The 72,089-nt window shown below is 40.5% G+C and overlaps 2 protein-coding genes across 2 annotated transcripts in view; both read left to right on the top strand.

The window, feature by feature from the left end:
* Nucleotides 1–13,913: 13,913 nt before the first annotated feature.
* Nucleotides 13,914–61,410, top strand: BLMH (bleomycin hydrolase). Its single transcript, XM_038548410.1, has 12 exons — nucleotides 13,914–14,120; nucleotides 14,455–14,652; nucleotides 17,402–17,511; nucleotides 18,205–18,346; nucleotides 18,923–19,011; nucleotides 20,451–20,543; nucleotides 37,856–38,011; nucleotides 38,910–39,068; nucleotides 39,185–39,252; nucleotides 41,078–41,195; nucleotides 44,179–44,248; nucleotides 61,171–61,410. Exons 1-12 carry the CDS (start codon nucleotides 14,108–14,110, stop codon nucleotides 61,320–61,322), a joined length of 1,368 nt encoding a protein of 455 aa, XP_038404338.1. The 5' UTR covers nucleotides 13,914–14,107; the 3' UTR covers nucleotides 61,323–61,410.
* Nucleotides 61,411–71,275: 9,865 nt separating this feature from the next.
* Nucleotides 71,276–72,089, top strand: part of LOC119876590 (translation initiation factor IF-2-like) — a 3,353-nt gene continuing 2,539 nt past the window's right edge. The window contains exon 1 of the mRNA XM_038546045.1: nucleotides 71,276–71,922. Within this exon, the coding sequence (XP_038401973.1) occupies nucleotides 71,276–71,922 (647 nt within the window). The remainder of the gene's footprint in view (nucleotides 71,923–72,089) is intronic.

The raw sequence follows: 72,089 nt of genomic DNA, 5'->3' as shown, positions 1-72,089 counted from the left end.
TAGACCTGGGTAGTATGGTTTCTGAGTTTTTAACCACTAGGAAAAATTACCTTTACATTAAGAACTGACTGGCAAAAAAAAAAAAAACTGACTGGCACAGTACTTCCTATATGGCAGGAACAAACATACATAGACTGATTTAAACCCTATTACACTTAACATTTGAATTCAGGTTAAAAGTAGATGTAGAGTGTCAGAGTGAGGGGGGAATGGACAAAAAGGGCAGAGGTGAGGAAGGGTGGGGGGGAAGGAAAAGAAGGTGGGAGAAAGTAGAAGAGGAGGAAAGAAAACAATGTAGAAGTGCCTGTGAGAGGCTGGCCTTTCAATGCAAAGAACCTGCGCCCTGACGTGAGCAGAGGATGAGGAGGAGAATCAGCTCTCCCAGCCAGTTCTAGTTTCTTCACGGTTCCTAAAGTGTGAGCATCTCATGAGCTGAGGATGAGTCTAGTGTTCAAGGATGTGCATTTATCTTACAACATGGCTCCTAAAGCAAGCCAACTACTTAATTTGGTTCTCAACCAAAGAAACAGCAATCTCTTCCCATCCTGGAATGAAAACCCACTCTGCTATGCTGATGAAGAGGAGCTGTTTGGGTCTTGGAAGTGATGCTTCCCTAACGAATTTCCAAGGATATTGGTTATAATCCATTTTTTGCCTGACTTTGGAACTTAATTGAGTAACACCAAAACCCATTTGTATCATCCATCCTGACTGGTGCTGAAGGAGGTCACTGAATTCTGTAGTTTGTGATGCAACTCTGCTGTGTATATTCAACATTGCTCATAGAAGAGTTTTAGCTATCAGATGTACATGAAACTACCAGATGTATGAACAGTTGCTTTGGGGAAAAAAAAGGCCTCCTTTCTTGGCTCGGCCACTAATGAGCTGCTCAGTTCAAGGGTGTCCCATAATCTTCCAGAGATTCTAAACTGAGGTTCTAGACCAAAAGATAATCTCTAAGATCCTGTGAGTCCTCATATTAAATGATTTGATAATGAAACACTTCTTCGGAGGCCCTATACTTCCTTGTATGGCATTTTGCAAACTGTATGCTTCTTTTGCAACAGATTCTCAGCCCCAAACAGGTCATTTTTCATTCTGTCATTTGTAGGCTTTATAGGCAGCTCAAGGGCATAATTTAAAACATTCCACCCAAGAGGGTATAAACTTTGCTTCTGCTAAAGAAGTATAGCCTTGACTTCCTGAATTTTATAGTTATGGTACTCATAAAAGTGTTTAATAACAAACTTGGCTCACTTGGAAATTACTAAGCTACAGGACTTTGCCCCCATTTGAGACATGTATTATATTTCTTTTTAAGAAAATATTTACTGATTTATTAACAAGTTCATATTTCTTTTTTTTTTATTTATGATAGTCACAGAGAGAGAGAGAGAGGGAGAGAGAGAGAGGCAGAGACATAGGCAGAAGGAGAAGCAGGCTCCATGCACCGGGAGCCCGACGTGGGATTCGATCCCGGGTCTCCAGGATCACGCCCTGGGCCAAAGGCAGGCGCCAAACCGCTGCACCACCCAGGGATCCCCCAAGTTCATATTTCTGCTAGAGATTTCTGTACAATCTCCTTTGATTACTCTAAATGCGGGCATAACTTATTTTATGATTCTGTAATGCTATTAATCATCTAAGGTTTCTGCCATTGATCCTTCTTTGTCTTGTTGCGTGGTCTTCATGATTTTCTACTTTGTCAGACAAATTAAAATGGGCCAGTGTAAAAGCATAACATGTAAGTGTTATATGTAAATGCCTAAGACAAACTTCCTGATTTTATCTCATTTGTCAAAACCTAAAATAAAAGCACCCATAAACCTAAACCATCCACAAATTGAATATCCACAATGGTTGCTTTGTTGCAAATTGAAAAATGACATACGACACACAATAATTTATAAATCTGCAGGTTTATTGTTTAGGCTGACATGTCTAAAGCACTTGAGTTTCTTTTTTTCTTTTTTTTTTTTTTAAGATTTTATTTATTCATGAGAGAAACACAGAGAGAGGCAGAGACATAGATAGGCAGAGGGAGAAGAAGGTTCGCTGTGGGGAACCTGATGTGGGACTTGATCCCAGGACTCTGGGATCATGTCCTGAGCCAAAGGCAGATGCTCAACCACTGAGCCACCCAGGTGCACCTAAAGTACTTGAATTTCAAAATGCTTTCATTTACACTTTATCTTTCAAGCTTATATTCTTAGTCTCTGGAATCAGGCTACCTGGGTATAAATCCTAACTCTACCACTTCACTAGCTATGTGATGCTGTATAAATTACCTATCCTTTCAGATCATCTAATCTTTACCATGACCCTGAGTTAGGATGTAGCTTCTATAACTATCCGCATTTTGTAAATGAGGAAATAAAGGAACAAAGATTTGTACATGTAAGACTGGCATAATAAGCACTCACTCAATTTTGGCTATTATAACTAGTATCTTACTTTTCAGAAAAGGAAATAGACACTCAGTTTAAATGATTCTTTATGCCTATAAATAGTAGTTGAGACTAAAATCAGATTTAATGGGCTTCAAACCTTTACTCCATGCTGCGTTTCTTATTTAACATTAAAAATTGGCTTTTCAGGGCATCTGAGTGGCTCAGTCAGCTAAGCTTCTGCTTTCAGCTCAGGTTGTGATTCCCAGGTCCTGGGATTGATCTCCACATTGGGCTCCCTGCTTACAGGGAGCCTGCTTCTCTCTTTCCTCCCTGTTCATGTTTATGATCACTCTTTCTCTCTTTCAAATAAATAGATTCTTTAAAAAAATCAGAGCTGCCTGTTTGGCTCAGTGGTTGGAAAATATATGTGTATATATATATATATATATATATATATATATATATATTCTACAACTTCTTTAACCATTTATCAGTTGATGGACATTTATGCTCTTTCCATAATTTGGCTATTGTTGATGATGCTGCTGATAAACATCAGGGTGCATGTGTCCCTTCAAATCAGTATCTTTGTATTCTTTGGGTAAATACCTAGTGCAATTGCTGGGTCATAGTGTAGTTCTATCTTTAACTTTTTGAGGAACCTCCACACCGTTTTCCAGAGTGGCTGCATCACTTTGCATTCATACCAACAGTGTAAAAGGGTACCCTTTTCAGTTTGCATCCTCATCAACACCTGTTTTTTCCCCCTGTATTGTTAATTTTAGCCAGGGACGAGGAGGTAATCTCATTGTAGTTTTGATTTGGATTTCCCTGATGATGAGTGATGTTGAGTATCTTTTCATGTGTCAGTTAGCCAGCTGTATGTCTTCTTCCAGTGATATTTAATTATGTTCTCTCAGATCTAATTTCTTCTTTTTCATCTCTATCATGTTCTCTTCCATTATGCCTATTTTTTCCTTTCATCTTCATTTTAATCTTTTAGTAATTCGACAAAATTTAGGTTTTGGTGATCATTTTATAAAGATAATTGGCATGAGGAGAAGCATTTTTCAGAGCAGCTTAATCAGGACCTCCTGTGGCTAGATTATCTGAGAGCATTGTATCAGTGCTCTGCTTTGTTGTTTACAGGCATCTTCCTTTCTTCCCAGCAAAGGGAAAGAAAATGGAGGCAGTGTTCCTGCATTTTCAGAATAAGGTCTCAACCTCTCAGTGGGCACAGTTGACCCTCCATGTTTGACTCCTGCCTTTACTCTTAGCTTGAGCTATGTTCAGTGTTCTCAGTTCCCAAACAGCAACTTTTAGCCTTAAGATCTTTGAATAAATCTTACTTCCACCTAGAATGCCTTTCCTCAATCATCACTTAAGGAACTCCTAATTGTCCCAAACTCAGATGATCTGTCATCTCTTCCACGAAGCTCCTAGTCTAACTTAGATATTCCTTTTCTATGCTCTACATTACATGGTGCAAACCTCTACCAGAGCATAATGGTTAGGATCAGGCTTAGAGTTGGTTTGGGCTAGGGTGATTTGCCTCCAAAATATATCCCATATATATCTACTTCTTTTTCTTCTCCATGGCTGCCTTCTAGATCTATGTCACCATTCACCTTTTGCCTGAACAAATTCTTGTCATCTAACAGGTTTCCTGCTTACATTCCTGTCTCTCTTCAATCTATCACTTACACTACAGATAATCTTTTTTTAAAGATTTTATTTATTTATTTATTTGAGAGATCGAGCATGAGGAAGAGGCAGAAGGAGAGGAACAAGCAGACTCCCTGCTGAGAGGGAAGCCTGATGCAGGGCTCAATCCCAAGACCCGAGCCAAAGTCAGATGCTTAACCAACAAGCTACCCAGGTGCCCCTAGAGTAATCTTTTTAAGAAGAAACCTTTCATATATACAAAATATAGATAATGTATAAAATTAGGTATAATGAATAAAGTGAACAGCTACCAATTTAAGAAATAAAATATTGCCTATACCTTTGAAGCAGACTGTGTCTCTTTCCCAAAGGTAAACACTATCTTGAATATGGTGCTTAATTTTCTCTTGTTCTTTAATTGTTCTTAAGATTTTATTTTAAGTAATCTCTACACCCAACAAACTCACAACCTTCAGATCAAGAATCCCATGCTCTGCGGACTGAGCCAGCTGGATGCCCCTTCCTTTGTTTTTGTTTTTATTTTTGTTTTTATTTTTTTTTAAAGATTTTATTTATTTATTCATGAGAGATACAGAGAGAGAGAGAGAGAGAGGCAGAGACACATACAGGCAGAGGGAGAAGCAGGCTCCATGCAGGGAGCCTGATGTGGGACTCGATCCCTGGACTCCAGGATCACGCCCCAAGCTGAAAGCAGAAGCACCTAACTGCTGAGCCACCCAGATGACCCTGTTTTTATTTTTTATTATTATTTTTTAAAAGATCTTATTTATTTATTCATGAGAGACAGAGAGAGAGAGGAGGAGAGAGAAGCAGGCCCCCTGCAAGGAGCCTGATGGGGAATTCGATCCCGGATCCTGGGATCATGCCCTGAGCCGAAAGCAGACACTCAACTGCTGAGCCACCCAGGTATCCCTTGTTTTTATTTTTTAATTCCTTTGCCATGTAGGCATCTCTAAACAATACATTATTTAAATTTGCTTGTTTTTGAATCTTGAGATTTGCATGCCATTTGCTTTGCAATTTGCTTTTTGCACTCAACATTGTTTCTGAAATTCATCCATGTTGATTTTCACTCTGTGCAGTGTTCAATTGTATGAATGTCACAATTCATGCAAATTACTGTTGATGAACTATTGGAATTCTTCCAGGTGCTATGCAATCACCAACAATGCTCAGATAAATGGTTTTGACTGTGACTTCCGGTGCACGTATACAAGAATTTCTCCAGGGCAGGGTTGTCCAATACAACTTACTGTGATGATGAAAATGTTCCATATCTATACCATATAATATGATTGTATGTGTAGTTACTGAGCACTGGAAGGTGACTACTATGACTGAGAAAGTAGAGTTTTTAGTTTCATTTAATTGAAATTAATTTAAAACATTTTAAACAGCCACAGGTGGCTGGTGGCTACCATAGTGGATGGAGTATCTTTAGAATATTACACCCAAGAATAAAATTGCTGAGTTATAGAGTGTGTGCGACTCCAATTTTATAAATATTGACAGATGTTTTCCAAAGTGGTAATATTTATGCTTTCACAAGCTGTATGTAAGAATTATCAACAGTATTTTATAACACCCCACCTTTAAAATTTTTACCTGTCCACATATTAAGTGGCATCTTATCATAATTTTATTTTGAATTACTATCATGACTGTTTATTTGCTAGTTATAATTTTTTTTTTTTTTGGTGAAATGCCTGTTTTGTCTTTTTCTCTTTCTTTCTTTTTTTTTTAGAGGGAAAGAGAGACGGTGGGAGGAGGGGCAGAGGGAGAGGGAGAGAGAATCTTAAGCAGACTCCATGCCTAGCACAGAGCCTGACGCAGGGCTCAATCTCATGACCCTGAGATCATGACCTGGGCCAAAATCAATGACTGAGTCTATTTTCCTATTAAGTTGTTTGTCTTTTTCCTATTTATAGTTGGGAATTCTTCATGTATATTTTAATGTTTTTTTAATTAAATGTGTTACATATACATTCAGTGTATCCTTAAAAACATAAACCAGGACATGTGCTTCGCTCCTTTCCATTGCACTTAGAATAAAATCTAAACATCTTACTGATGTAGTAAGCATTGAGGTTGATGCCCCACAGCCATCCCACCCATCCTGCACTCCAAAGAAGCCACGTAGTTTAGGGAATTGACTATTGCACTAGGGATAGGCCAGATGGATGTAGGGGTAATCCCATTCCCTTAATCAATGGTCAGTTCAGGAAAAGGCACATGACCTCATTGTAGACAGTACAATCCAGGGTGAAATTTCTTGGAAGCTCCTGAGAAAGATGGTCTGAACTCTTAGAAGGAAGTAAGAAAAAGCCAGGTTTTTATCCATTAGACTTGAAGAAGTAAGCACAAGGGGAACAAGGCCAGGAACAGTGCCAATACTGAGGATGGCAGATCCCAGTGCCAGAAAGAAGTTGGGTTCATTTTTTCATTTTTTCTTTCTTTCTTTCTTTCTTTCTTTCTTTCTTTCTTTCTTTCTTTCTTTCTTTCTTCCTCCCTCCCTCCCTCCCTCCCACCCTCCCCTCTTTCTTTCTTTCTTTCTTTCTTTCTTTCTTTCTTTCTTTCTTTCTTTCTTTCTTTCTTTAAATTTTTATTTATTTATTCATGAGAGACAGAGAGAGAGAGGCAGAGGCATAGGTAGAAGGAGAAGCAGGCTTCATGCAGGGAGCCTGATGTGGGACTCACTCCTAGGACCCTGGGATCATGAGAGGAGCTGAAGGTAGATGCTCAAACACTGAGCCACCCAGGTGCCCCAGCACCTGGGTTCTTTCTGACTTTGTTGGCCACTGCTTATTTCTCTAATGAGGCCCTTGCCTTCATTTTCCTCGTTTCTTGCTACTTTTTCCCAGAGATCCTCACATGGTCAGATCTTTATTGCCATTCAGTCTCAGCCCAAATGGTCACTTCCTCAGAGGGGCTTTTTATGCTACCACTACCTCTAACCAGTCACTATCACATCATGCTGTTTTACTCTCTTTATATCAGTATTGAAATTATCTGCATCTGTATATGACGTTTCCCCCACTGGAATGTAAGCACCATGAGGGCAGGAACCTTGTCTGTCTGGTTTTCCTGCATATTTCTCTATCTAACTACAGTGCCTGACACATAGTCAGTACTCACTGAATATTTTTTTTATTAATCAAAAAATAATGATCAATTTTGTTTTTTAATTTTCTCTACTAGATTGAAGCTTTTTAAAATTTTTTTTTATTTATTTATGATAGTCACACAGAGAGAGAGAGAGAGAGGCAGAGGGAGAAGCAGGCTCCATGCACCGGGAGCCCGACGTGGGATTCGATCCCAGGTCTCCAGGATCGCGCCCTGGGCCAAAGGCAGGCGCTAAACCACTGCACCACCCAGGGATCCCTAGATTGAAGCTTCTTGAGGTCAGGGACCAATATCTTATTTATTTTTGTGTTTCAAGTGCCTAGTTCAGTAGCTGCCAAATAGTAGATAGTTCAATAAGCTGTTGAATAAATGAGAGAAAGGAAGAACAAGAGGGAAAGAGAGAAAGAGAGGAAGAGACAAAGAGAAAGAAAGAAAGAAAGAAAGAAAGAAAGAAAGAAAGAAAGAAAGAAAGAAAGAAAGAAAAGAAAAGAAAAGAAAAGAAAGGGAAGGAAGGAAGGAAGGAAGGAAGGAAGGAAGGAAGGAAGGAAGGAAGGAAGGAAGGAAATAAGGAGAAATATAATACTAACCTATTGCTTTTATGGGCAATATTACTTGAAGATAATTTTCTCCCAGTCTTCTTGCTACCTTTGGGGGAATTTTGTAGATACAGTAATATTCTCGCGAATAAAAGATGCATGACCTTCATAGTGCTTCACAATCTGACTATAAATGATCTTTTCAACCTTATTTCTTACTACCTATATGTCTTCTTTTCCTCGTCATTTACTCTTGCCACACCAAATTCTAGTGCAGTTGAATTTTATTTTTTAAGATTTAAAAAAAAATTATTTATTCATGACAGACACAGAGACAGAGAGAGGCAGAGACACAGGCAGAGGGAGAAGCAGGCTCCATGCCGGGAGCCTGATGTGGGACTCGATCCCGGTTCTCCAGGATCACGCCCTGGGCTGAAGGCAGTGCTAAACCGCTGGACCACCAAGGCTGCCCCGCAGTTGAGTTTTTTTTGTTTTGTTTTGTTTTGTTTTGTTTGCAGTTGAATTTTATACAAGGGATACATTCCTGAAACTTTACACAAAGTTAAAAACATCCATAATTCAAGACTATTTAGCAGTAGTATTCAGCAAGACTGTTTCATGATAAATGTAAATTTATTGAAGGGAAGATACTATTTTACTAGCTAAAATGGCTCCTCCATGTGGCAACAGAATAAGTAGTTTCTTTTTTTTCTTCCTTCCTTCATTTCTTTCTTTTCTTCCTTTCTTTTTCTTTCTTTCTTTTTTCTTTCCTTCCACAGAAGTACTTTCTGATTTACTGAGCTACCACTAGCTTTGAAAGTATGCCATTTCTGACAAATGTTAAACATCGTGAAGGCTTCATGTTGCTGCAAATTTTGTGCATGCAGCAAGGTATTACTGATAGTTTATAATGAACTATTTCAGATGTGTATAAATAACATACTCACAAAACTTGACCAGACTTTCTTACTTCTCCTGAATCACATTCAAGCCCATTTGTGCCTCTTTGCCTTTGCATATGCTGTTTCCTCTGCCTGGAATGCTCTGTGAATGGGTAGCATCCAGAACAGGGAGTGCGTGGCAGAAATGTCATATCCAGAGGAAGGAATAATATTACTGATAAAACAATGTCATTCTAGAATATGGAGAATGTTTAAAAAAAAACCATGGACATGATTTACAACCGATGCCAAATATGTCAAACACTTAAAATCTGAATCTGGAGGAAGGGTAACAGGGTTGGATTAAGCCTACATGGAGTTTAGAAATGGCAGAGACTGTAGAAGACCTGAAGTTGCCAATTATCTGTACTCAGATGAGTGCATCTGGAGAAAAAGTGTAGTGAAGGGACATGGGCTCCTTTGGGCCCCAAGAGTCCCAAGATCCAGTATCTGAAAGCCTTATCTGAGTCAGCTCCTGCTAACTTTACTCATCTCAGGGAGGCAGGAATTTGCAGGTTAAGGGTAGGGATGGGTATAGAAGGAGAGAAGTAGAGCAGCCCAGGTGGCTCAGCGGTTTAGCGCTGCCTTCAGCCCAGGGTGTGATCCTGGAGTCTCAGGATCGAGTCCCACATGGGGCTCCCAGCATGGAGCCTGCTTCTCCCTCTGCCTGTGTTTCTGCCTCTCTCTCTGTGTGTGTGTCTCACATGAATGAATAAATAAAATCTTAAAAAAAAAAAAAAAAAGAAGGAGAGAAGTAGTCCTTCCAAACTCTGCCTAGGTCACCTGAAATAAGGGGATGAAAACCCCAAATATAAATAAATGTAATAAATGTAAATGAGTGAAACAAGCTTGATATAAAAAAAATGTTAAGGAGGCAAGCCTCCTTAACTTGTGTTTTTTTTTTTTTTTCACTTTTGATAGAGAAATGACTATTGTGGGGAAATATTTTCAAAAGAAGCCAGTAGCCCAGATTTGTATATAAAACTTCCCAATTCTAAATACTGGCTCAAAAATTTTAAAACACCATGTAGGCCAAATGATACATCTAGGAGCTGAATTTGGGCCAGCAGAACAGCAGTATGTGACCTCTGAAGTTTACTGTCAGGTCTGGTGAACTATCAGAAGGCTTTCTGATCAAAGCAAATCTCAGCGTTAACTAGGGCAACACTTAAATTCAGAATACTTACATTAGATACTAATCCAGACTTCCATCCAACATAAAAATCTGTTCTTTTCCATCACAGTGGAAGCAAATGACCAATAGATGTCAATACTGGTGGACAGCACAGGAGGGAGCCAGGATGTAGAATTTGCTTGGAGACTGGTCCTGTTTGCTTTAACTGGGTGGAACCCAAGGAAGCAGCAGGTGCTAGGCACATCTGCAATGGCAGGTGGCATCATTTCACAGGAGTTATAAAGGCTTCCATTTCTAATATTGTGGACTTCATCCTAGAATTGTTTCAGTTGTTTTGTTCTATGAGGTGTCACTGGCCCTAACAACATCTCTTCTGGATGGAGTTAGAGGGGTAGGTCCTAAGAATTCTATTCTTGGGGAAATATCTTTCTGGGTGGGTCATTTGGGAGTGAACCCACTGAGAAACCAGTTTTATTCTGCCCTTCTTCTCTGTGCTCACATGGGGGCTGAATACTTGGGTGTGAGTTGCTGGGTGGAAAGCTGGTACTAAGGGTGCCACCCTGACAATGAGGGTAGAGCAGGAGATCTGGCAAAGTGATGATAGGAATCTCTGGGCATGGGGTGGGGAAATGTAATCATTGCCATGAAAAGGGTGGCAGTAGCTGTAAAACTGGCCCCTCCACCTTCTCCAGTGATTCCATCTCTCCTTTTTTTCTGGGCTCTTGTTCTAGTGATTATACACTTCTGGCATCCATCATCTGTACTGGTCCCTGCCTTTCATCCTCCTCATAAACATAAGATTTCCTTTTCTCCCCAAAGAGCTTCCCAGTTAGTTCTTCCGCCTCAGTTTACTGCAGTGTGGCTTCTGCCCTCCGCTAAAGCCCTCCTCTCTAAGCTCACCTCTGATCTGGTGGTGAGCCAACTGCTCTGAACCTTTCCATCCCCTTCACTATCTTCTCCTTGCTTTCCTGGATTCCAAGACATACCACTCTATATCCTCTCTTACCTCTCTGTCTGCTTTTTCTGTCCTTCCCTGCTGGTTCCTCTGTCTTCACCCATTCCTTAAATGTTGCTATTTCTAGAATTAGTGGTATCCTCATATGGCTTCCTTGTAATAAACAGTAAAAGATGCACCATATGCTGAGTACAGTCCTGGGCCAGGGTGCATGGCTTGGCAAGCAGAGCTTGGACTGAGCTTCAGGCTCTATTCACCCCACTCAGCCTGGCATCCTTGTTCCTCAAACACCCTATAAAACTGCATGCAGGGACACCTGGGTGGCTCAGTGGTTGAGCATATGCGTTAGGCTCAGGTCATGATCCTGGGGTCCTGGGAGAGAGTCCTGCATCAGGCTCCCCGCAGGAAGTCTGCTTCTCCCTCTGCTTATGTCTCTGCCTCTCTCTGTGTCTCCCATGAATAAATAAATAACATTTTTCAAAAATAAAATAAGATAAAACTGCATGCTGTCAATGAGGGTACTATCCTCACTCCTCATTCCCTTTTTGCTTTATTCTCTTTCACTCTGCAACCTTGTTGACTTTCATGGTTCCAAGAAGTGCATGTCTTACTTAATCTTTAGACATCTTTTCATTTGCTTCCTCTAATTCTGTTCTTGGGGATCCTGTGGGTGCCCCAAACTTGCCAAGGCCCAAACTGAATTCATGACCTGCTCACTCACATACTTCTAAATATGTATTTTTCTATATTCCCTCTGGGTTAGACACCACCATCCAGCTTCTCATTCAACTGTAGACTTCCAGGTTATCTGTATCTCTTTCCTTTCCTCAGTTCAAGGATCGTCTCTCAAAGGCACTACTGGAACATTCTCCTAACTACTTTCTCTATCTCCAGAATCCGTCCCCTCTAAGTCATCTTCCTCATTGCTTGTTGGCTTTCTTTCTTTATCCATTGCTCCTTTGTTTAAAAATCAATTCTCCTAATTAATCATAGAATAAACTACAGATGCTTGGGCATGGCATATAAAACCCTTCATATCCTGACCAAACTTACCTTTCCAGTTCTATACCTTGCCCCTGAGCTCAACATCTTCCTTTCTCTTAACCACATCAGACTATGATGCACAGTTTCTTCAACATGATTTTGCCATGTGTTTTAATGCTCTGTGCCTTTGCTGTTGCCTTGTATGCCCTTCCTCTGTTTTTTGGTGTTGTTTTTTTCCTTGTAAAATCCCATCCACTCTAAGATTATGCTCACTTATCATCCCCTTTTTCAGGCACTTCTGGCCCTAATTAATGGCTCTCTCCTCATTGGTTCTACAGTACTACTGGTATACTAGTATAGATTGTCTAAAGGTTATTTTGCATCTTCCCCACTGCATTGTGAATTTCTTAAGGGTAAGCTTAAGCTTTGTTGATCTCCATATCATCAGCAGCTTGCTCTGTGCCTGGTACATGAAAGATATTGAATAAAATTTTGTCACTTGAATTGGGCAGGATGCTTGGACATCATTTTGTGAAAGAGCCAAGACTTTTTTCAACATAGTTTCAGCCTGTTCCTTTTCTTCAGACATCAGAAGAATCTCAAAATAGGACAGTTGATGGGCTCTTTTGGAGATAGTTATGTCATATCCCCAAACTTTAGGTAGGTCTCTGTGGGGACATAGAAATTGTGTTTTCTCAAATAACTTGTATCTGAGTGTGGATTTTTCCAGATAATAGGGTTCCTTAGAATCAGCGATGATTTTCAAACTAGGATCTAGATTCTGGGTTCCACAGTAGGTTTCTCACTGTTCTGAGTAGCAGAAAGGATTTTCAATAAGGCAGATATATTTGTTATTTGCCTTATCATCTGTGGGCGTCATCCCAAAATCTCATTAAAGGTTGAGATTTCAGGGGTACCTGGGTGGCACAGTTGGTTGAGCCCCAGAGTCTTGGTTTTAGCTCAGCTCATGATCTCAATCCTGGGATCAGCCCCACACATCAACTTGAGATTTTCTCTCTCCTTCTCCCTCTACCCTTCATACTCATGCTGTCTCTCTTTCTCGAATAAATAAATAAATAAGTAAATAAATAAATAAATAAATAAATAAATAAAATCTTTAAAAAAAAGTTTGAGGGGCACCTGGCAGGCTTAGTGGGTTAAGTGTTTGCCATGGCTCAGGCCATGATCTCAGGGTCCTGTGATGTGTGTAGCCTGGCAGCGCCCTGCTCAGCAGGAAGCTTGCTTCTCCCTCTCCTTCTGGCCCTGCTCCTGAGCTCTCTCTTTCTCTCTCTCTCTGTCTCGCTCACTTTCTCAAATTAAAAAAAAAAAAAATCGTAAAAAGAAAACAAGGTTGAGATTTCAGAGCACACACACACACACACAAAAAAACAACAACAACACATAAAGGGCTTGAAAATCTCAAAACCTTCGAAAACTGCTGAGTTCTCTTGAAAGCCTGCAGAAAGGACAGGGGCGCCCATCTGCAGGCTCTGTGGAGGGCCTGGCAATACAATGTTGATGCATCCTACTGACCTCCGGCTTCCCCTTTAGTTAAGCCCACAGAACATGCTGGGCTAAGCAGGAAACACTCACTGACTCCATGAAGCCCAAAATGGGCAGTTTTCTTGAAACGAGCAGATGCATATTTGTAGAACCGTGGTAGTAGCTTCTGAGTGGGTGGGAAAGAGCTTGGTTCCAATTTTCCCTCAAACACAAGAACTTGGTTCTGACTCGAATCCAAGCAACAAGTTGCCATCGAAAATGCAGCGAATGGTCAGCAAAGGATGCCTATAGGAAGAGCCTCTGGGCACATTCCGTGCACGTGGGTGCGTGTGCGCGCGCGGCGAGCCCACGCACCCCAAGCCCCGCGTTAATTCTGCAGCCCCTCGGCTCCGCCCTCGTGCCTCGAGCTGCCTTCAGGCTCTGGAAAGGCTTCCTGGGTGCATTCCCCAAAGCCAGGGTGTTCGGGCTCCGGGCCGGCGCGGCGCGGCGCGGCGCGGCTCGGCCTCCCCGTGGGCCAGGGTGCCGGCGTCGCGCGGGGCAGCTGCCGGCCACGCGGAGGTGGGCAGGGGCGCAGGCGGCACGCAGCGATCGTGAGCCCGCCCGCTCGGCCCTCCCCCGGGCGGGGCCAGCCCATTCGGCGCTGACTCAGCAACGCGAGGGGGAGTTTTGTCCCTCCGCGGACCCCGTTTCCCCGGGCCTCAGCCCTCCGCCGCCACCGAGCCGGTTCGCTCCTTCCGGCGCTCCGGCTGCGAGTGGCAGGTCCGGCAGCTGAGGCCGCGAGCCCCCGCGTAATTCCGGTGCTCCCCCCCGAGAACCCCGAAACTACCGTCCCCCAGCCGGGCGCCGTGGCCACCATGAACAACGCCGGTGAGGCGCCGCTCTTCCCCGCCGGGGCCCTCCCGGGTCCTCCCTCGGGGGCGGGGGCGGGGGCGCCGGAGGCCGGCGGCGGGGACAGCGGGGCCTGGGACCCGGGACCCGGGACCCGGGACCCGGGGGCGCGGGCGGGAACGCAGCGTTCTGGGCGGGCTGCAGCGCTCTTGGGGGGGGCCGGCCCTGCGGCGAGGGCGCCGGTGAAGGGCTTCGCCGCCGCCAGGGTCCCCTCCGGAGGGTCTTCCGAAGTTAGAGCAGGGCTCCGGGAGCCCCGGGTCAGCCCTCTTCAGCCCCCTTTTGGTGTCGCAAATCCCGTGTGGTCTTCCAACAGGACTGAACCCGGAGAAGGTGGCTGCTCTGATTCAGAAACTGAACTCGGACCCTCAGTTCGTACTTGCCCAGAATGTGGGGACCACCCACGACTTGCTGGACATCTGCCTGAAGAGGGCCACGGTGCAGGGTGCCCAGCATGTGTTCCAGCACGCTGTGACTCAGGAAGGCAAGCCGGTCACCAACCAGAAGAGCTCAGGTGAGGTCTCACGGCTCCTTGCACACTTTTCTTGGACCTTATTAACAGCGCCCCGTTTCGAGGTCTTGATGGTCTTGAGCAGAAGTTTGTTTGAAAGAACTTGTAGCGAATTTCAGAAAACAGACACAAGGAAAGGCAGCTCCAAGGACAGTACCTTGTGACTTATTTTGGCCCCCCGTGGCTTGGTGGCGTATTTGCTTCGAACACCGAAGTGACAAGTCCATGGTCATTTGTTTGAATGTAATTGAGGATATTCCGCCCTGAAGTCATGTGATTGTAGCCTGGAGTCTTGGAGAGATGTGTTCTTGGTACAAAACGGACCATCCAAATACGTTCATGCTCTAGAAAACTCCCCAAAGTGTTCTCGCCCTGAAGGCCATACACAAATGTCTGCAATGGAAAAAACTCAATGTAATTGTATCAAAATATCAAATGTGTGGGGTTTTAAAAAAAGATTTTATTTATTTATTTATTTGAGAGAGAGAGAGAGGCAGAGACACAGGCAGAGGGAGAAGCAGGCTCCTCACCAGGAGCCCGACGTGGGACTGGATCCCAGGACCCCCAGGATCACGCCCTGAGCCAAAGGCAGACGCTCAACCACTGAGCCACCCAGGGATCCCCCAAATGTTGTTTTTAAGGCTTTTTGGTTGCAGTTTGAGCAGATGTGCTATTGGGCTCACTAGACCAATTTGTAATGCAGAAAAACACTCAGTTCTCATGCTTTACCTGTTAAGAGTTCTTATTTTGTTGTCTAGCACCACTGTCAGAAAAACAGCTACAGTAAAAGATTGGTTATCCAGGAATCTAAATAAGGAGGACATTCTTGTAACAAAATCATACTAAAATAACTTTTTAAATTGTATCCATTTAAAAACTACTCTCAGTCTTTTTTTTTTTTTTTTTTGAAAGAGAGAGTGAGCAGGAACACAAGCTGGGGGAGGCAGAGAGAGAAGCAGACTCCCCACTGAGCAGGGAGCCAGATGTGGGGGTCAATCCCAGAACCCTGAGATCATGACCTGAGCCAAAGGCAGATGTTTAACCGACTGAGCCACCTAGACACCCCACTCCCAGTCTGTTTTGACAGAAAGCAGATCGGTGCTTGCTGAGGACCAGTCAGAACTCAAAGTGTACATTTAATATGGGTATATTTCATTGTATGTAAATTATACCTCAGTAAAATTGATTTTTAAATGTTAAGGGGAAAAAAGCCATGACCTTGCCATAGTTACTGTTGTGCCATAGTAAGAAGTGCTTGATGGTGTGGACTGTCAGGCTACAAATGATCCAGTTAGTAATGTCACACTGGTCTTACATAGTTCAGATTGCAGTGATCTCTTAGGGAAAAGCCTGGAAATGTGCCTCTAGAATAGATCACTTCTTATATATTCTGTAGTATCACTTTTATTTACAAGAGATTCAAGTAGCACATAAGCTATGTAGTTTATTTCATGCAGTTTTCACATTAACAGTTCATCTGGATCTTCTTTACTGGAAAATAATATAGTATATATGAGAGAGGTGGCATACAGACAAACCTAAGGTAAAGATGCACTATGTAATTAGTGACTTTTAAGAAACACTGTAGTTACTTATTTTAAATTGTTTTCTCTTGTTGCAAAATTATTGTTATTTTTAAAAAAGATTTATTTATTTTAAAGAGAGAGGGCACACGAGTGAGCGTAGAGGCAGAAGGAGAGGTAGAGAGAGAACCCTAAGCAGATTCCACACCCAATGGAGAGCCCAGAGCGGAGCTCTGTCTCATAATGAGATCATGACCTGAGCCAAAATCAAGAGTCAGTTGCTTAACTGACAGCCACCCAGGCACCCCTGAAGATTTTATTTTTAAGAAATCTCTACATTCAACACAGGGCTGGAACTCACAACCTTGGGATCAAGAGCTACGTGCTCTACAGATTGAGCCAACCAGGCATTCCAACAACTTTTTCTTTTTACTTCTCTTTGGGAGAATGGAAGTTGACTTATGTTAGGGTTACCTTATTTTGAAGCATATACTTTGTGTTCCAGAATAAAGGGTAGAACTTTTTCAAACTTTTGTCATATATTGCCAAATTGCTCTCAGATATCTTTTACCTGTTTGGATTTATGTCCAGACTGTATAATAATGCTGTTTCCCAAATTCATCCCAATATTGGGCATTATCAGTTAAAAAATAATGTATCCTCACCTAACAGGTGTCTTGTGATGAACTTCAAAAAATGTTTCTTTGCCATTTGTATCTTTTTTGGCCATTAAATTATCTATTCATGATCTCTGCTCATGTCTTTAGCAATATATCTGTTTTTTTCTTTCTTTTTTTTTTTAAGATTTTATTTATTCATAGAGACACACACACACAGAGAGAGAGAGAGAGAGAGAGAGAGAGAGGCAGAGACACAGGCTGAGGTGGGACTCGATCCCGGGTCTCCAGGATCACACCCTGGGCTGCAGGCGGCGTTAAACCGCTGCGCCACAGGGGCTGCCCAATATTTCTTTTTCTAATGTGATTTTCTTAGGTGATTTGTATTGGATTCTTTAAATGATATATAAAGAGTTTTTTTCATATGTTAAGGATATTAAGTCTTTGCATATATATTTCAAATACTAATTTACCTTTCCTATTTTGTTCTTTCTAATTTAGTTTTAAATTGTTCAAGATCTTGTCATGCATTCAGTTTTGGGAAACAGAGATAGAACAATGTAATCTATGTGAACACTAATTCTAATTTCTTGGTTTGCTTTCTTGTTTCAGGGCGATGCTGGATCTTTTCTTGTCTGAATGTTATGAGACTTCCATTCATGAAAAAATTAAATATTGAAGAATTTGAGTTTAGTCAATCTTACCTCTTTTTCTGGGACAAGGTAGGGGACTGATCTTGCAAGACTCTTTGTTTTAGTATCAACGTTGGTAGGGAATATCCCTTCATTTCTTGCTTTTCCAGTTGTAGTTTGCCTTCCATTATAGATGGGACATCACTTATTCTGATTTTCAAAGTATCAAAGGTTGATTCTCTTCAAAGGCAGAATTGCTTTTGGTTGGTAGGAGGCTACTTTTTACAATGAAATAGTAAGTCTACTTACTCACCCTACTGTTTCTTTGTTTCTTATTTAAAATTTTTTGTTTTGTTTTTAATGATTTCTCCTTTTACCATCTTTATTTAGGTTATTTGGTCTTTCTAAGACCAAATTTCCCATCTCTGGGTACTGGTTATTTGAAAAACAGTAAATAATTTTATTTGTTTTTTAATTTTTAAAATGTGCTCATTAGATGTGTTCATGAGGGGTTTACTGATTAAGACTCTAAATATCAGATTTTGTTTCAAAATAAAGCAATGCATTGTTTTGGATAAACTATTGGAATGTATCTGTAGAGCTATAAGAAGAAAATAAATATTCTTATGAAGCCAGATATTCGTATTTAATTACCAACTTTAGTTTAAAAATACCTACTATGGTGGGTCTATGCTAGGCCCAAGATTCCTATTGTGTTGCTAATGCCTATAAAAGTATTAGTTCTTTTTTTCCTTTAATTTTATTTAACTTCTCTTGTTCTAGGTTGAACGTTGTTATTTCTTCTTAAATGCTTTTGTGGACACAGCCCAGAAAAAGGAGCCTGAGGATGGTAGGCTGGTGCAGTATTTGCTTATGAATCCCGCAAATGATGGCGGACAGTGGGATATGCTTGTCAATATTGTTGGTAAGAGCATTTCTCTAATGGAACTGAAATAGTGTGGTCAAACAAGAGTCTATGATTGGGCATGGCCATTTCTTTGTGGGTTATGTACAGAGTAGAATAGAATTAGTCTCCCAGAAGGGTATACAGTTAACTCTAAGAACTTTTATCTCACACTCTCACCTTTCTTAAATGAGAGGTAAGGAGATAGGTACTGTGATGAGTTGGTTGTATTAAGTAGAACTAACTTTCTGTGAAAAAGCTTATTTCTTGTCCATTGATATAATCAAGAAACATATTGAAACTGCAACTATTTGAAAATATCCTCAATCAAAAAAGTAGTGCCTTTTGGAAAAACCTCATCATGCTGAGCACTTTACAAAGTATGATAGATCAAAAGAACAATTCATTTTTAGATATATTGATAAATATCCAGATTAAATGATCTGTTTATTAATATGAAGCATAAGGTTGTTAAGTTTTCTGATTTAGGCCAGAAAAATACGGCCTATTCTTTAAAACAAAAAGCTATTTTTGCCCCAGTTTTTAGTGTTGAAGTTTATTTTACCTTATCGATCACTAAACTTTGTTTTCTTTTAGAAAAATATGGTGTTGTCCCTAAGAAGTGCTTCCCTGAATCTTACACAACAGAGGCAACCAGAAGGATGAATGATATTCTGAATCACAAGGTGCAACATATGGAGCAGGGTGGGATTGAATTTAGTGTACTTACCTTAAAACTCTTAACTGATTTTCCATGGGGATTCCTGGGCATTTCAGTATACACAGTCTATGTACAAGGTAGCTGCTCAGTGTCTATCAAAGGCAATGTAGCTACATATTAACTATAAAAATAATTGAGACTGGAGTTTTTCTTTTCTTTCTAAAAACCTTCTACTTTTATTTCTATTGATTTAAATGTTTTCTTATAGGTACTGAGGAAAGAAAAGTCTCATGCTTAATATGGGCTATAAGCCCGCTGGGTTCTAGTGGGAGTGGGCTGGGAAAGCTTTATGTTCTAGTAAAACCAGAGAGAACTATTTGTGAGACTGTCTTAAAGAGTATGTAGAGTTCTGAGGTGACCCGAACCACATCAGTGTAGTTTATCCACCCACTAAACGTTTGATGTAGTCATTGAACTGCTTTTCATTGCTTCAGTTATCTTAATGAATCATTCTCTTTCTCTACATAACCCATTTTCCCAAGGCGGGAAATATATATATAATTTTTATATTAAACTCTACACACAACGTGGGGCTTGGACTCACGAACCCAAGATCAAGAGTTGCATTCTCTACTGACTGAGCCAGCCAGGCACCCCCAGGAGGTTATAAGTATAAGTCTTAAAGGGATGCTGTTCTACCAGCCAGACATCTTTTTTGAGAACTGGGAGTTGCCAGAATCTGTCCTCTTGATCTATGAGGCTGAAATTGGATTTGTCACCACTGGGAGAAAGATTACATTTTAAAATAAACTATACATGTGTTTCCCCAATATTAGAGATAGGTTATTTTCCACTCAGGAAACTCAGAATTCTTATCCACAGGTTAAAAGATCTTTAATAACATATTATTGGATTTCATTTTAGAGGAGAGCAAGATCCTTTTTAGCACGGTGGTTAGATTTAAGACTCACCTTTATCTTAGGTCCTTTCAAAATTGAAAACAAAAAATGAAAACTATTGGGGGGGGGGGTGGGCATAGCCATTGTTAAAGAGATTTGGCAGAGAAAAAGTGAATAACCAGTAAAATTCTAAATAAAAATCTACTAGAATGACTTAGTAGCATAATCAACTTAAGTCTCCTGCTTTTCCTAAGGGTGATAGGCATTATGGGATCAGACATTTTCCTCATACCCAGGTACAGACTGTCACAGAGCATATCATCAGTTGCAAAGCAGTAGCAGTTCCACATAGAATTCTTTGGGAATAATCCCTTTTTTCCCTTTACGGAAAGTTTTTAACTATGTGTTTAAGTGGACTGGTTGGGGAAAACATATATGTTTTTATGAACTTTGCCCTGGGTCTTGGCCTAGTTATACTTCAAAAGAACTAGCACTGGTCTGCTAGGCTCATTTACAGTTGAAGTTTGGTTAACTATTTGGAGTACTGAATAAGTTTCTGTCATAGATGAGAGAATTCTGTATACGACTACGGAACCTGGTACATAGTGGAGCGACCAAAGGAGAAATCTCAGCCACACAAGATGTCATGATGGAGGAGGTAATAACAATTGGGATTTTTGGTGACTGTTTTAAAAAGCTCTCAGGATATTTCCAACTGTTAAAATAATTAAGCATAGTCATTGCAGTAAGTATAGAATTGAATTGAAAATTACAGCTGAAAAAACTGAGGTATACATTGCATTTTAGTATGGGACTTATACTTTCATCTTCTAATTCTCAATTTAGTGTTTTATATAATTTATTCTTTTATTCATTTCATAAGTATTGATTACCCACTAGGACCTTAAGGCACTAGGGATACAAAAGAGAGAAAGACAGCTCTACAGAGTTCAATCTCTTCCAAGAGTATGTATCTTGGAAGAGATATGGTAAATCCTATGCCACAGGTGTGAAAAAAGGATTTGGTGGTCTTAGAGGAGGGAGTAACTAATTCAGTGAGCTGAAGGTTTTGTGGGAAAGATATTTGAACCAGGTCTTGAAATAGCAATAGGAGTTTATCAGACGGGTAATTGGGAAGGCCATTCCAGACAAAGGGAATTGCATGTACAGGGGCATGAGGACAGAATCCTCAGAGAATAGAGTAGCTGAAACAAAACATCTTGTGTGTGATTGGTAGCAAATAAAGCTAGAAAGGCAGAGCTGTGAGGGATATTAGGTAGTTGCCAGGACTTTTGGCTTTATTTTGTAGGAATAAAGATGGGAAGCTGTTGATGGTTATTTTAGTTAAAATAACATATGTAAAAATATTTTGGAAAACATAAAAAGCATTAAGCAAATTTTATGTGGTAGTATTTATTATATATGCAGTTAATCTTTATTACTTAAGACTATCCATAATACAGGGGTGCCTGGGTGGCAAAATTGGTTAAGCATCTACCTTCAACTCAGGTCATAATCTCAAGGTCCTGGGATTAAGCTCTGTGTTGGGTTCTCTGCTCAGTGGGGAGTCTGCTTCTCCCTCTCCCTTTGTGTGCTCTCTCTCAAAAAGATCAATAAAATTAAAAAAAAAAAAAAAAGACCATCCATAATACAGATGACTGTGTAAAAGTATGAATTACTTTGAAAAAAGAAAAGCGTTTCCCTTTTTCATCCAGTGGGCCGTTACTAGGAATCAGTCAACTGTTTCCTTTCAAAACTATTTGTATAGAGTTAAAATGATCTAATTTTTTCACTGCTTTGGACAAAGCTAGTGCTTCACTCATGTTTTCCTTTGAATTTTAGAGAGCCAGTAAAGTATAGTTGAAAGCATGGTCTCTGGAGTCAGACTGTCTGAGTTCTAATCTTCTCATTATTTAACAGATATGTGATCAGAGACAGAGTTCCTTAAGCTCTCAAGTCTGTTCAAGTGTAATGTGTCTAGCCCAGTGCTTAACACAGTAGCTCGCTTGCTTGCTTGCTTGCTTTTTCTTTCTTTCTTTCTTTTTTAAGATTTATTTATTTATTTGAGAGAGAGAGGGAGAAAAAGAATCTCAAGCAGACTCCCTGCTGAGTGCGGAGCCTGATGTAGGGCTCAGTCTCACAACCCTGAGATCATGACCTGAGCTGAAACCAAGAATTGGACACTTTACTGCCTGAGCCACTCAGGTGACCCTGTTTCTTAAATATTCATTGGTTTCATTTTGTCAAAAGCATTTAAATTATTTCATACTTACCTCATTTAAGGATTCCTATTTTAGAGAAGTATCTAAGTATAGTAGAAAAAATAATCTTTGCAGTTAGATATGGATTATAGTTTGAGCTTTACCACTTATAGCTCTTTGACTTGGGTAATATATATATATTTTTAAAGATTTTATTTATTTATTCATGAAAGACAGAGAAAGAGAGGCAGAGACATGGGCAGAGGGAGGAGAAGCAGGCATGCAAGGAGCCTGATGTGGAACTCGATCCCAGAACTCTGGGATCATGCCCTGAGCCAAAGGCAGACACTCAACCACTGAGCCACCCAGGTGTCCCAGATTTGGGGTAATATTCTTAACCTGTCTGAGTTCAGTTTGGGATTTAAAATATATTCCTCATTGGATTTTTGAGGGGATCAAATAAGGAATCAAATATAAGAATGCAAGTCATGGTGCCTGGCACATGGCAGTTGTCTAGTAAGTCTTCTCTTCCTTCTGACTTGGAATGCTCTCTCGTTGAGACCATATTTCCTGCATAATTTGCCTTCATTTATGATGAAGTAAAATGGTAGGATGTAATAAGGATGAAAATTCTGTAAACAGTTATGGAAAAAGGCTTAGATAATATTTGTTGCCAATAATAAGCATCCTGTTGGCTTTAGTTTGCTTTAATGATCTTTCAAATGATGTATGTAAGATCTGGGATTGGCTGGTAAGAATTAGGGCAGGTATATTTCACATATATTTCCTTCCCTGCTCCTACTTCAGAAAAAATAATAAAATATAACCTTATTAAGTCCTGAGTATGGATGTTTTATAAGATTATTTACCTAATGATTCTACCTAAATTGTTGACTACAGAATTCTGTGTGGTAGGTCTTTAGATTTTTACAGTCTCTCAAACCCATCTTTATTGATCCTGACTCTTTGGTAATGGAAGAGTCTAACTAAGGTTTTAAAAACCACAAATTAGTACCTATGATTTGCCTAGCCTTTTAAGCACATCAAAATCAACAGCTGTGAAGCTCAGATAGCTTTGAATGAAATGTGTTTGTACTAAAGGCATTATTTAGAGAAGTGCAGGTTGCTTGTTGTGATGACAGACCAGACAGCTCCATTTTGGAAACATGTAGTCACCTCTGTTACAAGTTTTCTCAGTGTATCTACCCTTTTTTTTTTTTTTACTCCCAGATTTTAGGATTATTAATGTATTCTTTCAAAACTCTCTTAAAAGCAGAACATGAAACAAGGAGTAGAAATAATATCAATCCCATAAAAGAGATAGGAAGCCATTGTGGTTTGCTTAAGAAATTCTGTAGCAGTGGCTCTCAGCTCTTAAAAATAGAATATAGGCCTAGGCTTGCTCCAGACATGCAAGATCAGTTTCCCTGAGACTGGAGCCTAATTATGTTCTTTTGTTTTTTATATTAAATACATCTTTGAATAAAAAGCATTTTCTAAATATCAAGAATATAAAAAGGTATATAGTGAGAAGTCTTCTTCCCATTCTGTTCTCCATCCTTCTAGTTCCCATACACCCCTGCAACCAGTTTTATTAGTTTCTGTTCTTATATTAGTTGTTAGTTATCCTTTCAGAAACCTTTTTTCTTCACAATCCAATATGAATTTATATTATTTTCCTCCTTTTTTTTGCAGAGATGTTAGTATTGTACTTATATTGTTCTGCACATCCTTTTATTTAACTTAATATGTATTAATGTATCTATGTCTATTGAATATAAGTGTACCATAATTGATTTATTTGGTCCTTAGTAATGGACATTGTTTTCAAGCTTCTATTAAAAATATTGTAAATAATGTTGTACATGCATCATTTTGCATACATGCTTGTATATGTGTAGGTTATGTTTCTAGAAGTAGATTTTTTTTTTTTTTCAATAAGTAGGTTCCATCCCCAGCATAGAGCCCAGTGCAGAATTGGAACTTAACAACCCTGAGATCAAGACCTGAGCTGAGATCAAGAGTCAGGAACTTAACCGACTGAGCTGCCTCAAAGTAGAATTTTTTGTAAAAGTAAACTTTACTTAATGTGGGCTTGAACTCATGACCTTGAGATCAAGAGTGGGCATGCTCTACCACCTGAGTCAACCAGGTGCCCCAAGAAGTAGGATTTTTGGGTCAGAGAAAAATACTCATTTGTAATTTTAATATGTAATGCCAAATTATCCTCTTTGGGGACTATACCATTTTATACTCTCATCAGCAATATCTGATAGAACCTATTTCCCATTAGTTTTATCAAGGCAATATATTTATCAAACAACTGGATACTTACCAGTCTGATAGGTAAAGAGTTGATAATCTGATAGATAAAGTATCTCATTGTAGTTTAAACTTATATTTTTCTTTCTTTGAGTGGTGCTGAGCATCATTTCTGTGAACTATTCATATCTTTAGCTTGTTTTTCTTTTATAATTTCTAGGTACTCTTTACCTTAGCCCTCTTTGATATATTGCAATTTTTTTCATAGTTTATTGTTTATGTTTTTTTCTGTGCAGCATATTTTACTTATATATGATCAAATTTGAAAACTATGGTTTTTAATTAGAAAGGCTTTTCTCTAATTATGAAAGAATTCTTCCATTTTTCTTCTAATGCTTGCAGGGTTTTTATTTTTGTATTTGAATCTCTAATCCACTTAGAATTTATCCTGGCATAGGGTATAAGGTATAGATCTAACTTTTTTCCCCCCGAGAGACTACCTGGTTTACACACATTTTTCCTTTTATCCTCTCTCTGCCCCTTAATTTGATGCCATTTTTATCATTCTAAAGCCTCTGGGCTTTCAGTTCTGTTCTATCAGTTTGTTTATTCATTTGCCAATAACTCTATTTTACTTGCTGAAGCTACTTATAATGTAATATTTGTGAGGCTAGTCCCATCTCATTCTTCTCTGTTTTCCTGTTTTGGCATTGGTCTAATTAAGGCATCTATACTATTAAAGATTTGGTGAACAGTGAGTAGGGTAGTTTACTTAGAATCTTAGGGCAGAGCTAGAATGGTATTTCTCAAAAAGAAGTCTATTAAAAGCTTCTCAGATGTCTGGTTAAGATCAACTGTTGCAAAGAAGTAACATTTTCTAGTGTGATTATCTCTTTTGGATTCTGGAAGAGAAGAGAGAATTATTTTTTTGATAGCCTTAGAGGACATCTCTGACACTGAATAAGGAACTAACCTCAGGTTAATTCTTAAAGGTTCTTAAAGGGAATAGATAATGTTCACATATTATGTTTCCTTTTTTACTAAAGAGATATATAATAGGAAAACTAATAAGTACTTCAACCAAAGACTCTCTTTAATAGTTAAAATTCTTGAGTAATAGGAATTAAATATTTAAATTTAGGTAGCCTCTTTTAAGTATTCTGGAGCTAAAAGTTAGTTGACTGAATTACTTCAGAAGTGAAAATTTCACATCTCCAAACAATACAAAATCCTTAGTTAAAATGGAGATAAATTGTGTTTTCATGTTTGCTTACAACCCTAAATACATTTTACATCATTATCTGTCTTGAAAACCAAATATAATGAAGATCTTTATTCCTTAACTTTGTAAACTATCATTTAAATGTCTTCATTGAATCTGAAGTCACATTTTTCTTTTTAGCTCATTGAGGATCAGAAGTTTTTTTGAAAATAAACTTGTATGTCTTCTATCATAATTAATGGATGCTGTTAAAAGAAAGACAAAAGCCCAGGAACATGTTTCCTTCTCACAGTAGATGAAAAACTTTTATCCTTCTAACTCTTGACTTGAAAGAATGTTCAAAATTGCTTACTGAGTCAGACTTGGATCCATCCAGCCCAAGGTTCTATTTCTGATGATAGCACTCAGGAGGCATACTGTATGAAGCATTCTGGACCTCCATAGCATGCAGTCAAATATTTCTCAGTGCCTGTTATATGAGAAGAGTTGCAGATAATACATGTAAAGTAACTTACATTTAATAGGGAAATAAAATAAGTAATACAAAGTGAAGTAAATGTCTTGAGAGATATGCAAGCATATTTAACTACAATGATAGAATTGCTACAGTTTACTTGGTGATCAAGAAAGACTTCCTGGAGAAAGTTGCATTTGAGATGTGCTTTGAATGAAGTGAATTTGGAGTAAAAAGCATTCTTGGTATACTCAAGGCAGATTTGGTGAGCAGTGAGTAGGGTAGTTTACTTAGAATCTTAGGGCAGAGCTAGAATGGTATTTCTCAAAAAGTAGTCTGAAGTCTGCATTAGAATGATCAGAAGTTTGTCAAAAAATGCATATTTCAGAGTCCCACTGCAAATACACTGAATCTGAATCTCTGGAGATGATCCGTATAATCTGCATTAAATTAGTGATCCTGAGGCACATTGAAGTTTGAAGCTAGAATAATGTGGAAAGTTAGAATTAGATATAATATCATAGGAGTTTTGAATACTAGGATGAGAATTTAATTTAGTAGGAAATGAGACGTTAGGAAGATTTTTGAAGAGTGATGTGAAATAAAGCTGGACTTTAGGAGATTAATTAGGTGAAGTTGGAAGGAGGAGAGTTAGGGAGACTAGTTATGAAGTTGTAGCAGTTCAGGTGGTACTAATTTGGCCTGAACAAGGGTAGTGACCAGAGAAATGGAAAAGAGTGGAGAAATTGAGGAGAATCTGTATAACTTGGCAGCTTATCTGCCAAGAATTCATCATTAAAAATAATGTTAAGGAGGGGATCCCTGGGTAGCTCAGTGGTTTAGTGCCTGCCTTAGGCCCAGGGCATGATCCTGGAGTCCTGGGATTGAGTCCCACGTCAGGCTCCCTGCATGGATCCTGCTTCTCCCTCTGCCTGTATCTCTGCCTCTCTCTCTCCGTGTCTCTCATAAATAAATAAGTAAAATCTTAAATATATATATATATAATTTTAAGGAAATGAATAAACACAAACAGGAAACAGAATCAGACCAAAAATACAGACAACAAACTGATGTTCGCCATACAGAAGGAGGTTGGAGGGGTGGGCAAAATGGATGAAGGGGAATGGGAGGTACAGACTTCCAGTTATAGAATGAATAAGTCATGAGAATAAAAAGTACAGAGTAGGAAATATAGTCAATGGTAATGTAATAATGATATATGGTAACAGACGGTAGCTACATTTGAGATGAGTGTAGCCTAATGTATAGAGGTATTGAATCACTGTTTTACAACTGAAACTAAAGTAACATTGTATGTCAACTATATTCAAATTTAAAAAAATATTTTTTTTTCAAATTAAAAAAATTTTTTAAAGAATACAGTTAATCTGGGAGAATGCTTTTGTGGTTCACACAAGTCAGAGAAACTATTTTCAGAGACCTGTGAAGAGGAAAAATAATTGGCTTTAAAGTGCCTAGTCCCAAGGCACTCACTGTCCAGTTGGAGATGGTTTTCAAGCATATGGAATCAATTCTGGAGCTCAGGAAAGAGAATGATCAAGTGATAATGATGATAGTACAAATGGCTAAAGTTTTGGGAATGATTCAAATCCCTGAGGGAGAATAGAAGGTATTTTTGAGCATGTTATGAAGACACACATGTAAGTTGTGTCTTTCTACGTTGTCAACTTTATTCAGTCATAAAGCAGGGTTAAAATAATTGTAAAGGAGGTTCAGGATTCCAAATTCATTGACTGTATGTTTAACTTGGCTTCATACACATCACACAAAGGAAAGTGCAACACAAAGTCATACAGCAGACAAGATACAGCAAGGGTAAGAAGTTAACAAATGCAAAGTCAGTTGGGGCCTTGGCCTGGATAGGGTCACCTCTAGACATGTGCTACTTGTTATGTTCAAGCAGTGGAGAATCTGTTCAGAGATGAGTCAGGCAGAGCTTTGGTGGCAGTTGCCTTTTTGATTTGGTCAGTTGTGAAAGGGTCAACATCTGTTGTAGGGTCTGACAGTTTGCTGCAAAAATCCTCCCATTTTTAGAGTTAATCAGCTGTGAGCCTTTTGCAGGCTTCCTCTGATTGTGCTATCAGTTCTGGTTGTCAGCCTTTGCTGGTTTTGGCAATATCTGGTCTTAACCACTGCAACACCCTTAGCTGCTTATGTCACTGCTTAACATAAGTCACTGCTTGATGTGAATGATTCCATCTTGCTTCCTCCAGGGGAATAGAACAGATGTGAGTAAAGAATTCTGGAAAATACCCATTTCTATAAAAGTGAGTGCCAGAACTATGTTGTGATGTAGGCATTGGTCATCAGTGTCAGATGTTGCAGATAGGTCAGATAATAATGAGGACTGAGAAAAGGCTGCTGATTTCCTGAATAGGGGTGTGTCAGGAAAAGTCAGCAGAAAGGAGAAGGGAAGGAGCTAGATGGAGAGGAGTCAGACCACGCAAGAAAAGAAAGGCAGTTTCAAGAAGCTTGGCAATGAAGAGAAGGAAAAAAGTTGATACTCATTAAGTATTAATGGAATGCCTACTAAATATTAATCATATCTAAGCACTAGGATTACAGTGATGACCAAGACAGACATGGTCCCTGCTCTCATGGACTTTACGTTCTGGTGGAGGGAGACACACAATACACAGTAAATGAACCAAGAAACTATCTAATGCGATACACATACTTTGAAGAACAAATAATATGATGATTGTTGAGGTGGTCAGGAAAAGCCTTTCTGTGGTCAAATTTGAGCTAAGACATGACAAACAGGAAGACCACCCATGCAGAGATGTGGATACAGAGCATACCAGACACAGGGGACAGTAAGTACAAAAACTATAAGATGGGAGAAAGCTTAGTATTTTGAAGAACAAAAGAAGACAGTGTGGCTTGGCTTGGAAAGAAGGTGAAAATGGTTGGAATGGGTCTTGTAGAGGAAAGGAGAATTGGCTTACATGTGGCCTGCAAGCCATGGTAGTGAGGTAACTATGACAGTATTAAAAAAAGAAAAAATCCCTCTGAGTGTTTTGAGAATGGATAGTAAAGCAGAGAGAGAAAGTAGGGAGGTGAGTTAGGGGGCTCTAGTGGTTATGTAATGAGAGGTTATAGTGATTTGGACCAGGCTGGTGACAGTGAGGATAGAGAGAAGTAAATACATTTTGGAGTGTATTTCTGAAGTGAAGTTGTCAGGACTTGCTAATATGGAAGGGACAGGTAAAAGGGAAGAATCTGGTGATGTCATGGTAGCTTGAGGTGGAGAGCTTGCAGATATGAAAGAAGGTCTTTTGGCAGTTAGGGAGTGTGAGGGAACCCGTGTGTGGAAAGGGCTAGCAAATGCAAATGAGAAAAATAATAAATACTAAGGTTTTAGAGAAGGGAAAGAACAGATGTGGTCTAAAGTAGTGCTTTCAAACTTTAATGTGCTTACCAGTTCCCTAGAGATCTTATTAAAATGCAGACTGATTCAGGTCTGGATAGAACTGGAAATGCAGATTTCTTACTGTTTCTTTGATTCAGACACCACTCTAGAAGTATCCTCAAAGTCATCATTTGACTATTAGTTATCAGCTCTCTATATGAGCTCATTTCCTTTAACATCACAGAAGGGCACATAGCTTTTAAGTATACTTTTTAATGTCTTGCCCTGCCTAAAAATATATGTAATGCCTCCAGAAAATATCTCCTCTGCCACAGGTAGGTGTTTTTATCTTATTTTTTTAATTAATTTATTTTAGAGAGGGTTGGGACTGGGAGAGGGAAAGGGAAAAAGAGTCTTAAGCAGGCAGAGCCCAACTTAGGGCTTGATCCCAGGATCCCGAGACCAGTCTGAGCTGAAACCAAGAGTTGGGTGCTTAGCTGACTGCAACACCCAGACACCCGTTGATTCTGTTTTTAATCATTGCCTTTCTTTCATTCTCCACTAGAAAGCAGTAGAGAGCTGTCTTCTCTGCTCTGCACATGAGCAGTCACCAAGGTCCCTACTCCTTCCCTCTTGTAACTAGCTTGTTTACTTCCACATTGAATTTTCTTTCTTCATAGTTCACCTGTTTTCTGTTACATTTTTGTGTCCGTATGACTTTTCTACTCTGTGATCAATAGGTCCATTTACCTTTGAGCTTAATTCCTTGGTCAGTAAGGAGCAGATGAATTTTTTTTTTTTAAGATTTTATTTATTTATTCATGAGAGACACAGAGAGGCAGGGACACAGGCAGAGGGAGAAGCAGGCTCCGTGCAGGGACTTGATTCCAGGACCCCAGGATCAGGCTCTGGGCTGAAGGCGGCGCTAAACCGCTGAGCCACCTGGGCTGCCCCAGGAGCAGATGATTTCTTAAGGGCACTGTAACTTTGTAACTTTTATAACAATAGTAGCAACTAGTATTTCTACAGTGCTTCAAATTTTATTGTACACTCTCTCAACAACCCAGTTTTGTAAATACAAATAAAGATTCCAAGATTCTGTCACTTCTGTAGTGGTTCCAAGCCCTGAAATCTTTTACCTTCACTAGTTTTACTCCATTACAAGTTGTTAGGTTATCTTTGAACTGCCTTTCCATTGTAACCCTTCCTCCATTCCATGTCTGCCTGTAGCCGACTTTAAGCTCTCACCCTTGTAAAGATTCATGACTCGCTCAGCTGTTGCCCCCACTTTACTCCCCCATCCCCCACGTCGGTCTCCCACTGAGCCAGGTGTATGGGAATTGACTCACAGCCACATCATTTGTCTTTGAGATCCACACATCCATTGCTTCCTGTTCCGTGCTTCATGCTTTCTGTGTCCTTTTTTCTTTTTCCATTCCTTTATTCACCATGTTAGATTTCAGCAAATCGTTGAAAATGAACAGATCTCTCTGGGAAAAGTATTTTTAGAGACCAATTACAATAGACCTTTCTTCATAAAATTAGACTTGAGAGGCAGAATTTTCTTTATAATTTACATTCTGCCTACTTATAGGCAATATAATAGGTAATAATATAGGCAACAAATACAAAATGAATATAAACTGGAAATAAGACTTTTGCCTTTCTGACCCCAGCTGCAGCTTTTTGATGCATTACAAGTTGGTCCTCATATTCACATTGTGAAGTTAGTTTCAACTTCCAGTAATTTTAATTAGCCAAGGATATAAAATCATAGAAGCCAGTTGACCACAAGAGGCAGCTATAGATGAGGCATATGGCAGCGGAGCTTCCCTTTTCTCCTCAAAGTGTGCGAGGGAAGGATCTCAGTGACTCCTTCACCAAGATCAATTTTTGGCATATTGCTGCCCTGCCCTCTTATATTTGGTCCACATCACAATTTTAAGACAATATCCTCTAATAGTCTATATTTAAAGGAATAATTACAAACTTTGGATTCTTCCAGGTTATTGTTATTATTGTCATTTTTTTATTTTTTATTTTATTTTATTGTCATTTTTAAAACTATATTCAGAATCAGCAGGGTCACCTTATTATTTGGTTGGGCAATTCAGAGGAAAGCAGACTCAGTTCCCAGGTGACATTAAGGAATAGATCTTTCTACCTTCAGCTTTCTAGCATATTGGAAAACCTATATTCCCTGGATGCACTCCCTTGACTCTGTTTTAATACTTTTTTATTGGATTGGTTCTGATGCTAAGTGTAATATAAAATCACAATTACGAGTAATTATCCAGTAAATATTTTTTTTTAACATATATACCTGATACTGTCCAGCTAGGCATTGGGGATTTAGCAGTCAACAATACAGACAGGAATTCCAGCCTTCGTATAGTTTACTTTCTAATAGAGATGAATAGAATAAGTAAAAAGTATAATATGCCAGAAGGTAAGTGCTATGAACAAAAATAAAGGAAAGATAGGAAGTGCTGGGATGGGGAATGGGTAATTTCAATTGAAGTCACAAATATATTTTCCTAAATGGGCTAATTGTGGCTTTACATATGTACTTATATTCTGAGGAATATGCTTTTAGTCTTAACTGTATTCAATTGTGTGTAATGACTTGTGTTCAATGTCTGGTATCTTTCTTTTGTTCTGAAAGCCAAATGTATCTCGTGAGAAGTAGGTGATGCTCCCAGGTTGACCACCAGAGAGCAGAATTGGCTGTCCAAAGCTCTCTTGTCAGTTTTGTACCTTTGAGAACAGGGAATGTTATTTTAGAACAGCAGATCCTCTTATCAAGAAGATATAGTATCAGGGACTCTGGAGATTATACTTTGGAAAATTTTTTTAAGTTAGAGCTCATTTAACTATTTTAGTTGGCTTCGAGCCCGGTACTCTTTCCAGAGTGTTACAAACTGACGTGAATGTGAATGGCTTTGGATAATTATAATCATGGTAAACAAATAATATAAAACAAAGCAACATGTCTCAAATTATGGTTTTACTAAAATTCTAGAAAAAAGGATGTCACTCTTACTTTCATTTATGCATTATAGGCATCTTTAATAAAATTTCAGATTTATAAAACATATGCAATAGGGCATAAGCATTTATCTTGCAGAAGGATTCACCATAGAATCCATTTAGATAGCAAAAATTTGAATTTCCACTAATGTATTTTTGGGGAGAAGGAGGAAATGATTTAACATTTTTTACTTTAGATAGAGCCAAATAGTAAGGTACTATGTAAATTATAGTGTAAAACATCTGTATTTATATTTAAAATGTATTTAAAAGTAAACAAATTCACCTAGTTGTCTTAATATCAATGGGCTTAGCTCTAGCCTTTCCTTTTTATTGGCCACTGTCTGGCAGAGCTTGATAAACCACCCTTGGTTGACTAAGAATTGATCAAAATGGTCTCACTGATATATGGCCATACACGTGTAACAAATACTAAGTTGATAGTACACATCATTTAACAGTGTGATGGTTACCAGAAGGAAGGGGATAAGAGGATGGGTTAAATAGGTGATGGGCATTAAGGAGTGTACTTGTCATGATGAGCACAGGATACTCTGTGGAAGTGTTGAATTAACTATATTGTACACCTGAAACTACTATTATGCTGTACATTAACTGGAATTAAAATAAAAGCTGTAAAAAAAAGTACACATCATTTAAGTTTATAAAACTTTCCTCATCAAAGCGTGTTCTAGCTGTACACTTTCATTGTCATTGTCTTGAGCATAGTTACCAATGACAGTGTCCTCCTCATGACAGATTCGTACGGTTGCCATATGTGACCTTGGTGCTGAGCAAATACAAATGATTTTCTAGTCCATGTGAATCCCAAACAACTCATTCATCCATGGTTAGAGTAGTTCAATTACAGTTGCTCATATGATGCCCTGCCTCTTCAGTAGTAGAAACCAACCTGAGAATGATACAGCCTTAAGAGAGAGGTGGTTTAAGGACCAACTGTTCAGGCCCATATAGTAAATACTGGTAAAGGAATATTCTCTCTTGGAAAACAGAACATAACAAAATGAAAGGCAAGCATAACCTCTTCCGTTGGTTAATCTGCTTCTATTAAGATGGTAGAATCCTGCTCTGTCTTCTATAATAACCCATGAATTAAGAATCTCTTTTTCCTTAATCATTGGCCTAATGTAACAAGCAGGCTTGTTCCTTGTTTTCTAGCTTTGGTTCAGAGCATAAATTTGAACCGTGGTATCAGGTTCCAGTCTCTCCCAAGTGTTTTGAGGCCTGAAATGCAGTGGGGATGATGAAGAGAAATAAATACATAGCAATTTCGGTTTTGATGATAAAATACAAATGCAAACTAAGCATTAGGAGATCTTACGAATGTGTTCCCTGATGGATGAGGAAGTCAGATAGGGACGAGGGTATCTAATAAATTTCCCTCAAGGTCAAACTGGAAAAGGTTCTGGCTTCTGAAATCAACCACTCAAGTACAGCTAAGGAGTACCCAAAACTAAGCTTTTAACGTGGTCTTTCAGAGTAAAAGTGATGGGTGAGGATGGGAGAGGCATAGATTATCTGGTGATTTCACTAGAACAAAGGTAGGAGCAGATATTTCTGAAGGGGAAGGACTAGAAAGTGAAAAAAGAATGTGGGTTCAGGTTAAGGACAGCAGGGTTCTCCAGAGTAGAATAGGTCCTAGGAGAAGGAGGGGAAAGAGAAGTGTTTCTTAGAGGCTATAGCTTTGTTTTGTTCTCTAAGCTTTTGCCTGCTTTTCGGGTACCTTTGGGATATGGCACAGGTCATCCTCTGAGTTAGTCATCTTCCTAGATTGAGACCACAGTGATGGAAAGAGCCCATAGAATTCGTAGGACATTATTTTAAAAATAAAATAGCTCCACTGCTTCCAGGAATGACTCTGCAACATAGGATAGGCTACCCTAATCGTATCCATATTTAGTACACCTTTTTTTAAAATTTAGAAGGACAAAGTTCAGAGATTTTCATTCTAACAGAGAATTTTCCAAAGTATAAGTTTCTAGTAGATGAAATGAGAAAAAAAAAAAAACCGGTGTTATTTTGGGAGCCATTGTTCTTCCCTTAACTGGAGGAAAACGAGAAATGTCCTTAATTATAAATGGAATTGATAGATGATGATTTCCTAGTATAATCAGCTTGTGACAGGTGTGAGTCCATGGTCCATTTGTCAGAAATGGCCTGGAGCTGGCATGTTTGACTTAACTATTACCGAGTTCTGGGATGTTGGAGTGTAGGAAAATATTGTCTATACCTGTGAATAAGGCCTCAACCATCAGAATGTTTTTAAAGAGAGCAGAAGCTGAGTTTGAACTGAATTCAAATTTCATGCCAGTTGCTAGAGAACTTTTGATTTAAGAAAACTGTTTTAATGTGGTTCTTCTAGGGCTTGTTGGGATATGTCTAAGACCTAGTTCCTGTCCGTACTGATTAAGTCTAGTGGTGGGGAAGACCTTAGAGAAACATAAATGGCTCTATGGAATCAAATGTTAAATTTTTATGCCAGGGGCAGCCCGGGTGGCTCAGCGGTTTAGCGCCACTTTCGGTCCAGGCCGTGATCCTGGAGTCCTGGGATCAAGTCCCACGTTGGGCTCCCTGTATGGAGCCTGCTTCTCCCTCTGCCTGTGTCTCTGCCTCTCTCTCGCTCTCTGTCTCTCTGTCTCTCGTGAATAAATAAATAAAATCTTTAAAAAAAAATTTTATGCCAGAAGTGTTCAAAGAATGGTTTGTGTGAGCTGGAATAATTAATGAAAACTGAAAACTTTCTGAGGGAAGAGTATTCTGTACTGAGCTATAAAGTATGGGAGTAGGATTGGGATCTCAGGAACAGAGGAAATAACAAAATTATGAAGGTGATAGTGAGTTGAGTGCATTCAGTGGACAGTAAAGAGACCCAGACAAGTCTGACTGGAGAGCAGGGTCCATGGTGGGAAATAATGTTTGGTGAAGTTACAAGGGGCCTTTAAAAACTGGGAAAGGCACATTAAAACCACATTGAGATTCAATTACATAACCATCAAAATGGCTAAAATTAAAAATAGAATGTCAGGTATTAGGAGGAATGAAGTACAATTGAAATTTCCTTACTTTTTTTTTTTTTTCTCTCATACTGGTGAATATATAAGTTCCTTCAACCATTTTGAGAACTGTTTGGATAAAAATGTCCATAGTAGCTTTATTCATACTAACCCAAACTGCAAACAACTCTCATGTCTCATGAACAGGAGAGTAGATAAACCATAATGTGTTTACACAGCGGAATACTACGGAGCAGTGAAGAATGGATTAGTAAGCCCACTCGTAGGCATTATGTCAACCAAAGAATCAGACACTAAAGAGAATATGCTGACTGATGAGTCACTGAACTCTAGCTCTGAAACTAATAATACACTATATGTTAATTAATTTAATTTAAATTTAAAAAAGAATGTGCTATATGAGTCCATTTATATGAACTTAAAGAAAGACAAAATTAATCATTGGTTATATAAGTTAAAATGCCACTTACCTTGGGGGAAGTGTTGGTTATTGATTGCAGAGGATCCAGGGAACCTCAGGAGTCTGGAAATGTTTCATATATTAATCTAAATGGTAGTTATATGAGTATAAGTGTATGTGAAAAGTTGAATAGAGTTGTATGTTTCAAATTAGTCCACTTTACATACCTACTGAATATGTTATGTCTTAGTAAAAAAGTGAGAATAATAAGTTTCAGAGTTTAGATTTGTTGTGGGAGGTAATACGGAAGCATTATGGAATCTTCAATAGGAAATGACTTGAAGAAACTAGTGCTTCTAAAATTATTCATCCTCTAATGATATGGAGACTAGAACAGTGTTCAGGTCAGCTATCATATCTAGATCAAATATAGTGCTAGATGTTATAGGAGAGACAAAATATCCATGACCTGGTCCTTATCCTTAAGAATTGAAGTCTTTTGGAGGAGACAAATTATTTGAAACCCAGAAAGTTACAGTGATAAATGCTTGATTTGTGGGGGTATGGAAATGCCACTGAAATCAGATCTGAGTTCAACTCCTAGTTCTGCCATTTATTAGTTTTCTGACTTCAGTCAAGTTATTTATTTCCTTGAATGTTGGTTTCCTTATCTGTAAAATAGGAATAATATCTACTACTTTTGTTGAAAAGATTCAGAGATGTGATATTCAAAGATTATAGTACAATGCAGTAGACATTTAGTAAATGTTCCCTTTTCTTAAACCCTGTACTTATACAGCGATACATATTTTTTTAAAACAATGTATCACCTTCATTTAGATCATGGTTCTTGCACTTATTTGCTATGTGGCCTTAGGCAGTTTACTTAATCTCTCAATCTTTTAGGAGGGAAAAATGGGAAGGGAGATTATACCTTAAGAGAGAGTTATGAGAATTAAAAGAACCTAGCGGATATGCAGTATCTAGCACAAAAGAAGCATGCTAAATAAATATAAGAACCATTTCTCTTGTATGTAATGGAGTATACAAATGTGTAGTACAGGGACACTTGGGTGGCTCAGTGGTTAAGTGTCTGCCTTCGGCTCAGGTTGTGATCCCAGAGTCCTAGGATCGAGTCCCACATTGGGCTCTCTGCATGGAGCCTGCTTCTCCCTCTGCCTGTGTCTCTGCCTCTCATGAATAAATAAATAAAATCTTAAAAAAAAATGTGTAGTACAAATAATGCAGGTAATAAGTGATGAAATTGAATCAGGGTAGTAACTGTGGGGTGGAAGAAGAAGCTGATCTTGTTATATTTTAAAAAGATACAGCAAATTTGATATAGCAGAAGAAGCCTTTCTATACTGTGACCTTTTATAAGGTATCTCTGTATGCCTCTATTTTTGTCTTTTTATAAGATGAAAATGATACAAAATATATCCTTGGATTGTAATGATGCTAACTTGAAGGTGTGACATCATTAAAAACTTTGGTAGGGTCTCAACCCAAAAAGTGGTATCTTCCCTTGAAAGTTATTCCAAGCTCCAACTGAAAAGTGAATGCCTTTTCTATGAGTGGAGACCCCGTCACAATCAAAGCAAAACCTAGATACCTAAAGGGAAGAAAATCCATTTATGATATGTGTCATTATTTGTCACTTGAAATATAATCAGCAGAGTAGCAACCCAGGTCTTGTTGGGTATCAGTGGTGAGTGGTTTCTTGACTAAAGTTTAATTTGCAGGGCAAATACTAAGTACTGAATATTAACATTTCAGAATTGTATTGTTCAGTGTTTATGAACTCACAAGTCAACTGATATCAAATCCTGGACCTCAACCTTCAAATTTCTGGAACAATATTAGATTTCCTGTGAAACTTCTAGCTTGATTTAGCTGCTAATTTCTAGTGTTTCCCAAGCTTGAGGAAAGCAAAGAGGTAAAAAGTAAGGCTTTTCCCCAGCCATTGCTCATTTGTCCTTCTCCTTTCTTCCAGATATTCCGAGTGGTGTGCATTTGTTTGGGTAATCCACCAGAGACATTCACCTGGGAGTATCGAGACAAAGATAAAAATTATCAGAGGATTGGTCCCATAACACCATTGGAGTTTTACAGGGAACATGTCAAGCCACTCTTCAATATGGAAAATAAGGTTGGAGACTGGCACTGGCAGCCACTGGCTATTTATTTTCAAATACCTGTTGACTACAAGGAAAGGTCTAAGATTCTTTGCTTGGTCATCAAACTAGACACTGAACAAACTTTTTTTTCCTTTCCTTTGAGGTATTTTATGTATGTAATGATAAAGTTGGTCATCTGAGGATCTGTCATCTTTCCCCATTGCTCCTCTTCGGAGACTTTTCTAACTAAAGGCCAGCGGTCAGTTTAATTCCCACACACTCCTCCAGTTTGGTCCCAGAATTATTCTAAGGTGCAAGCCAATGAAAGGAGATGAAGTGTTTCTCACCATGAGTTCCGAGCATCTCTGTACTGTGGGCCTCACTGGGGACTTTCTCATAGAAAGGAGCGCTGTCCTTAAAGCACTGTTCTCTTCAGGTTTTTCCTGTTCTCTTCAGGTCTTCTCCAGCTAACTAGCAAGATGATCAGAGCCTCTTACTCTATTGGCATTTCGACCCTCTTACAAGTGGCTTTGTTTTAGGAGTGGAAACTCAGCTTGGTTGCTGTGTTGCCAGGAGTTGAGCCTGTCTTGTAACGTGAGAGCAGGAGTCTTATAGTGACAGGATCTCTATCTTGCCATGTTCAGGGCATACAATTCGTCAGAATTAGTTTGGAGGTAGTTCTAGTAGGAAAAACAATTAGATGCAGCTCCCAAAGGGTGTCCCTTGCACTAACTAGGTTATGCAAAAATCTCTCTTCACATGACTTTGCCACCTTTTGTTTCTTTGTTATTTAACAAGGTATTTGTAGTGTTTTATTCTTGTAGGCAGAAGTGATGAGTTTGATGCCCATGTATGAATATAGAGGAAAGGTGTCTGCTTGTTTGACATTCCTGGTTTTATGTTCTAATCAACATGCGTTAATCTCAATAGATTTGTTTAGTGAATGACCCTCGGCCGCAGCACAAGTACAACAGAGTTTACACAGTGGACTACTTAAGCAATATGGTTGGCGGGAGAAAAACTCTCTATAACAACCAGCCCATTGACTTCTTGAAAAAGATGGTTGCTGCCTCCATCAAAGATGGAGAGGTTGGTGTCTTTTCTGGGTCTTCCTCATTGGGGTTAAAATTTCTTCTCTACTTATTTGATGTAATAGGCAGGCAGGATTTATGTTGACTCTTTTTTCTTCTTTCCTCTGTTTCTAGGCTGTGTGGTTTGGCTGTGATGTTGGAAAACACTTCAGTGGCAAGCTGGGCCTCAGTGACATGAATGTGTGAGTACAAGAGATTTAAAATAGAAAATCATCTGTGGGCTATTGCTGTTGGATTGCACTCTTGGTATGAAATGACTTAGCTGAGGTTCACCCAAAGATGAAGGTTGGCCTGAGGGCGGTTCTATCTTTTTCCATCTTTTTTTTTTTTAAGATTTTATTTATTTATTCATGAGAGACACAGAGAGAGAGAGAGAGAGAGAGGCAGAGACACAGGCCAAGGGAAAAGCAGGCTCCATGCAGGGAGCCCATTGTGGGCCTCGATCTCGGGACCCCAGGATCACACAAAGGTAGGCGCCAAACCGCTGAGCAACCCAGGGTTCCCCCCTATCTTTTCCATCTTGTAGAGTTTAAGGACTCACTGCATAAGCTCCACATATGTATATGCTCTAACCTGGGAAGTTAATATCATACTTCATATCTGAGTTGAAATTATTGCATGTTCCTAAAAAACTATCCTATATGAGAAAAGCACTTTCATTATTATTATTATTTTTTAAAGATTTCATTTATCTATTCATGAGAGACACAGAGAGAGAGAGGTGCAGAGACACAGGCAGAGAGAGAAGCAGGCTCCATGCAGGGAGCCCAATGTGGGACTCAGTCCCTAGTCCCCAGGATCATGCCTTGGGCCAAAGGCGGCGCTAAACCACTGAGCCACGAGGGCCGCTGAGAAAAGCACTTTTAAAAAAGAATTGATTACTGTGTAAATCTGCTCAGTACATTTGAGGTGCGATGAAAGGTTTTCTACACTTCTTGTTTGCTATTTCTTCCTTCTTAACTACTTCTCCTACTTTGATGCCTTATATATTTTGTCTTTATGGCAACTAGAACTAATTTACGTGCATACTTTAAAGCATGCCTCCTGTTTGCTTATGGCAGTGAAGGTTCATTTGCTAACTAAATCATACAGAATTCCCTATTATGCCCCTTTTGGTTTCTTATTGTTACTTTTAAGAAGTTGAGTAAATAATTTGACATTTAACAACAGAGAAGAGAAATCTGCTAAAAGAGAGAATTCATGATTTTTTAAACTTTGACAGATATTCTCTAATCTTTTTGACATTATTTAAATTTTACTGTCAGCAGTGGTCTAAAGGAGTTCAGAAACTGGGTGGTTCAGCTCAGAAGAGATTTTTTTTTTTTTAGAGTGGGAGGGGCTGGGAGGGGCAAAGGGAGAGAGAATCTTATGTAGGCTCCACACCCAGCATGAGACCAATGAGGGGCTCAATCTCCTGACCCTGAGATCATGACCTGAGCTGAACCACCTAGGCACCCCACAGAAGAGACCATTTTTAAAAGAGGTTACTTCAAAAAAATTTTTTTTTGAGGTTTTCTTGCCAAATGATCATCACAAACTTGTCAGCCTTTGAGATGGGAAATTTGTTGACTTCATATTTTCCTCAGTACTCTTGCCACACGTAGAGAATGGAATCCCATTGAAAGACCAAATTCTGGGATCCCTGGGTGGCTCAGCGGTTTAGCCCCTGCCTTTGGCCCAGGGCGTGATCTGGGGTCCCCAGATTGAGTCCCATGTCGGGCTCCCTGCATGGAGTCTGCTTCTCCCTCTGCCTGTGTCTCTGCTCACGCTCTCTCTCTCTCTTTCTCTCTGTGTCTCTCATGAATAAATAAATAAAATCTTAAAAAAAAAAAAAAGAAAAAAAAAGAAAGACCAAATTCTGCATGTGTACCATATTCTCTGAAGAGCCACAGCCCATATTTGGACTGTAGAACTCCTTCAGTTTCTTTTATGTTCCTTTTGCAACCAGAAGTCAGTTTTCCCCATGATTATACTGTCCTTATTTTGTACTACCATGCTTTTTTACAGCTATGATCATGAGTTAGTGTTTGGTGTCTCCTTGAAGAACATGAATAAAGCTGAGAGGCTGACTTTTGGTGAGTCACTTATGACCCACGCCATGACCTTCACCGCTGTCTCAGAGAAGGTATGACCCTCAGCATGCTTATTGCAGTGTTTGCCCAGATGGACCTACGTTCTTCTGTAGACTGTTATCCAACAGATCTTCATTCATGTGATTTCTGTTAAAAGTTAGCTTCCAGGCAAGACATTGTACATGCGTCACTTGGGGTTTGGCTGCATGCTCAGAGGTAATAAAAATAGGAACTTTCCATGAAGAGTAAAATTTGGGTCAAACGGGAGTAAGGAAGTAACAGCTTTTCTGTGACTTTGGAAGTTCTTGATTTGAAGAGAAAACCTGAGGGAAAAGATAAGTTCTATTTATAAGGAATTAAAATGTACCCTGAAAGTGTTCATATTTTGATGACTTACGTTTTCAGACTTACCTTCTTTTCATTTGTCATTCAGATTCTTCTGCAATAAAATGTCAATACAGTAATTTGTGGACTCCTTGCCCATTATAGGATTTATACAGAGCTATTCAGAAAATTGGATGTAAAGTATTTAGAATTTCCTATGAAATACTCTGAATAGTAGTATCGCTATTTCTGGAACCATGTATTGGAAACAATAACTGAAATTTTATCTTTCATAAATAAGCTTTCCCATTTCTAGGCTGTAGAGTATATATTTCACTCCTGTGCTCAGGGATCATGGGAAGAAAAGACTTAAAACTACTTTAATTCTTTACCAACACAAGCAAAAGTGTTCTTTTTCCAGCCAAATTACTGGATAGAAAGTTAAAGAGTAACTACCTTGATATTAGAAGCAAAGTGTTAGAAGGAACTTTTCATAAAATGCTATAAGAAATAGAACAAAATACCAAAGTAAGTAAAATACTAAAATACTTAAAATAAAATATTAAGTGGCTTTTATTTATTTATTTATTTTTAAGATTTTCTTTTCTTATTATTATTCATTTATTCATGAGAGAGACCGAGAGAGAGGCAGAGACATAGGCAGAGAGAGAAGCAGGCTCTCCACAGGGAGCCCGATGCAGGACTTGATCCAGGACCCTGGGATCACAACCCTAGCCAAAGGCAGATGGTCAACCAATCGCTGAGCTACCCAGGTGTCCCTTAAGTGGTTTATATTTATATATTTGGACCTACCATATTGTAAAATTCAGTGTATGTATAATATACTCAAATTATTTAGAGAATTATTAAAAAACAAAAATAAATGAAAAACCAGTATTTTCCAGGAGAGGTTCAGCTTTTTATCATTTTCCATCTCTATTATACTCCTAATTTTGAGAAATAAAAATCATACACACCATGTCATTTTCTCTGAAACTTCCATTCTTTGATTGGTATGGCTTATTAACGTGCCATTTTTTTCCTCAGGGAAATGGAGCTACTTTATGTGCTAATAGTATAGAGCTGAATTTATGTTATCATAACTGGAATTCTATATTGAGATCTCTCTGATCCCGCCACTTTGTGTTTTTGGCTACCAATACTAGTTTGTACTACATTTGAATAATTATGCAAAGGTAAATGGTAGTAGCTATATTCTAGGTTATTTTTCTTGGTTGCTGATTTCTTGGAATCTGTGTTGGAGGTCCAGGTATTATACCATATTTGTAGATGACACAGAGAACAGCTCTATCTAGGTCATGCAGGCAAAGGAAAGAAGAGGAATCAATTGCAGACTCATAGTAAATGACCTTAGGTGGTATAGATTCTAACGGTGATATTTAAAAGGAAAGTAAAAATGTACTACAATGGGGAAGTAGAAAACCAAAACAGACATCTGGTAGGCTAGCCCAAAATATATAGTTTAATTGTTGTTATTTTTTTTTTTTTAAGATTTTATTTATTCATAGAGACAGAGAGAGAGAGGCAGAGACACAGGCAGAGGGAGAAGCAGGCTCCATACAGGAAGCCTGATGTGGGACTCGATCCTGGGTCTCCAGGATCACACCCCAGGCTGCAGGCGACGCTAAACTGCTATGCCACCGGGGCTGCCCTAATTATTTGGTTTTGAAGGTACCCGGGGCCAAGATTAAGGGGTAGGACAGATAAGAGTGTTTGAAACTTGTTAGTTTGATAGTTGGCTATTTCTGAGACTGAAAATTATTGAGAGCTAAGAAAAGAGTAGAGTTAGATCCCATGTAGATGAGACTCATGCAGTTATATGCAAGTGGGAGTTGACAGATGAAATCATTAGGGGCCAGGGCTCTTCTCAAAGATTTGAGTTGTTTTGACATCAGCAAATGCCCTGGGTAAATGTAAAAGAAAAAAGTCTTTTCCCAAATGGAGCCTTCCTCTTGTCCCTTTCTGTGTTACTATAGTAAAGGTTATAAATGAAGGTTATCATGATAACTATCATTGTCCTTTTAAGAAGATTATAATTGAGTTTATTTTATTAATGAAGATAAAAGAGGGAGAACAATAGAAGAACTGTCTGGATTTTGTTTTATGAAAATAGTCTTTTTACTTTCGCTTTGCCATTTAATCTCTATTGTATTAAATTCCATATTTATGTAACTGAATCAATAAAAGCACACATTTGGGGAATATCATTACTTGGTTGCATTGAGTAGAAAATTAGACAGTATGATGAGAATGTGTTTGTTTTCTTTTAAAACTCTGACCAGGTCTTAGAGTCATTTCTAAGATGAATACAGTAGGAAGCCTTTACAGAGACTGCTGATTGGTTAAAAGCAAGGGTCCCTGGGTTCAGATGGTGTTGACCACTTTTAGTAATTTGATATTTCATATTGTCAGCTAAGTAGCACTTTAATATGTTTATTTTTAGCATCGAATATAAAGGAGAAAATAGTATTTGTTGTTAGGTTTATTGCATTTTTACTCCCAAGAGAGTTAAACGCCACTTTTATTAGATCCCCTTAGTTATAGTAAAGAATATATGGCCCTGATCATGTATATCATAGCTGTATAGAGAAGGCTATTTCTTCTGAGTGGCTGAAGAAGAGCTGAAACTATATGATACTTCAGCAGGAGGGATCTGTTTCAGACTATACACTGTTATCCACTCTTTTGCAGGATGATCAGGATGGTGCATTTGTGAAATGGAGAGTGGAGAATTCATGGGGTGAAGATCATGGCCACAAAGGTGAGCTTAGTCTAACAATGCTAACTCAGGGTGACTGGAGTTTTCACTACTCTCTGCCTCCTAAGAGATATGGGTAAAAGCTGCTCTGGTGTAGAGCATTTTTTTAGTAATTAATCCATTGCATAGACTATTGCACAGAAAACCTGAGGATCTCGTTTGCCCCCTTGATCTCTGACCGACATGGTATGCCTGAAACCCCCAAGTTGATTCTGAGACCAGTATGTGCTGGTCTTCATTGTAAATCATGCTGACCCTACCAAACCTCTTTGTACCAAAACCACTTGACCAGTGAGAAGGTTGAATTCCCTTTGCCAGGATGCTTTCCTATAATGCATCTGGTGTATTTTCATCTACTGCACAAACTCTCTAGAAAGTCAGAACCTTCTGAATGGGAGAATGGGATTGGCAAGAAACCTTAAGCATTTGTTGGAGTCTCCTTAGACGTTGTGAAGTCCAAAGACTTCTAATGGTTACCATTTAGAACTATTCTATTCTGACAAATCAATACCCAGGCAGAAGTCTTAAGGAGATTATAGTGATTGGGCTAAAAGCAAACAGTTGTGATATATGAGTCGTAGAAAAGTAAAAAAGGAATCCCTGGGTGGCGCAGCGGTTTGGCGCCTGCCTTTGGCCCAGGGCGCAATCCTGGAGACCCGGGATCGAATCCCATATCGGGCTCCCTGCATGGAGCCTGCTTCTCCCTCTGCCTGTGTCTCTGCCTCTCTCTCTCTCTCTGTGTGACTATCATGAATAAATAAATAAAATCTTAAAAAAAAAAAAAAGAAAAGTAAAAAAACACATATATAAGCAAAATGAAGAAAATAAAAATTTAAAGTAATCCTATCACCCAGAGATCACCATCAATTAACAGCTTAGGGTATATTCTTGCAAATTTTTGAGACCCTACTTTTCAAGACAGTTTTTCATAGTTTAGATAAAAGCCTTTTAAGGTTTTTTTTTTTTTTTTTGTATTGTTGGTTTTTTTAAAAAAGATTTTATGTATTTGTGCGTGCACGAGAGAGAAAGAGAGAGAGAGAGAAGGAGCAGAGGGAGGGGCCAAGGGACAGGAAAGGCAAACTCCCCACTAAGCAGGGAGCCTGATGTGGGACTTGATTCTGGGATTCCGGGATCATGACCTCAACCGAAGGCAGATGTTTGACTGACTGAGTCACCTGGGAGCTGCAAGGTGTTTTTATGCTTTAAGTTTTACAGTTTCTAACCCAAAGTGGCAACCACCATAGAGTATTATGCAAGTGAGCGTGTATATTCACTTGTGTTGGTGGTATTTTGTAGCAGCTCTTTCCTAGAGTCCATATTCTTAACATTTAGCCAGTGGATTCTGACTAGGAAAAATGCAATAACCACAGCTTACTAGACTAGCTAGAAGACTGAGAAGAAATAGGTAGGAAATTGAGTGAGATACCCAAACGTTTGGAATCAAACTTCATTATACATCCCACCAATCAAGAATCAGCCAGAAATTTCCTTACTAAAAAAGAAAAAGAAAATAGAGATCTCAGCAACTCTTTGTTACCTGTTTAGATAGTGGTTTCCCAGTTGTGTTTTTTAGTATTTCCAATGGTAAGAGGTAGAAGAGGAGGAGTGCAGAGGTTTGGGGGTGAACACATGGGACATCAGTCATTTTTATTTGAAAACTGCTATTTTAGAAATTGAGCTTTGAACTTGAGTATGCTGTGATTCAGCAGCACAGGCCAAAACCTGAAAGCCATATAATTTGTCATTCCCAGTCTTTTCATCTCCCCGTGATGTGATCCTTGTGAATTTTGGCTGACCATCCTTGGGATCTGCTGTGAAACTCAGCAGCTCAGTGTTTCTGTGTAAACAAATACAAGTGCTATTCGTGCATTTCTGTTCATCAGCAGTTGGGTGTACTTCTGTGATTTCTGCGATTGTTTTATGGTTATATGGTGCTTGTTATATTATGACTTAAAGTAAGGTATTTTTTAAAATTAGCGATTCCTTATATGATGAGTTTTAAGACAAATACACATTGGGATCAGGTGGAAAAGGTTAGAAAGCTTAACAAACCTAGCAGAAAGATTAAGATAACTCATGATATAGTTACATCTGCAAATTGGTAGTAAAGAAATGAATGCAAAGGGATAGCTTGCCTTGAATTGGAAGGATTTGATATTTGTAATATTTTATTTTATTATTTTATTTTATTAAAGATTTGTATTTATTCACGAGAGACACACAGAGAGAGGCAGAGACACAGGCAGAGAGAGAAGCAGGCTCCATGCAGGGAGCCTGATGTGGGACTCGATCCCGGGACCCCAGGATCACACCCTGGGCTGAAGGCAGGTGCTCAACCACTGAGCCACCTAGGCGTCCCAATATTTGTAACATTTTAAAACATAAGATATTGCTTCATATGCACTTCTGTAGCTTCTGTTTCATTTTTGGTCTAATTTGGTCCCTGTAATTGGGTTTGTTATCATAAAGGTTAATGCTTAGGAAATGGACTAAAGTTATGGTTTAGATGAGCCTGGATCTTTTGGCTTGCTTCTATGATATTTTTTCCATCTGTAACAGTCACTCGGTTTATAGATTAGTAGTATGTTTTTTGTTAGTCTCAGCCTGCCAATAACCAATGTTGTGGCTTGATCAGTCCTTGTGGTTTTTATTTGTTTGCAAGATGCCCTTCAGCAATAACCATCAGGAAATTTTGAAAAAATAAAGGTTTATTGCTTACAGAACCTGGAAATTACACAGCTCACCTGGAGCCAACACATCAGTGTTATAGGTAGACAGAGAGCATGCACATGCCTGGAGTTATCTTTTAATGGGAGTTGAGGGTGGGAGACGGGTTTCGTGGGCTCACTGTTTATTGGTGAATTTAAAACATAAGAGCAGGAACTTAAAGTGTGGGAAGAGAAGAAGCAAGTGGCCTAAATGGTCAGTTACCAAAATCAACTAGGATCTCCAAAACAAAGGAGCCTCAGTGGAAGGAGGTGGCCTGGCTCTTTATGTAGTCATGTGGCTGGCAGTGTGTTTATTTGAGATAGCCATCTCTGCAGTGGATGTCTTAGCAATCAAAGCTTAAGTCAGGCCCTTGCATTACAAAAAAAAAGAAAGAAAAACAATTCTCAGGTTTTACACTACACAGTTATATCCATTTAAGATAGAATAAACACTTGTTAAGTCAGGCAAATGTTCTGTTTGCAGTGTAAGTTATTGAACTTACTTTGAACCTAAATACTGTTTATTACTTTGAACCTAAATACCATTTATTTATTTATTTATTTATGAGAAAGAGCAAGAGAGCAAGGGGGAAGGGCAGAGGGAGAGAGAATCCCAAGCAGACTCTGCCAGCTTGAGAGCCAACTCGGGGCTCGATCCCAAGATCACAACCCCTGCCAAAACCAAGAGTTGGATGCTTAATGGCCTGCACCACCAAGATGTGCCCCTAAATACCTACTCTTAAAGAAGATTCTGGGCCACTTTGTTATTTCTTTTTCCCCAATCAACTGTACCCCTTTACTACTAAATAAAAATTTTATTTTTGCTAATTTAGTAATTCCATTATATTGAGAGAGCTGAGGTCTTATTCACCCTATAATCTGCCTGTAATCCTTCTTGGTGAAATCTTCAACTATCTAATGAAGATTAAACTAACTTTTTTGTTGTTCTTGAATAACTGAGCAAAGCATTTCAGTAGAGCAAAAAGATATGAGCTAATTGGGGGTAGGGGGTAGTTCTCAAAGCCAAAATAAATTATTTTCATGTATTTTTTAGTAATTTTTTTGGGGGGGAGGGCAGGCAAAGGGAGAGGGAGAGAAAATCTTAAGCAGGTTCCACACTTAACATGGAGCCCAACTCAGGGCTTGGGGTTTGATCTCATAACCCTGAGATCATGACTTGAGCCAATTAAGAGTCAGTGGCTTAACTGAGCCACCCAGGCCCCCCTTAGCAATGTTACTTTTTACTTAACAGTAAGGAAAGAAAGAAAACCGTATCTAACTTATTAATTAGCACACTTGGCCTGACCTTAGGAGAGTATGTGTAGTATGTTATTATGCTGGTGATACACATTCATCCCAGCAAGGCCCTCCTGTCTGTCATCCTGGTGGGCATTGACCAGCATATGTGAGGCAGAACCTCTGTGCTCTCTCAGGAGACAAAACAATCTTAAGCAGCATTGCTGGGATTGTTTCTGTAGATAACATTGTTAACCGTTTGTTTCTATTCTATTTCTGCCTGTTAAGATTGATGGTTTCTGAAAAAGCAGTGTAGATATAAACACAGCAGAGATAATTAGGCGTGCTGCCGTTGCCCTTTGCCCACTCCTGGCTTTGGTCTTCCCCATTGGTCATGTTCATGGCCTTTCTTGCCAGAGATGATGAAGTAAATCGAATAACCTGTTTACCAAAATGGACAAAAGTACCTTCTGACCCCAAGAGATGTAAAAGGAGAAATTAATTCTGGTCATACTGGGCCCCTTGGGTTACTTCCTTTTGGTGAAGTCCAGCATTCTTAGCTGAACTGAAATTGGACCACATGTCTAACATGTTGTTTTACCAACATGGCTTTCTTCTTTCACTTGCTTCTTAAAATACTTGGCTGTGCATTTTGTACATTAATGGATCACAACAAAATGGAGGGGCTCAGTCATTAAAGCATCTGACTCTTGATCTTGGGTTGTGAGTTCAAGCCCCACATTAGATATAAAGATTACTTTAAAAATTAGAATCTTAAAAAAAATTGATTTCACAACTGGATGAGGAAGAGACCTTGGGACTTGTTACATTGTCTTTCATTTTGAAAAGTCAGTAGGCTTATTTGTTAGAGTAAAATAGTTTGGTAAAACATTTAAGAATTTAAAAATAGAATAGCCTTTAGTGCTTCTCTCAGTTAGTAAGTCACTTGAAAAGAGTATACTGTAAACCAAAATAAGCTGCAGGTCATCTAGCTAATAAGTGATGGAGCCAGAATTATAATCCAGACAGTCTGATGCCAAGAGCCTGTTTTTTTAACCACTAAACTTTGCTTCCTCTCAGTTTCTCTGTCCTAACAGCATGTGGTCTACTCATGGAAACAACAAATCAGTTCATGATCTTTGGTGATCAGAAACTAGTGGTTGGGGGACATATAAAAGTATAAAGGATCTGGAGACATCATGTAAATGTGCCATGCCAGGGGAAGGGGCCCGAGGAGCACCATTATGGCTACGGATCTGAATGAGTAGGGAGGGATGGGATATCTTGTGAAGGTTTATGTTGAAATACAACAACACATTGTGCGTTGGGCAAGTAAAAAACTTTAACCACCTATAACTTCCCAGAATTATTGTGTCCATGCTGCTTTATATTTTTTTACCTTATTATCATGCATAATTTCAAGTATATATAAAGTAAACAGAATAGTATTAAGGAACCTCCCATGTGCCTGTCACCCAACTTCAATAACTATCAAATTCTGGCATGCATGTAATAAAGTGTTTCTGATAGTCAATAAATTGAATTCTTGAATGGTCTTCCTAGTGAACCAGTGTCATTATAGAACTTCTTTATGGTTGATTCACTTAATCATGAGATGTATTCTAGTTTTAAAGTCTGATACAGCAGAATTCTGAACATGGAATTATCATAGCAAAGTTCTCAATGTTCATTTAGTCTGGTTTCTTAATATGCTACATAATACAACCATTGAGTGAGGATAGGGAGAATATTATTTTCTAAATCTTTTCACTGTAGAAAAGAAAATATTTCTTTTTTTTCTTTAAGATTTTTTTTTTTTTAAGTAATCTGTATACCCAGCAAGGGGTTTGAACTCACAACCCCAAGATCAAGAGTCACATGTTGTACCAACTGAGCCAGCCAGGTGCCCCAGAAAATATTTTACTTACTTATTTTTAAGATTTTATTTATTTATTCATGAGAAACACAGAGAGGCAGAAACACAGGCGGAGGGAGAAGCAGGCTCCCCACAGGGAGCCTGATGTGGGACTCGATCTCAGGACTCCACGATCATGCCCCAAGCTGAAGGCAGATGCTCAACTGCTGAGCCACTCAGGCATCCTGAAAATATTTCTTTTAAAAATTTTGTCTCTCCTAGTTTTTATTTTGAACCAAAATTAGTTTTTCATTTTTCAAATTGCTTTTGTACCTTTCAGATGAACATCTAACATTTTTTTAAGGGGCGTCTGGGTGGGTTAGTTAAGTGTCTCCCTTCAGCTCAGGTCATGATCCCAGGGTCTTGGGGTTAAGCCCCAGGTCAGGCTCCCTGCTCAGCTGAGAGTCTGCTTCTCCCTCTCCCTCTTCCTGCCGCTCCCGCTGTTTGTGTGTGTGCATGCGTGTGCACGCACTGTCTCTATTTCTGTGTCAAATAAATAAATAAATCTTTACAATTGTTTTTAACCCATATTCTTCATCTTTTCTTACAAGTAGCCTCTCTGTTCCTGACTTCATTTTAGTGACATTTCCAGGCTTCTTTCTAAAAGAGAATGTCTTGATTTCCATCAAAGAGATGTTGTCATATTATATTAGAGATTTATCTGGAAAGAAATTTATTTGGCTGATTCAGGTTATATCTGGACTTCTGCTGCTTCCTGAAAACTAGCCTCACCAGCCAAACTATACCATATGATTTTGGAGATAGTATGTCCAAATCTAGGCAAAAAAATCATATCCTTCATCTAATGTTTATCGTGAAACCGAAAGAGACAGTTACTACTTTCTTGATTATAGATCCTGGACAATAACTTAACTTTGTATAGTTTCACATTTCTCTATCAGTAACATGGATAATTTCTATTTCTTTATGACGTCCTACAGTTTGTTTATAGCCATCAAATGAAATAATATATGAGTGCATATTTCAAACTGTATGCTGCATACATATGTATGTAACTCTGAAGAGTTTAAGGAGTATTCCATATTTTTCTCAGAGGTACTCAGTATATATAGTTCATAGCATCTTTATAAGAACTCAAAATTTGTTGATGCATTTGTATTTATTTTTCCTCATGGCATGGAGGTAGAGTAACTCAGGATAGGAGCATGGTTGTGTGGCTCAGTGGTTTAGCATCTCCCTTTAGCTCAAGGCATGATCCTGGGTTCCTGGGATCGAGTCCCACATCAGGCTCCCTCTGGGGAGCCTGCTTCTCCCTCTGCCTATGTCTCTGCCTCTCTCTCTGTGTTTTTCGTGAATAAATAAATAATTTGTAAAAAAATAAATAAATAAAAGAAAAAAGATTGTTCTCCAGAGAGTGAGTTTGCACATGCAAGTTGGGGGAGAGGCAGAGGGAGAGACTCTCAGGCATACTCCTCAAGCCCATCCCAAAGTTTAATGCCACAACCCATGAGATCATGACCTAAGCTGAAACCAAGAGTTGATCGCTTAACCAACTGAGCTATCCAGGTGCCCCGGGATTCAGATTTCTTAATTTGACAAAGACAGCTTCCCTAAAAATGTATATTACCTATAAAAGATAATGTAGTATATGCAGATCTGTTTGAGATTCAGTTTTGTACAAGTTACGTAAATTACAGGCAATATTGAGCTAAATATACTGAAATAAGAGAAAATTATACAAGCTAAAAGCAGAGGCTTCTAACTTTCTGGAAAGGGGCAAGGTACAAATTTGTTGTGTTGCCTCAGGGTTTTCATGTCTCTACCAGCTTGGGAAAAGTGCTGCTGTTACCAAATAGGAGTATCAGAGTTCTTTCTTCCATCTTTATTAACCAGAGAGCCTGCATGAATCGGGCTAAAAAAACAGTACATGTATGTGGAACAGAGGGAGTGTGCGTTCTCAGATTGCTTCTTCCTTATCAAAGTGTGTGACTAGGAAAGAGCTACCATTTGTGAGAGGGGACAAACAATGGCACAATAGCTCCTTTTGACCTGTAACAGGCCTCTGCTTTAGGGATAAATCTCCTCACATTCAACATAGAGTTTTGTGCATGTATTTGCTTTCTCCTGTAGAGAGGATCTACTGTTTTCACCTGATCATCTCCAAGGTGTATTTGCATTGATTTGAGAAGGATAAAGGTGAAGAAACATAGGATCTGGAGCCAGACCACCTGGGCCTGGCAATCCCACCTGTTGGCGGTCTGACCTTGGTCATGGTATTTAACCTACTTATACTGTACGTTTCTTATCTGTAAAATAGGGATAATAATTGTACCCCCCTCATAAGGTTGTTGTGAGAATTGTGGCAGGCATATAAGGAGTGCTCAAAAATATTAGCTGTCGTTATTATTGTGGTTAATGTTACCTTTGGACAAATGAAGGCAGAACAAGAAGGCCCCTTAAATATTCTCTTCTAGAGGAGGGCTGTTTAACTTGCCCATGCTTCCCCAGTTTCAGATCTCTAAGAATTCAGGATCATAGTGTGACCATTGCACTACATCACCAGTTTACCAGATGGATGGCTCATCACGTGGGCTTAGTTTCGTGAGAGAAAGCAGTGGGGATGAATAAACCTAGTGCTGAGGAAAAACCATTAGCAATAGCATCACCTCACATTTATTGATGGGATGCAGGGAACCATGCACAGACTATGGTGGAATGAATGTCTGACCCTCCGAGGAACTGATATTCACCAGGGACACAGGAAAGGGGTTTGAAGAGGGCTGTGATGGGACAGAAGTGGCATTCATGGTGTGCTCCTCAGACTGTAAGATACAGGGTCAGTGGGCCCAGAAAGGGAAGTGAAGAGATGATTTTTCCAAGAAGGCAAATGACAGAGAAAGGGATAACTGCAGAGAGCCCTCTCAATAGGGAGACAATAGGAAGACTCTGAAGCCAAGGTGGGGGCTTTTCGAGAAGTCAAGGAACTGCAAGGTGTCAAGGAGAACTTGGTGCTGAATAGTGCTACAGCAGAGCAGTCAGAAAATGAGTCAAGGGAAAAGGCTTTTGGGCAGTTTTTAGAAACTTTAGGAGGGATGGGAATGGAAGCCCAACTGTCCTATATCTACCACATCAGCCAACAGCCGTACTAATCCCTCCAAATGCTAGGTACAGGGAGGGGACAGGAGGATTGGAGCTGGGACAGTTGAGGTTGTAAATCTTGCTCCATATATAGTGTTTGTAATTTATTATAAGAACAAATAAGTAGGGGCAGCCCGGGTGGCTCAACGGTTTAGCGCCACCTTCGGTTGAGGTCGTGATCCTGGAGACCCGGGATTGAGTCCCATGTCGGGCTTCCTGCGTGAAGCCTGCTTCTCCCTCTGCCTGTGTCTCTGCCTCTCTCTTTCTGTGTGTCTTGGATGAATGAATAAATAAAATCTTAAAAAAAAAAAAAAAGAATAAGTAAAACAAACACAAAAATAAGTGCAAAATGAGGGATAAATTGCAAGGTAGATGGTGAGTGGTTAGAACTGTGAAGGCCCCTTAGTGAGTCTTCAAGGGTGAGTGGAATTTTAAGAAAAATTTTTTTGGAAAGGAAGTGGGAGGCCAGTAGCCCTTGGCATGTGGAGCATGCGTCAGGTAAGTCTGAGGAATGAGGCCAAGAAAGTGTGAGCTTTTGAGGATATCAAAAAGCAAGCTTTACCTGCAGCAGGAGTAGTGACAGTTTTGGGGTCAAAGAGAAGTCTTTGAGTTTCAGTGGACAGTAGAACCCTTGGATGACACCTAAATCTGTACTTTGCTCTCATGTCCATCATTAGAAATCTGGCAGAATTGTGTGTGTTCTGGATAGTGCTTACTGGTCCAGGGGAAGGAGAAATCTGACTGGTTGGTACGTTGCCTTCTCTCCTCAGTGCAGAGGTGGGTGGGATCCTTCTGGACTCCTTAGCAGAGGACTCTTCCTCTTTATTAATTGAATAATTGAACTTCTGTTAATTGAACTTGGTTGTGATTTGATGCTTCTGTTACTTGAACTTGGTTGTGATTTGATGGTTTTAAAAAATACAACCCATAAACCAAAACAGCCCTCTTTCCCTACCATATTTTTCACTCTGTAAATTCTCTAGCTTTTGTTGTTGTTGTTGTTGTTGTTGGGTTTTTTTTGGGGAAAAAAAAAAAAAGTCATAGGTAATACCAAGCTAGAAGAGTGTCCCTTCTATTATTGAAAGATTTCAGGAATGTGTTCCCACCATATAGCCAGACTTCTGTGTTTACTCGAGGGAAGAGAAGCCTCTTTACAGATCACTGTCCAATGTCTGTCTCATAATTGGTTCCTTTTCTCTTTTTTAACATCCAGCCCACCCTGTTCTCTGTCTTCTAAATACATGCATCCAGATCATATGGCATCTCTTTGATTTAAAGATACAGAATACCTCATAAGCAAAAACTGGGCCATGACATGGCTATTGATGTGAATGTGTGAGCAGGTGGAGTTGGTACCAAGCAGGTACCTGAACTAGATTACGTGCTGTTACTTGTTGCTTCAGCCATAACTACCAAGTCTCTAAGCTCTCTCTAGGAGGAAGCTGAGCCCCATGGCAGACACTCTGATATTGAAGCCCAGGTGTGCATACGGGCTTTACTTACTGGCTATATGACTTTAGACAATTCATACCAACCCTTTCTGCCTTGTAGTGTTGTTTAGGATTAAAACCAAAACAAGGATAGTGAATGTGTTGGGATCCTTGGGTGGCTTAGCAGTTTAGTGCCTGCCTTCGGCCCAGGGCTGTGATCCTGGAGTCCCGGGATCGAGTCCCACATCGGGCTTCCTGCATGGAGCCTGCTTCTCCCTCTGCCTGTGTCTCTGCCTCTCTCACTCTCTGTGTCTCTCATGAATAAATAAAATCTTAAAAAACAAACAAAAAAAGGATAGTGGATGTGAAATTGCATTGTGAAATGAAACTCCCTAAAGATTTATGTCTATGCTTTTGTTTGCTTTCTAGAGTGTAATTCTTTTAATAAATAATAAAATCACACTGCTCTAAAATCAAATTACAAGAAAGCATATCAAGGGAAATCTTATTTCCCTGTCACTCTCTACTCTCTTCCCCTTCCCCTCTTTCAGGTTACCAATTTCTCTTAGTTTCTGTTTCATGTTTTTAGCATGTTTTAGTGCATCAAAGGTAACACACCATATTACCCTGCTCTTGCTCTCACTTCACTAAACAGCATGTCTTGGAGGCATTTCAATATCAGTATGTTTCCGTAACGGGACAGCTTGGTTATTTTCCATTGTCTGGATGTACCATAGTTTATTCAACCAGTTCCCTTACTAATGGAACTTGGGGTGTTTCCAGTCTTTTGCTGTTACAAACAATATTGCAGTAAGTTAATATATATATGATACTTAGAGCAGTGCCTAGCATATGGTAAGTGCTAAATGAGTATTAATTATTGTGCATAAATACATAAAGTATTTGTGCAACTATTGTATGTCTGTGGGATAAGGTCCTTGAAATGGCATTAGTGAAGGTGGGTAAATGCATTTGGAACTTTTGTAGATATTGCCAAATTCCATTTCATAGGGATTGTGTCATTTTGCACATTAACAGCATACCCTATAGAAATAAAAGATATTAAGGCTGCTTTACACAATGGGCACCTAACAGAAGTGGTTGACAGATTATCATCACTTATCTGTAGAAATTATGTATGTTCATACTTGGAGACTAGACTGTGCCAAGGCCATAGTGAGTGATGGGTTTTCATTTAGACTATGCTTCTAATATTTTCCTACCACTTAACCTACCTTTTTCTCGTATTTTTCATTATAATAGCAGAAACATGTTCATTAAGCATAGCACCAAAGTTAAAACTGTAAAGGAGAAAAGATTGATAAATTTGGCTTCATAAAAATAAAAACGTGGAGTGGGCTAGAAAGCATCACAGACTACATTAGAAGGAAAATGACATGACAAGAAAAAAATGTGTGCAGCCATGCTAATGTATTAATATATGACATGTTATTACCGATCCCTGTGAAAAAGGGAAATACACCAGGTAAAAATAGGCAGAGGCCCCAGATGGGAAGTTTGCAAAAGAAAACTATAAATACAAGTAAATACACAAACACAGAAAGGCTTAAATTGGACCCAAAAAGACCAATTTGTTTGTAATTATAGATACCAAATATTGATGAAGATTTAAGAAAATTAAATAGATAATTAAGGATATGTACAAAGATTTAATTGCAAAAATATTTATAGCATGAAAAAACAAGTCAGACTTCATCAGTAGGGGATGGGTTAAAATTCATTGGTTTACTCATCCAAATTCAGCACTTAAAAATTATGATGTAAATAGTTGTATTCTTTAAATTAATATGGAAAGAGATGAAGTGGAAACCAGCCTGTGTGGTACTTTGTAATAAAAAAGTATATGTGATGTCTTGTTTTTATTAAATGTATAGAATCTACACACACCGAAACTTTATCAAAGACTGTATGTAAAATCTGAACACGGCTTATCTCAAGATGGTGAGATTGTAGGCAGTTCTTAAATTTATATCTCTCTTCTGCTCCTCAACCACCTCTTGCTCATTTTCTTCCTTTTCATCTTCCTCCTCTTCCCATGTTTACAAAATCTCTTTAATAAGCGTTGTTTGGGTAATCTTTAGGTTTGGGAGTCAAAAACCAATGTAAGACTTAATTCAGAAGTTTTGAGGAGAAAATCACCTAACCCGTTGTATAAAATTACCAATTTGTTATTTTTTGTAAGGTTTCTTCACCTGTGTACCTGGATTTGTAACATGGTTTTAATTATATTAGATATATCGTTTTTATATAGTTTACTCTCATTGCTTAAATATTTTCCATGTTGTTACATGGTCTTTGCAACTTCATTTTAAGTTTATTTTTTTTTTTTTTCATTTTAAGTTTAATTTCATTTTAAGCTAATGTTCCGTGAAGTAGTTTCAAACTATTTTTTAAATTTTTTTTTTAAGATTTTATTTACTTTTTCATGAGAGACACACAAAGAGAGAGGCAGAGACACAGGCAGAGGGAGGAGCAGGCTCCATGCAGGGAGCCCGATGTGGGACTCGAAACCGGGTCTCCAGGATCAGGCCCTGGGCAAAAGGCGGCGCTAAACCGCTGAGCCACCCGGGCTGTCCAGTTTCAAACTATTTATTAGGAAGTTGGAAATATGAGACAAATGCCAGTGAGGTTTTTGTTTTCCTTTCTTGGAGGCTTTCTTCAACGTTGAATTATCACCATCAGATGAAAGATTGGCAGTGACTTAATGAAGCCATGAGAGTCCAACCTCCTTAGGTCCCTTCTGCCAGACACATCCATCAGAGCAGAACAGAAACTTGATTTTGTCACACCTTTTTCAAAAACAGTCCCCCCCCCCCCCAAACACCACATCAACCCCAAATCATGTGTTAGTGAGGCAAAGTACCTCATAGAAGATAGCAAAAAATACATCTAATTCATAACTGATAATATATTTATCACTTTAATCAAGTCTGAAAGGTTGAAATGTAAGATCTCTGGTAGAATTTCAGAAAACTCTTCTCAGGTAAAGATCTTCTTTCCCTTACACTAACCTTTTCTTTTCTTTTTTTTTTTTTACACTAACCTTTTCAAAACTATTCTGTTTCTGAGTGAATTTGGCCTAATCAGTCTAGAACTGTATCGACAAACACTGTTGTTCCCTTTACAGACCAACACTACCCTTTCTCTTAACAAATACAGAAACATTGGCAGTTTTATAAGGGACTGTTCACTTATTTCTTTCTCATTGTATGTAAATAACACTTTAAAGCTTAAGCAAACTGTAATTTCACCTATTTCCTAAAGCTGAATTTCTTTATCCATTTATCTGTTTCCCTAAATATAACCCTGGGATCCTGGTTGCAGATTTTTCTTTTCCTTTTTCCCTGGGGAATGCATGTTCCTAGTGGCCACAGTGCTTACAGGCTAGAAGCTGCAACTTTCTTCAAATCAAAATTTTAACCTTTAAACCTGCCTAGGGGGGAAAAAAAAAAAAAAGCCAAAAAAACCCAAACACCCTGTCTGAATGGGTATTTTGCTGCTCCCCTACGCAGTGCTTGCTTGGGTTTCAGACATACTGATCTTAATCTGAAACTCCCAAGACACACAGTATACAACAGTTACAGCAGCCCCAAGTTCATTATCTGCTCAGGGTGCAATTACCTGGCAGCCACCTAGAGCGTGAGGTTTTTCTGGGCCCCCAAAGAACTCATATCCTGAAAAGAGAGACTAATCAAGGCAGGTCCTCTGGGTAGGGACACTGCGAGGGTGGATTGCAATTGATAGGAGCTTTAATTTGTGAGGACTTAATCTAATCTGCTTTTGGAACAAGATAGTGTACATGTATTTATTGTCCATTTTCTCTGTGCATTCTTTGAAGACTCATTTGATTGTGTGATGATAGTATTGTCATAAGGACACAGAACTTTATTACATGAATCTGCCTCTGTCCTTCACCTGCCTCACTGCCCAGAGCTACTCCAGGGATTTATTTAGCCTGCGTTATGTTAAGGGGAAGGATGACTATTGTCTCAAATGGCATGGTGTTTAGGAGTCTGGTTTCCTGTCCTGAAAGCCCCTTTTGGGGAAGGCAGATAATGAATTTCTCAGGAAGCAGTTACTTAGGATGCAGCAGGAAATGGTACTAGTTAGCTCTTCAGTAGACAGAGTTGTCTGTCCGTCGATAGAACTTGGTAGCAGTATAGGTGATAGTGCAGCCAGGTCCTCGACTGACTGACAGAAGGAAAGCCAGGGACTTGGGAGTCTATAATCAAGCCAGGAGCCAGAAGCCGCCCAGGCTGCAACACGGACCTGTGTTCCCTTGTCAGGACCTTCCGTTGAGAAAAGGAGCTTTGGATCAGGAGGCTGGCATCATGGACAAATATGCCTTCCTTTACCCGTCCTGGAGGGAGCCCATAAGCACTTTGCCAGGGCATTTTCTGGTGATGATAGACATCCCGTGCCACATCACGGGGAGCTGTCTTTGGCTTCTGTCAGAGGAGAAGAGGGGAAGTGGGTACGGGTCACCTGACCAAAACAGTTGTGTTTTCATGTTAAATAATGTCCCCTGTTACACCATTTAGCTTACACAATTAGATTTGCCATCCTGTTGTATTTTAAGTACTTAAATCGGTCTGGCCTGTAAAGCAGCAGTTGTCAAAGTGTGCAGGTCCCTAGGGCCCTCTTAGGAGGGTTGCAAGGTCTTCCTTCAACAACATATCTGTGTGAGGCCAGACTTTGCTTCCTCTACTTCAGCCAGAGAACAGATTGCAACAGATTGAAGACAGAAGCAGATAAAAGAATTCACCTGTCTTCTGTGAAGCCAGACATTAAATTGGAAAACAAAGCCACTTTTCTAACTAAAGTTTATTTTGTTTTGGAGAATATAATGATTTTTTCCTAAAAATATATTATTTATATTCATGTTTTTTTCATTCTTATGAATTAGTATTTTTAACTTTTGTTTTAATTTCTAATATGGTAAATATCAGTAGCTGTTGCCTACATAAACCATTTTTGGGGGTCCTCAGTAATTTTTAAGAGTGTGTCATTTGGATTCAGGGACCTAGAAGTTTGAGAACTACTGCACTAGAGGACTACCTTGGGAGAAATACCTATATCTTCTTCCTTTCTTTTGGTCCTATGTAGTGAGAAACTATATAGCACAGATACAGATTTGTACAAACAGTTTGAGAGAAAAATGGCTCAAGTGTCAGGTACAGAACAGGTGCCAAATACAGTAAGATAGGTGATGATGATGATGATAACTGCTAGTGCCCCTGAGTCCTTGGATGTGTAGGTGCACACAGTACCTCTATGTAGATTCACATTTTTGTGCTCTGTGCTCTCTCCTTGACCAGTTCTTGTTTTATTTTATTTTTATTTTTTTTTAATTTTTTTATTTATTTACTTATGATAGTCACAGAGAGAGAGAGAGAGAGAGAGAGAGAGGCAGAGGGAGAAGCAGGCTCCATGCATCGGGAGCCTGATATGGGATTCGATCCCGGGTCTCCAGGATCGCGCCCTGGGCCAAAGGCAGGCGCCAAACCGCTGCGCCACCCAGGGATCCCCAGTTCTTGTTTTAAATACACACACTTTAGTCTCACATTTTAATTTTGCTCTTTATATCATCTGTGGCTCAAGCGAAGCATTTCCCAAGCATTTCCCCCTGCCTGTTTAGATTTGTTGGATGTATGTTCCTGAAGGGGAATTTGTTTTGTCCTAGTGGAGCCTGAGATACAGGGTTATTCTTCCTAATGGGAAAAGGCAGGCTTCTAAGATGGATAGATTGGTGACACCATGTTTTGTCCCACCTGCACTTTCAACCTGGGGCGCTTGTACAACTGTGCCTCTCTACAGCCCTCCCCACTAAAGAGATCCAGAAACCCCAGGGACTTGCTGAGGAAGGCCTTCCAGTGCTGCCTGAACTTCACCACAGATTTCCCACTAGGAAAGTAAAGACTGTGTAACTTGCATATGTGTTATCATCTGCAAATAAGTGGCTAATCTGGCCCCAGGTTTCCCCTGGCAGCTTATTAACTGGTTGTAGGAATTTACAGTAGGGAGGAAGGTAGGAGATGAGCCGGTAATGCTGAGAGGGTGGGGAGGGTAAGAATGGAACTAGTGTGCTTGCCCTTCTGATCCTAGAGATTAATCCCCTTGGTGTGGGCTATATGAACACGAAGCGTCTCCACCTGTCTTCTGGGGCCATGTGCTCATCTTCAGCCCAGACAGCCTGGCCAGTGCAATAGCACCAGATATGGTAACGTCTTTGATCTGAGGCCCAGGTCTGAACCTTACCTGCATGACTGGAGCCTGTCATTTACTTACTCTGGAATGTCACCCAGTTTTCTTATTGATAAAAGTATAGGCATGCCCGTCATGTCTGCTTCACAGAATTGTTAGTAAGACTTAGATTAAGTGAGGTTATATAGATGGGAAAGCTGAAAAACATGTGCAAATACAAGTTTTGTAAGACACTTTTTTATAGTGCCAGTAGGGTTCCTGCCCTTTGCCCCTTGCCCTTTGCATTCACGAGGCTTCTGTTCTTTTCTCCAGGTTACCTGTGCATGACAGATGAGTGGTTCTCTGAATATGTCTACGAAGTGGTGGTGGACAGGAAGCATGTCCCTGAAGAGGTGCTAGCCGTGTTAGAGCAGGAGCCCATTGTCCTGCCAGCCTGGGACCCCATGGGGGCTTTGGCCAAGTGATGCTGCCTCCAGCACTCTCTTCCTCCTTTGGGACCTGAAGTAGCTGCAAAAGACAGATCCAAGGACTGAAGCCAAAGTTACACAGGTTCCCACAGGACACAGTCAGACTCTTGGATTTCTCCTCCAGGAACCTCTTTGGAGAAGTGTGCTTTATGATGAAACAAAATATTCTTAAAGGAAAGATCAGGTCACACTATGTACTCTCCTCACCTCCAACAGCTCAGGATCTCTTCGCATTTTAATCAGATGTAATTGTTTGTCTTAATTGTCAAAACAGGTCTGGTGTAGTTAGTGTCTTTTAATAAGACAGGAGAGGATGAGCGATTGAATATGGAGAGAAAATGGACCTGATGCTCCTTGTTTCTAGAGTAGAGTTGGGGGAGGGTTATCCTAAGATTTGAGCTTTCAAACTGCATGCTGCCTGACAGTATCACTGTCCTTCCTAGATGGCAGTCACTAAATTCATTTTTTTTTTCAAGGTAATTTTATGTGCCTCTAATAACCCAGGAAAGGGAGGTTGATCAAGTCTGACATGATTCCTTCCTATTGTTTGGAACTGTGAGGGAGCACAGCTCTACTCCAGCAGGGTTAGTAGAGGCTTAGAGAAAGAGGAGTGTGAGAACAACTAAAACTTTATCATGATCTGAATTATAATCATTAGGGGGAGCTCTAGCCAAATGGTTTAACTTCTGCCTCTGGAATTGGGAGTTGGGTGGGTAGGAAAAGGTGATACCATTCTTTCTGACAACTAGATGGTGCTGAGAAGCTTTTGAATAAAACACTTTGCTAAATGAGAGTAAGTGGCTTATTTGATCTATCTAAGAGTTTCTTTATTTAGCAACAAAGGGAGGCAACCAGGTGACTCATATTCCTCAAAATGGAAAAACAGCTAGAGAGTTCAGGGCTTCCCTGCTTCAGTTTCTCTGTGGTATAGATAATCCTTGCCAGCTGGTGCCGATCCTCACTAGCTTCTGCAGAGGATTTCCAAGCATCTAAGAGAGCTTGCGTCCCTGCACTTAGCCCTTTCTTTCATCCAGATCCAGGGTCTCTATAAGAGTAAGAAATGAAGCTTTGTTGAGTCCAGCCTTGGAATTGGCTGGAGAGTATGTGATTTACTGAGACTGCATCTCCCTTTCACTGAAAGCAAATAAGTATAGCATCCTAATCAGCATTTCCATCAGTGCCTGAGCCCCCTACCTTTCTGGCTTTCCTAGAATCTTCTCAGTCCTACCAGGGATATTGTCTGGTAAAGCACTTTCCAAGATAACATTAGATAAAGACCCAAGCTTTAATCGAAGTGTTTACAATATTGTTGTAGACCCTTGATGTTCCAAGCAAGATAAATAAACCCATTTCTAGACACATCATGTCAAAACCCTAGAACAGATCTTTTTTTTTTTTTAAATTTTATTTATTTATGATAGAGAGAGAGAGAGAGGCAGAGACATAGGCAGAGGGAGAAGCAGGCTCCATGCACCGGGAGCCTGACATGGGATTCGATCTTGGGTCTCCAAGATCCTGCCCTGGGCCAAAGGCAGGCGCCAAACTGCTGCGCCACCCAGGGATCCCCCTAGAACAGATCTTAAAAGCATCTAGGAACACAGATTATTCCCTCCAAAGAAAAGACAATTAGATTGACAGCTAACCTCATCAGCATCTGTATAAGCAAGAAGACAGTGAAATATATCTTCAAGGTGCTGTGAGAAGTTAACTGTGAGCCTAGAATTCTATACTCAATGAAACTGTCTTTCAAGGGTGAAATAAGATATACTTTCAATCAAACAGAAGGGAAGTGATCCAGTATGGAAGTTCTGAGATATGATAAATAAGTGCATCTAAACAAAATGTGCCTGTAGGTAAGTCTAGTAGCATTCAAAGAAAGATGAAACTAAAATACACAAAAGTAGATAATTATAATTAGGGAGGTGATTGGACTAAACATAATCCTTGTCATTTAGGAAAAAATATTGATTAATTTTAGACTTTGGTCTGTTAGTGCTTGCTTCATCAGCACATATACTAGACTTTGGTATGTTAATAATTTATCCTAAAATTCTCTAGATTAACTACTAAAAATAAGGATATAGTTTCCAAGCAAGAATATAATCAATCCATGAAAATACAAGATGGTGAGAAAAAAAAATGCGGAACAAATAGAGCGTCCAAAATAAGAGATAAATGTAAATGTGTCAATAATTACAATATGTATAAGTGGGTTGTGTTCCTGAAAAAAGATTGTCAAACTGGAGTTTTGGGGTTTTTTTTCCTAAGATTTTATTCAAGAGTGAGAGAGCATGAGGTGGGGAGGGGCAAAGGGTAAAGGAGCAGACTCACCACTGAGCAAGGAACCCAACGCAGGGCTCAATCCCAGCACCCCAAGATCATGACCTAAGCTGAAGGCAGATGTTTAACTTGACTAAGCCACCCAGATGCCCCTCAAACTGGAGTTTTTAAAAAAGAAATTCAGCCATAAGCTGATTACAAGAAACATCAGCAACCTGGGGTATAAAAAGGATAGGAAAGATATATCAGGCAGATACTAATCAAAATAAATCTGTTGTGGCTATACTAATAATTAGCAAAATTAAGGCTACTCAATAACTAGATTGATTCTTGGGTATATTATTCACAGCCTTCCTGGAGTTGTACAACACAGTGACCTTGGAAATAGGCTTAAAACAAAAAGCAGAGATATTAGAGATACAATCAATGCATAATTATGTGTTTACTTGATTCTCCAGAAAAATATAGATCCTAAATTTTAAATTAGTATGTACCTAATAACCTCAAAATATATAAAACAAACTATATGGAAAAATAATCCAAATCATAATGGAAGATTTTAACACACTTCTCAATCGTTGATAGATCAAGCAACCAAAAACTCAATTGAGTATGTAAAAGATTTAAGCATTTAGTAAGTTTGGTATAATGGACACTGCAACTAATAACTGCAGATTCTTCTTGAGCACACATGGAACTTTTTCAAAAATTGGCCATGTATTACAGAGTAGAGTCAACCTCAACAAATTTCCAAGTGATTAAGTTAGAAGCTAAAATTAAGAGATAGCTAGGAGTTTCCTATATGTTTATAAATTAATTCATAGATCCAAGAAGAAATCAAAGGAAATTTAACCTGAACAATGGTTAAAAAAAAAAACAAAAAACAACCTGCGTATCAAAATGGCAGGTCCAGCTAAAACAGTACTTAAGTTTTATAGCATTAAATTTTTATTAGAATGGAAGAAAGGCTGAAAATTGAGCTAAACATCTATGTCAAGAAATTAGAAATGCAAAATCAACCTAAAGAAAGCATAAACGTAGGGATCCCTGGTGGCTCAGCGGTTTGGTGCCCACCTTCGGCCCAGGGGCGTGATCCTGGAGACCCGGGATCCAGTCCCACATCACGCTCCCTGCATGGAGCCTGCTTCTCTCTCTCTCTCTCTCTCTCTCTCTCATGAATAAATAAATAAAATCTTAAAAAGCATAAAAGTGCAGAAATTAAAAATAGGATCAACTTAGCCATAAATTGGTCCTTTTTTTTTTCTCATAAATTAGTCCTTTTAAAAAATGAAGTAAATTAACAGATCTTGGCAATTAAAACATACACAAGAAATTAAAAGGAGAATACTATTAGGGCACCTCGGCTCAGTCGGTTAAGCATCTGCCTTCGACTCAGGTCATGATCCCAGGGTTCTGGTATGGGAGCCCTACATCCAGCTCTCTGCTCAGCAGGGTGTCTGCTTCTCTTTCTCTCTACCCCTCCCCCAAGCACTTGCTCTCTCTTAAAAAAATAAAATATTGGGATCTCTGGGTGGTGCAGCGGTTTGGCACCTGCCTTTGGCCCAGGGCGCTATCCTGGAGACCCGGGATCGAATTCCACATCGGGCTCCCGGTGCATGGAGCCTGCTTCTCCCTCTGCCTGTGTCTCTGCCTCTCTCTCTCTCTCTCTGTGACTATCATAGATAAATAAAAATTAAAATAAAATAAAATATTTTTCAAAAAGGAGTATACTATTATAGATACTGCAGATATTTGAAAACTGGAGGATACCCTCAACTTTGTTAAATGGTTTAGAAGACCTACATCCACAACCTCCAGAGTAACAGAAAAGGAGAAACAGTAATCTGGAAAGCAGACAGAGGCATTGGAAGATTTAGCAGAGCTGAAAAAAACTGAATCCTAAGCAATGGTGGAGAAAGCCAGCGCTAAGCAAACCAATTTACATTGCATAATCCCCTGAATATGGTAGTTCCAGCTAGTCATTAAGGGAATTGGGAACAAAAGGAGGGTTACTGGAGATGTCTGTTAGGTTCCCCCTCCCTACTTTGGGCAGCTAAGTAACTGTACATCCCCTGCTCTGTCAGCCAACTCAAGATTTATTCTCGAGGGAGAAGAGTTCATGGACACATAACTGAGGATGAAAGTGCCATAAGAGGATAAAATGAGTATTTGCATTCTGAATGTTCTCTGCCATGGTGGCTCAGTTAAGCACCCATCTTTTGGTTTTGGCTCAGGTCATGATCTCAGATGGAGCCTTGCATCAGGCTCTGCACTCAGTGTGGAGTCTGCTTGTCCCTCTCTCTCTGCTCCTCTCCTGCCCTCCCCCCCATAAAGTCTTTCAAAAAAAAAAGTTCTGGTGCTCAGGAGATTGGAAATCTCTGGGGAATCTTGACTAGCCTAAAAGGAAGGATGTAAAGAATTATTTTATGGCATAAAACATTATTTTATGATCTGGCATAACTATCAAGGATAGTAAGAGAAAAAATTACATGTAAATCACACATAAATATAGATGCAAAAGTCCTAAAACAAAGTACAAAGCAAATCCACAATAAGTAAAAAATAATCTTCATAACCAAATATTTAATAAAAGCTATTTCTCTTTAAAAAAAAAAAGATTTTATTTATTCATGAGAGACACACAGAGAGAGGCAGAGACACAGGCAGAGGGAAAAGCAGACTCCATGCAGGAAGCCCCATGTGGGACTCGATCCCAGGGCTCCAGGATCACGCCCTAAGCCGAAGGCAGATGCTCAACTGCTGAGCCACTCAGGCGTCCCTAAAAACTATTTCTCAAATAAAATTCAGATCCAGTGGAGAGAAACAAACAACATTGCATATGTGCTCTCTGCTGAAGACTAAGGGAAATGAACCAAAAGTTTAGCTAGAGACCTGAATTGGAGGAACTTGCAAATATTTGGGTGACTGCTGAATGCAGAAATAGGGAGGTGGGACTGGGAACTCTTTAGCTTTACTCTGACCCCTAGAAAGTCCTTGCCAGCCAGGATGACTCTGGAGACATGTAGAGTCATGCTGACCCTACACATCCAAGAAGCCAGGACCTGATAATGAGACATGCCTTCAGGATGTGGTTGTGGAGCATTTGCTTGCTCCAGCTTGTCCTTAAAGAGCAGCTTAATTCGAATTTGCTGCTGGCAGCACCAGGGCCCTGTGCTGTAACTCATTCCTCCAGTTGTGTGGTGTGGGCCAGCAGTGCTGCTGAGCATGGGCACCGCCATTGAGCCTGACTCCTTTAAGTAATTCCAGATGAGCATTCCCATGTTTAGGACAACTTGTTCAAACAGTTGTTGTTGTTTCTGACTCTGACTCTTCTTCCCTGGGGGTCTATGAAACAATGTGATTGAAAATTAGCAATAAGCCAGCCAGAGCTGTTTTGTTTCCTTTTTTTTTTTTTTAAAGAGAGACAACAAGTGGGTTGGGGGGGGTGTTGGGGGAGGAGAGACGTAGAGTGGGGAGGATGGGAGGGCAGAGGGAGAGGGAGAAAGAGAACCTTAAGCAGGCCTCGCACCCAGCACGGATCTGCTCCATCTCACAACCCTGAGATCATGACCTGAGCCAAAAATCAAGAGCCTGAGCTGCCCAGGTGCCCCTTGTGTCCCTTTTCAAATTCAGCCTTTTCTGCATTACCACAAAGGGAAAGGAAGACAGGGACGGAGGGAGTGTTCAATCGTTCGGTTCCTACCAGCTGTAGCTATTTGGGAGCAGGACTGTGAAGACAGGAAGCCTCTCTGCGCCTCTCTCTGTACAGTTTGAATACTAACTGTTCTCTTTTTTGCTTTGCTTTGCTTACTCCTCTAGAGCTCTAGTTCTGTAACTCCTCCTGAAGTGGATGGAGTGCTCTTGGGAACCATCTTCCCGGCTGCCTCATGTTTGTTTTCTTTTTTTTAAATCAGCTGCAGGGATCTCTGGGTGGCGCAGTGGTTTAGCGCCTGCCTTTGGCCCAGGGCGTGATCCTGGAGACCTGGGATCGAATCCCACGTCGGGCTCCCTGCATGGAGCCTGCTTCTCCCTCTGCCTGTGTCTCTGCCTCTCCCTCTCTCTCACTGTGTGCCTATCATAAGTAAATAAAAATTTAAAAAATAATAAAAAAAATAAAATCAGCTGCAGTTCAGGAGAGCAGAGAAGCCAAGACAGGGTGGGCCAATGGTGGAAAGTACTGGAGTGTGGTTGACGTAGAGTTGTAGCCTCCCTGCTTCTCCCCTGGCTGGGGACCTGACTTGCCCAGAACAGTGAAGAGATCCTTGGAACATTCTGTGCCAGGAGCACTCGGCCTCCTCCCTCGTGGCCTCTGCCCACCTCTGCAGACTGGACTTCCTCATCTCCCGTCTTATTCACTCTGCTGCTGCCAACCACCCTCTTCCTATTTTGCCCCTCAGACACACCAAGCTCACTCCCATCTCCTCTCCCTAGAGCTCTTCCCTCCCATCTGTGCATGGCTGGCTCCTCACGACCCAGGTGATGTGAAGGCCAGCTTCCCTCCCCACTGCCTCGACCACTGCCACACCAGCCCTCTCTGCTGCCATCGTGGCCTATTTTCTTCACGCTTATCACTTTCTGTGATGATCCTATTTATTTATATGTTTGTCTGTGTGCCCCAAAGTCGATTCTCCCTGTCAGCTCCCCAAGGGCAGGGGCTTTGTCTTGCTCACCACTGCGTTCACAGGCCTGACTCGTGGTAAGCACTGATTGGCTGACTGATTGAAAATGCCCTATTTTCTGACAGCTCTACTCAATTAAAAGTTTATACATAGATCTGAAGTCTGCTTTCCTATATAACTTGCTCAACGGGGACGAGGAGCAGAACAAAGTCTCTGTGATCTTCATTTCAGTGCTGAACAGAAAGGTCTAGACTTCATGAAGGTGACTTACTTAAGGCGAGTAGAAAAAAGAGGGAAAACCCGCCAAGTTTTATGTCACTTTTCTCACTGCTTTTACCTTTCTCATTTCAAATCAGCCCAGCACCATGGGAGGCGCAGGGCTTTTGGACTCAGTCTGGTTTTACCACTGTCTGTGTAACCACGGACAAGTTATGGAACCTCTTTGAGCCTTGGTCTTCCTACCACTTTTATTGGAAAATAATATTTTTAAGTGTATTAAATATGAAAACTTTCAGCTTGAAAAGGATGAAAACTGTCCATTATTTTTAAAGACGTTTACAGCAAAATACAACCAAAGAGTTTATACTGCATATTACCCTATAAAGTAGGAGAAGGACAAAGGACAATGTGTAGAATGAGTCTGGTAGATGCCCATTAACAGTAGCTTTTATTTTTTTAAAAAAAAGATTTAATTTAGGGCCGCCTGGTTGGCTCAGTGGTTGAGCATTTGCCTTGGGCTTGGGCCATGATCCTGGGGTCCTGGGATCGAGTCCTACATCAGACTCCCCGCAGGGAACTTGCTTCTCCTCTGCCAGTGTCTCTGCCTGTGTGTGTGTGTCTTACGAAAAAAATAAATCTTAAAAGAAAAAGTTTTTATTTATTTGAGAGAGAGAGAGCCTAAGGGGGTGGGGGAGGGCAGGGCAGAGGGAAAAGCAGCCTCTGACACTACACAGGACTCAGTCTCAGGACCCCAGGATCGTGACCTGAGTCAAAGGCACACTTGATTGACTGAGCCACCCAGCACCCCAAATGGTAGCTTTTATCAATGATCAGTTCTCACAGAGCTTCTCCAACGCATCCAGTATTGTGCCAGGGCCTCTGAGGTCCAAACAATTCCCTCCTCTCTAGGGTTGATCATTTTGCTGGGAAAGTCAGGTGTTTATACACAAGCCAGGGGAAAAGGTGGCTTTCTATGAGTGAGACCTTCTAGTAAGTGCCATACACTTACAAATGGCTTGAATGTTGGCAAAGGAAAAAAATGCTGACTGGTTCTATACTCACTTCTAACCACAGTGACTACAGACCTCAATGAGGCTGGTGGATGAGGGTGGCCAGATTACCAAGAAGAGACAAAGGGAAAACCTCTCTACACACAGAGGCACAAGTTACCTTGAAGTTCCTAGAAGGGAAGAAAAGCCAAAGAGAGGGTGAGTGTTTTATAATCTTAAACCGGCGATGGAAAACTGGCAGTAGGAGCACAGGCTGGAGGGGTGACCCACCTCAGGGGCTGGAAGCACAAGACAGGTGATCCAAAAAGATTATGTACCTTTTGGTCTCATCTTGAGCGAAGCCCTAAACTTCACCTCTCAGCTCGCTACATCCTTGCTAGTAAGTTAGAGCAAATATTTGCCCCCTTCCTTAGGGAAGAAATGGATTTATAATGGTGCTGATTAACTTGGCCCCGTTTGGGGAAGAATCAGTCTGAACCACGTGAGGCAGAGCCACGGCCCTGGGGACACCTCCAGGTTGTACCCTGCTCCGAGGCAAGGCTGGGGCTCCTGTGATGTCTTCCTGCCTTCTTGCTTTCCCTCTGTTTCTCTCTCCCTTCGTGTTCTCCTCCTCCCTGTTCTTCTTCCTCACCTGTATATACTTTGATTTCAATGCACATTATCAGCCTCCCCCTGCCCAACAAACAGAGTAGCACCTGCTCTATGCTCGGCTTTTTTCCCCCCTCGGTTAACAGTAAATCTTGGGGCACCTGGGTGGCTCAGTGGTTGAGCGTCTGCCTTCAGCTCAGGGCCTGATCCCAGAGTCGTGGGATCGAGTCCCACATCAGGCTCCCTGCAGGGAGTCTGCTTCTCTCTCTGCCTCTTTCTGTGTCTCATGAATAAATAAAAATCTTAAACAAAACAAAAACAGTAAATCTTGTGAACTTCCCAGATGTGCCCCGATCAGCTGCCTCCCTCTTTCCACCAGCTGTGTGGCCCTCCACTGTGGGCTGTGCCAGGATTTACCTGGAGCCCTGGTTTCAGTGGTGCTCCCAGTCTGTCAAGAGCAGAAAGCACTTCCGAACTCAGCTCCCTGGCAACAGGGGGGCTTCCGGGGCCTGCTGTGGGCGAGGCGGGGAGAGACTGGAGCCCCCTCCCTCGGGAGCTCAGAGCCCCGGCCCGGGCAGGCAAGGAGGCGAGACGGGGTTACAGATACCCGGTGGGGCCCACAGGGCAGCAGGGCCCTTCCTGGGGCTCGTGCTGCTCTGGGCTCAGACTCCTCTGCCAAGGGAGAGGGTGAGAAACCAGCCCCGTCCAGAAGGTGGCCCCCAGCTCAGGGGGTTTCCCGCCTGAGGAGGGAATTCCGTAGGAAGGAAGGAAGGAAGGAAGATCAAACATCCCAGTTCAAAGATATGACACACGGTTGTCACAACGGGAGGGCTTGTTTATCAAACGCAGGAGGCTGCTAAGGGCTGGGAAAGGAGGGGCCCGGAAAGGTGACCAAAGCACCTTCCTCAAGGCTGAGCGGGAGCCAACGTCCCAGGCGCGCCGCCCTCCCGGGGCCCTGCTGGCGCTCGGGATGGGGCTGCCCGGCCGAGGCCCTTCCCTGTTTCTTCGGGATCCGGGGAGCCCGGCGCTGGGGACCGGCCCGGCCCTCTGAGGGGGAGACGCCGCAGATCCCGCCCCGGGGCTCTGGACTCTGCACGTGGCTGGACGCGAACAGAGGGGCCAACGCTGTCCCCTCCCCGCCAGTCACGGGACGGGGCGCTTCGGAAGGGATGGCGCAGGCTGAACTGCGAGGGCGCGAACGCTGCGAGGCCCAGAGGCGTGGGCCGGACTTTCCATGACTGTGTTAACCACAACAGAGGCCGAGGGACGGACGGCCCCAGGCCTGCAGGAGGGGGCTTGGCCTCGGCGCTGTTCCTGGTCTGGCTCCGCAGGGGAAGGGCTCGCGGGGCCTCGAGGCGCCCAGAGACGGTGCTCCCGGTGGCGGCGGGCTGCGTGCGCCCTGCAGCAGCCGGAGCCCGGGAGCAATCGCGGCGGAGCGGCCGGGGCTCCGGGCTCCGGGCTCGGGCACTGGGGCGGCGCCGTCGTGCCCCCTCCACGCCGGCCAGGCGCCAGCCTCACAGGTCCTCCTCCAGGCTCTGACTTCCGCCTCCCTCCCGGCCTCCTTCCTTCTGTTCCAAGGGCCCTGCCTGCGCCCCGCGCCCCCCAGCTGCCCTGGGGTATCCCTGGCCTGGGTCGGGCGAGCCCCGGGAGCCTTCCCCGGAACACGGCGTCCACGTCAGCTCTGCCCTGCTGCGTGGCTCTGACGGGAGAGCCTCCGCGCTCCTGTGCCCGCACGAGCAGGTGCCCAGGCCTGAAGGCGCTGGGATGGGGACGGGCAGCCGGGCAGGGCGCAGGGCTGCGGGAGCCCACCCTCAGGGGGAAGCAGGGAGACAGCCAGCTGCTGGAGATCCCTGGGCAGCTGCGGCAAAGAGTCAGCAGCAGGTGGGGAAGGGGTCACCCTAGGGAGGAGAGACGGGCTGGATTCAGGGGCGGCTGAAGCTAAGCAGTGTTTGTAGGGTGGCACCCACAGGGACAAGTGGAAGAGCAAGCCCATGTTTAGAGAGAGGATGGGCTGTGTGGGACAGTTCTGTGTGGGCTCCACCAGGGAG

The sequence above is a fragment of the Canis lupus genome, chromosome 9 (assembly GCF_011100685.1).
Source record: "Canis lupus familiaris isolate Mischka breed German Shepherd chromosome 9, alternate assembly UU_Cfam_GSD_1.0, whole genome shotgun sequence".
NCBI classification, from domain to species: Eukaryota; Metazoa; Chordata; class Mammalia; order Carnivora; family Canidae; genus Canis; species Canis lupus.
The sequence above is the reverse complement of the archived record's forward strand: the minus strand, read 5'-3'. Positions and strand labels throughout refer to the sequence as shown.

What these genes read in the sequence shown, in the direction of transcription:
- BLMH (XM_038548410.1), top strand. An exon ending in ATGATATTCTGAATCACAAG is followed by an intron (nt 19,012 to 20,450) that starts GTGCAACATATG and finishes TTTCTGTCATAG; the next exon opens with ATGAGAGAATTCTGTATACG. An exon ending in TCTTCAATATGGAAAATAAG is followed by an intron (nt 38,012 to 38,909) that starts GTTGGAGACTGG and finishes TAATCTCAATAG; the next exon opens with ATTTGTTTAGTGAATGACCC.